Genomic DNA, 72,089 nt, shown 5'->3' with positions numbered 1-72,089 from the left:
GGGGTGAGGGAAATAGGATATAAGCCACCCTATCTACTCACTCAAGGTGATGTCTTGCGTCAAAGAATCAAAAGGGAACTGTGTGAGGATGCAAGACGTCCTAGAGAGCGGAGGGGTGTTGTCTGAACCCCGGACAATCCTTGATTCAGGATGTCTTAATCCTACTTCACTCCATACGTATTATCCTCTGCGTCTGAGGTTGTTTACCCTCTGCCAGCATAAATGGCGTTGAGCATTGTGCGGTGGTGTCCTTGTCTGACATTCCTCCGTCCCTCTTGTGGACACTGTGGCCCCTTTGCATTAATTTTTTTATTATACCGTCCCTTTGACATACATATGTATTCTTCGGTTTGTAGAGAATATATATCCTTATCTTAATAGTTATAAGTACTATTAACTTCATTTATATCGATATAAAGAGGGATAAACGCAAATATAGCTTTTTACACAAATTGTGAAAGTAAGGAGCACTCAGTCCCTGTGTTTTGCAGCTGCAGGTGCTATCAAAACATCCTCATGGCCAGGTGGATGCCATCCTGTTTTTCAGCACACCAGTGGCTTGTAAAGCATAATAATCTGTGGCATTTCTTAGCCAGCTTGGTACAAGTTTCGCTTCATTGGATTTCAGAATTAATTATTCTTCCACACCTCCCATCTACTTTCTCAACAATCCTCTCAAAGAAGTTCTGTCACTCAAGCTTTTGGGTCTCACTATCTGCCATGATCTTTCTTGGGAAAACCACATTTCCAATCTTGCCTCCAAAGCCAGTCACCGACTGGGCATCCTCTGTCGTGCGAAGTCCTTCCTTGGCTCCTCACCACATACAAGACTTTCATCCGCAGCTCAATGGAATACTGTTCTCCCCCTCTGGGCTGGTGCTCCTGCCTCACACCTAGCTCGGCTTCACGCTGCTCGGCTTCACCGCAGGCAGGTTGGTGGTCTTTCTGTCTTCTACCGACTCCTCTCCGGCCTTGCTCCCTCAGCTCTGTCTGTGCTCTGTCCCCCAAATATTCCTGCAGGACACACAACACAAGATCTGCCATCAACCCTGTTCCGGTGAAACTGCCAAAATCAAGACTCTCTGCTCACCTTCACTCTATCATTTCTCTTTTCTCCCGCCTCTGGAACAAACTCCCTTACTCTCTTCAATCCCACAACTCCCTCCGGGTCTTCAAAACAGCTGTTCACCACCATCTCTCATCTTCCCCCATCCAAAACCTTGATCTTTTCTATCCCCGTTAAACCAACCCAAATCCGCCTCTTTAAATCCCCAACTTCTTTCCTGAAATTCCTAGTAGTGTTAATTTGCTTTATAGCGTGTACCCCCCTCTCCTCCCCCAGCCCTCCCCTTTCCACAGATCTACCGACGTCCTTGTTCTCTTCTGTTATTGTGCTTGTGTTCTTCCCTCTCTCTCCCCCTCTTGTCTGCCGCTCCCTTCATTGTATGTTTTATGTGTCTGTGCATGTTTTCATGTTCAATGTGTTAGCTCTTACACGAGCCTTGACTCTGCATACCAAAAACATTTCTATTTTGTTCAAAGCACATTTAGGGGGCATGCCCTTCAGTGACCTAAGAATGACCTTCAGAGTTATGAAAAAAAAGAAACCCTATTTTATTGTATTCTTCATACATTTTGGTGTATTATAGCTTGGGTGCCAAGATTTATCATGAGATTCCCATGGGAGTGTATATAACCATAAATATGCACCTGCACTACCAACAAATAGTGAATATAGGCCGAAACTGTTGAAGAAAACAAGATTAACAGGCCAATTTGGAAACGCTCATTTAAAGCACTCTTGAAGCGCGATTGGGAAACACATATTTAATGCGCTATTTAAATGTTAACTTGACACCCCTCATCCATGATTCGTCACAGTCACAAATTGCTTTACTCCAATATGGGGCCGTTCAAAAATTATGTAGCACTTTTTTATTGTAATTTTCGTAACATAAGGCTTCATTACAGTGCGCTCTGATGTGCAGTGCGTTCTGGCAGGCTTGATTAAACCTTACTATTATTCGACGTAGGATTCGATTTTTTGGGGTCACTCATCATGAATAACACCCGACCCAAACAAAGCCAATGTAAATCTAAAGCAACAAACACATGCAGTGTATAATCAGCCATGGCATACAGGCCTAACGTGTTAGGCCCAACAGAAAACAAAGATGGCGGCCATATAATTTAGTATCGGTGCTATGGTGGTGGAGTCAAGCGACAGATGTGGGTGTCATCCGGCAGCTGTCCGACCAATGGATGCACATTTCAAAAATCGACCCCCAACAAAAACCCCAACAACAGCAACGCAAAGCTTTTGTATTTCTGCGACACGTCACAGGTTAAAAAAAATACTACCCTTTGTCGCAAATATCAAAATATATTGAAAAGTAAGTATGAACTGGAAAGAAGAGGGAACAATCTCTTCTCATGGAAATAATAAGTTTTCGCTTTGGAGAGAAAAAAGGCAGAGTGTTTTGACATGACGAAGATTGTCAGATTTACCAACCCAGAGGCAGAAATGTGACAAACCACAACAGAGTGTTTCTTTTCTCTTCTCAATCCACAAATCTGTATTAATTCTCACACTCTTTGTCCTGTCTGCTGGTATTTGCCTGTGGCTGTTAAAGATCCCCTAGTACCTGTTTAAAAGGGATGTGGCCATCAAGATGTTAAATATCCCCTAGTACCTGTTTAAAAGGGATGTGGCCATCAAGTGTCAGTATCATGGCCGGAATCAAAATTCCTTTCATATCCAGCGTTTGTGAAGCGAAAACCGAGGTTAAGCGATCCGTTGCGTCCGTACGTATGTCGTACGTGCATGTCTGCATTAAAAAAAAAAAATCATTTTCTCGGAAACCGTTGGTCCGATGTACACGAAATTTTCACCACATCAGCGCCTCCTCCAGTAGACTTTTCAATGATCATTAAGACTTCATGGGTCATGTGGGACAGGTGCCATCGTGGAAAATCCGTAAAACGTTGCTTCTCTATAATCTCCAAAACTGCTACATGGAAAAAAATGAAACTTGGCTCGTTGTAAAGAACTCTGCAGGCGGAATAAGTGGTGTTAACGATGGCGTCATTCAACAAGTACAACGCTTAGTCCAATCAGTTTGACATTTCTTGAGCGTGATCTACGCAACAATTATATTCGAGAATGTAAATTTATAATGTCATGGGTCATGTGGTATGGCAGCCATATTGGATCAAAAAACCCCCCTAAAAAAACCCAGAAGAGTTGCCTCACACCACGTTCACTGTGCGTGGTAAGTATTCGATGAATGCCATCTAGTTAATCTTTGGGATGACATGAATTTATGGTTAACCACAGTTATGCCACCTAAGCTGATGCAATTCGTAGCCAAGTGCTCCTTATGTGTGGGGAACCATTTTCTTTGCATCTCAGATCCCCTTTTTGGCCTTTCTGGAAGAATCTTCCAAATTTTGTCCAAAAAATTACGTTTGATCCACAGCAAAAAAATGCAGATAAGATGCCAGAACATTTCCTTTTGCATATAAAGCTTGCTCTGCATCTCCAGTCAAGCCTCACACATGTGTGATATTTGAAATCAGGAACTCGTGAAATGATGACACACAAAGTCAGCCACACATGAACCTCGGGGCGAATCACGGGGAATTCTCTGTATTGTCACTGGGACTTTACCATCACCTCGGGTTTGCACTACCATTGAGTGTACAGTATACCTGCGACTTGCTCGCTAATGATTCCTTTCACTTGAATCCATTGTCACCCATTGTTCGGAACCGAGTTGGCCAAACTCTACTCCTCGAGCGATTCACTCACAATTTCACAAAAGCTGTTCAAATAACTTCAGCGTTTCTGTTTCAAAAAGGAATTTCTCCACGTTTGGCACCTCCTTGAGTCAAGGTGGCCTGGTGGTTCTATGTGTTTAAATTCACATAAAAAAATGGAAAGTAAAATAAAATGGATACACAGCTTCAGTTCTGAGTCGCATCCTTGGTCAGTCCACATGAGTTGTGTCCAAACAAACAGTGAACCCAACAATTCAGAATCACCGAATAAGCTTAAAGCTACACCAGTTGATGGTTACCTTAATACATACCTGTCTCAGACCCCTTAAGTTTATTTCTAAATGTTCCGCTGTTGTGCCCCCACTTGGTTGTCCATTGTCTGCTAATGTCCTTGTAATTCACGTTAAGTACAATAATATCCACTAGTGTCCTTGCCATGTGATTTGTTACCAGGTCCCCCATGAGGATTAGATCAATGTTTAATCAGTAAAAAGAATTAACTAGCAGCATGTTCTGGATGGTAATTAAATTCCCATCGACAAGGTGAGAAACGGAAGAGGCGCAATTGTGGATTGGCAACAAACTCATTATTTACATCATCGGCTATTGTCTACAAGTGCACATCGCAGGGTGTAAGTGGGTGCACAGCATCTGTATATGAGGGGTGGGGAAGCGATCGGATTGGTTTGGGGAGGGGTGGGGCCATGTTGGGTAGGGGGAGGAGGGGTGAGTGAGGGTTTGGTGCTCCCTGCTCTTTTGGAATTGTTGATCCGACTCTTCAGCGCAGTCACAGCGTACCAATAAATGCATAGGGTACTTTAAATGTGTAAATTGCTATTTGAAATGAATGGATGGTGATCAGTAAGTCTGTGGCTGGTGCAAAAGATAAAGAGAAACTTTGGTTTTTCTACATCCCATTTTCCCTCCGCCACTGAAGGTGGATGGAGGTTAGATTTTCACCCCTGTCTGTCTGTCTGTTTATTAGTTGTTAAATCGAAGATTTTTCAAGTCTATTGGCTGTTCTTGTGCATTATTACTTGCAAAATCGAAGATTTTTCAAGTATATTGGTCGGTTGCGTTTGTGGTTCTGATTGTTTGTTTGTTTGTTTGTCACCGGCCGACAGGTCACAATTTTCAACCGATCTTCACGAAACTTCACCAAATGGTAGGGTCATAAGCCTATTGCAAGAAGCCTATTGTTTGGTCATAAGCAAGAAGCCTATTGTTTTTGGGGTCAAAATGTCAAAAGTTCAACATAGGCCAAAGGTCACCAACTTTGCCAAATTTCTAAAATCCTCAATTTTCATCCGATTGACTTGAAATTTGAAGTGGACTTGCATATCTGGTCACTGAATTCAACCACCCAGCATTTTTGAGGTCAACATAGGCCAAAAGGTCAACATAGGCTGAATTTCTAAAATCCTCAATTTTCATCCAATTGACTTGAAATATGAAGAGAACTTGCATATCTGGTCACTGAATTCAACCACCAAATATTTTTGAGGTCAACACAGGCCAAATTTCTAAAATCATCAATTTTCATGTGATTGACTGGAAATTTGAAGAGCATTTGCATATCTGGTCACTGAGTTCAACCACAAATTATATTTTAGGGAAGATAGGCCAAAAGGTCAACACAGGCCAAATTTCTAAAATCATCAATTTTCATGTGATTGACTGGAAATTTGAAGAGCATTTGCATATCTGGTCACTGAGTTCAACCACAAATTATATTTTAGGGAACATAGGCCAAAAGGTCAACATAGGCCAAATTTCTAAAATCATCAATTTTCATCCAATTGACTTGAAATTATAAGAGGATTTGCATATATGGTCACTGAATTCAACAACCAAGTATTTTTGAGGTCAACATAGGCCAAATTTCTAAAATCATCAATTTTCATCCGATTGACTTGAAATTATAAGAGGATTTGCATATATGGTCACTGAATTGAACCACCAACTATTTTTGAAGTCAACATAGGCCAAGTTTCAAAAATCCTCAATTTTCATCAGATTGACTTGAAAATTTAACAGAATTTGCACATCGTCACTAAATAGGGAAACCAACTATTTTTGAGGTCAAAGGTCAACTCAGTCAACCTTCCAAAATCATCATTTTTCATATGAAAAATCGTCACTTTTCTTCCTATTGACCTGAGCTTTGATCAAGATTGTCATTATTAATCTTGATGAAATGGAGAATTTGCTGTATCAATGGAATTTTTTTTATTGGGGGGGGGGGGGGGGGGGATTTTGCAAGCATCGTGCTCCGCTTGACGTCTTCTTGATTGTCTGTTTGTCACCAGCCTACAGGTCACAATTCTAAACCGATCGTCATGAAACTTCACCAAGTTGTAGAGGTCGTCACATTTTTTTTTTGTTTTTTTTGTATACATAATCGAGGCTCGTGAAAGAGCTAACATTTATCAAACAAACAAATCAAACAAACAAGCAAACAAAGTATATAAAAAGGGGAGTGGTAGACAAGATGGAGAGAGAAGGGGAGGGAGCACACAAACACAACATTTGAGAGCAGGGACATCGGGAGATGTGTGGGAGGGAGAAGGCTTGGGGGGAGGCAGGATAGGTATAAAACGCAAGGACACCAAGGACTTCAGGAAAGAAGTCAAAAGTCACCTCAAAAAAGTGGATTTGGGGTGAAATTAGCGGGGGTAGAAAAGATCAAGGTTTTGGATTGGGGAAGATAAGAGATGGTGGTGAACAGCTGTTTTAAAGACCTGGAGGGAGGAGTGGGATTGAAGAGAGTGAGGGATTTTGTTCCAGAGGTGGGAGAAAAGGGGAATGAAAGAGTGAAGGTGAGCAGAGAGTCTTCATTTTGGCAGTTTAACCATAAGAGGGTTGCAGGCAGATCTTGTGCGACCTGGAGGAATATTTGGGGGACAGAGCCCAGAGAGGGCTGGGGGAGCAAGGCCGGAGAGGAGTCGGTAGAAGACGGAAAGACCACCAACCTGCCTGCGGTGAGTAAGTGAAAGGCCCTCGGAGATAGCGTCATCGCGGGAGATTCCAATGATTCTGAACGCTTTGGTTTCAACAGCGTGAAGGCGAGCCAGGTGTGAGGCAGAGGCACCAGCCCAGAGGGGAGAGCAGTACTCCATTGAGCTGCGGATGAAAGCCTTGTATGTGGTGAGGAGCTCAGGTGTGCCAAGGAAGGACTTCGCACGACGGAGGATGCCCAGTCGGCGACTGGCTTTGGAGGCCAGCTTGGAAATGTGGTTTTCCCAGGAAAGATCATGGCAGATAGCGAGACCCAAAAGCTTCAGTGACAGAACTTCTTGGAGAGGATTATTCAGAAAGTAGATGGGAGGGTTGTCCAGTCGGTCCTTTCGGAGAGACATCGTAAGAGTGTGAAATTTGTCAGGATTGAAAGACATGTTCCACTCGTTTGCCCAGTCTGTGATTTTGTCCATGTCTGCATCGAGTGAGGAGGCTGCAGACTGCCGATCTGAGGGATGAGGAATGGAGCGGCAGAGAGTGGAGTCATCAGAAAATAGATAGAGAGGATTTTCAAGAGAGTCAGAGAGATGATTGATGAAGACCAGAAAAAGCACAGGGCCCAGAACACTGCCTTGGGGAACTCCAGCCTGAACAGGAAGAGGAGATGAGAGAAACCCATTCAGGGCCACACGTTGACTACGACTAGAGAGGAAGTCCGCCAGCCATGCGTGGAGATTTCCATGGATACCAAAGGAGGAGAGTTTGGTGAGGAGCGGGGTGCCAGACCGTATCGAAGGCACGTGATATGTCGAGGGAGACAGCTCTAATTTCCTGTTTGGCATTGAGGACCTCCATCCATTGTTGAGACAGCAGAAGCAGCATGTCCAGAGTAGAGTGACCTGGTCTGAAACCAAATTGATGATCAGAGATCAAGCCATTGGAGAAGAGGAAAGATTTCATATCCGAAGCAATGATGGATTCCATGACTTTGCTGATAATTAGGAGAAGGCTGATTGGTCTGTAGTTGCTAGGATCTGTTTTTGCACCTTTTTGTGTAAAGCGGTGAAGTTGGCTGATTTCCAAGCAGATGGCAGTTGACCTTGAGCAAAAGAGAGGGTAAAGAGAACAGAGAGAGGGAGTGAAAGTGCGGAAGAACAGGATTTTAGGACCCGTGGGCTGATGCCGTCAGGTCCAGTTGCAGAATCAGAGTCGAGGGTTGACAGAAACTTTTCCACCTTTGAATTTGAGAAGCCTATTGATTTTGAGGTCAAATAACAAAGGTCATCTGGAGGTCAAATTTCTAAAATCATTTTAAATCCGATTGACTTGAAAATTGAACAGCATTTGTACATTGAGTCACTAAATTGGGAAACCAACTATTTTTGAGTTCAAAAGGTCAAAGGTCAACTTTAGGTTACATTTCCAAAATCATACATTTTCATCTGAAAAACTGTCAATTTTCAACCGATTGACTTGAAAATAGAACAGCATTTGCATATTGCCTCACTGAATAGGGAAACGTACTATTTTTGAGGTCAAAAGGTCAAAGGTCATGTGGCCCATTGCAGGTAGGTACAGGTTTGGTGCTTAAAAACATCCTACCAGACTCAAAGACCAAACTCGAAGAAGTCAGACAGGCTATTAATTACTGAGATGGACAAAGCTCGTCCTTTGCGGACATCCCGGATTTCTGTAGAGGAGACTAAGGGTCCCAGTTTAGTGGGCATAAGGACTTTGGATATCAATATAAGTAGCGAAGGTGAGTTTGTTGTACTCCCTGCGTTATAGGCAATTTCAGCTCTTCCACGAGCCTCGAATTTGTAGACGCAAAAAAAAATCTGATCTATCCTCGATGAATCCTGCTTATTGATGCAATCACCTGCTTGCCAGCATTTCTTTGATCCGCAATTCCCAAATATTTGCACCTGCTGCACAATGTAGTCTATTGATAACCAGATCACGCTGCTTGCGGAGTCACGTGCTCGATATGCAGTCACACAATCACGTGGTTCGTATTGCATCAAATACGCTTCTGTTTCCGAACCTGCAGGGGTGGGAAATCAAATTACAGGTGCTGTCAAATACGTAGCGATAAGAAAACACGTGAAATGACAAAACAACAATTTTGTTAACATTTCATGGAACATTGATTATTTAAATAGAGGGCAAAGGAGAAGAGGACAAAATCAATATTCATGAGATGGTTGTGTATGTGCTACCTGGTGTGGTGGAGACGTTATGCACCACCACCGAATGCGCCAGCTTCATGCACCTTAATCAGTAAGAATGACATTCGGTGTTTGTTCACTTTGTGAATATGTATTGGACTGGGATTCAATGAGGCATTCGTGAGTTGCATCACCACCTGTGGGCCTATTACTTTCATTACCTGTGGGCCTATCACTTTCATTTCCTGTGGGCCAATCACTTTCATTACCTGTGGGGCAATCACTTTCATTACCTGTGGGCCTATCACGGACAGGTGGGTGGTGTCTTTGTCTATGGTCCACCATCAACCCCCTTCTGGTGACGTGTGTGTGTGTGTGTGTGTGTGTGTGTGTGTGTGTGTGTGTGTGTGTGTGTGTGTGTGTGTGTGTGTGTGTGTGTGTGTGTGTGTGTGTGTATATATGTGTGTGTGTGTGTGTGTGTGTGTGTATACGTGTGTGTGTGTATGTATGTATGTATGTATGTATATATGTATATATATATATATATATATATATATATATATATATATATATATATATATATAATGTGCGTGTGTGTATATGTGTATATGTGTATGTGTGTGTTTTGCCATCTTCATCAGGAACTATTAATCAACCATTCTCAGGTTAAGGAGTGTGCACCATGAGTTATTTGACGTTTGGACAAGAATGATTAATTTAAATTAATGTGTTGGTTCAAGGTACCAACCTTTGGGCTCTGTCCTTGTCATTTGGCATTGACTTTCGTCGGTAGAGAACTTAACGATAAGAGATCAGCTCGATAAGCGATGTCCGAACCGAATATTTCGGATTGTGGGGTCTGAACCCTGTCTCGTGTGATTAATTGCTGTGCAAGTGTTTTGATGAAGTGTGCAGTTTCTCAGGTTTGCTACAACACAAGGTTAATTGTGATCCTCTTTGGGGCCTTCTTTGGAGGACATTCCAGGAACAGTGACCCATCGTTAATATAATGTGCAGTTGTCTGAATTTGAACATCAAATAAAGAATTATGTTTAACTCGTGAGGTACCCGTACTACGCACGGGTGGGAGGCCAGAAGCAAACAGGCAATGCAGATCCGGCGAATGCTAAAGCATGAAACCAATAAATTCCACATCCCTGTAGCACCTTCAGTCGCATATCAGACATGGGCAGCAAGTTCGTGAAGGACTTCCATGAAAAACGTACCCGTTGGCAAACAAACGGGTACGCTCACGTATAGAAACATCGATCGTGGGACCGTGGCGAATCTGCAAATGGCGATCCGCGAAGTTCACATTTAGAAAGTAGAAACCATCATGGCATGTCGTCATTCACTTGAACTCGATATCTCTTTTTTCATTTTAAACAACATAATTCCAATCCCAAATTAATCACAAAATAAACTTTAACAACATTGTTAATGTTTCCTTCATTGTAAAAACTACCAAGTCAACAGTTAAAAGGATTTTGAGCCGATCGGTGTAACGGCCTTCGCAAGATCGATGGAGACACCACCCAAATAGCTATGTGGAATTATCTCATGTAGAGATTAAACCCATGTCGTTTGAAATTTGGCAGAGGTCATTATTTACTTTTAATGATGTTAAAATACGAATCAAAAAGAAGATAATTGGTTTTGGGTCGTCCTTTCCGCATATCTCGTGGGATTGTGAGTTGGAGAGACCAGCGTGATGGCGGGGAGGGGGTAGGTATTCTCTCAAGCAGAGATTCAACCCATGTCCTTATAAAAGGTCTTTGTCCGAGGTCATTATTTTTAACTGTGTGTTTTCATTCGTCAGGTTGCGATCGGTGCAGCCGTTTGTGCGGTACCTGGAACGGGCGGACGGACAGACGGACATTTGGTGAATTATAGTAAGATTATAAACACCCACTCTTTACAGGAGCGTAAAGGGGATCGTAATGGTGGTCTGTATATGGAAGAGGCCAAGAGTCCCCATACACGTGGAGGAGCGACATCAACATGACCCATCCCGAAAAGTTCTGGTCACCTGGGTCATGGGCACCATTTTGTTTCCATCGACAGCTCATATGAATAAATACGTGATACCTCATTTTTTAAAATGACAGGATGTTGTGCCATCAAATTCACCAATCAATCGGAAAAGGTTTCGAAATGTATTGATTCCCTTCAGATTCCGGAAGGAAAACGTTTTTGGAAAATAAATTTATTTGTCTGAGATGGAAACCGACTTTGGGATGCTTTCTGTGCTAGGTAAGTTGAAGTCCTGCGTGTGTACATTTATGCGTGGTGTTGTAGTCATATTGTAGTTGTTAGTAAGGTACAACTCGTAAACAGACAAAAATTATCATCGAAACATCCATATAGATCCTTTATATTATAGGTTCTCAAAGTGGTCGCTCCGCCCCCCAGTGGGCGCTGGGAACTTTCAGGGGGGTGCTCGAGAGTCCACGGATGGTAGGGGGGCGCTGGCAATGATTTGGGGGGCACTGGCGATTTAGAGGAGCAGCGGCGATTTGGAGCGCTCATTGGGCTTCCTGCAGTCTGAACAGGTTACCCGGCGCCATTCGGCAAATTGGCCATCCAATCAACGACCACATTCTTTCCCCCTTCGCATGGTTTTTATGATCACATATTCGCTGATGTCGTGTCGGTATTTTCTTGTCCATACATGCTCACGCAACAAACATGATAATGCATGACACCAGCGAAATGGCGGCCAATAGTACAACACTAATTTTTGTCACGTGGTGCCATTTCAACCAATCGGCTTGCAAGAATCTTTTTATGCGGGATATAATACACTCTATTCGTGCTGGACTATTCAACGTGCCTGGTTCAACTTTACAGCCTGGCCTTGCCAGCACAGACATTGGGCAAGGCATGAACAGTCAGTGTTAGCGCTGGTGTTAGTCTTTCGACATTTTGGCGTGTTGATTTCGTTATCGTGTTGTATATACAGTACTCAGTAGGCGTGTTGTATATACAGTATATATATGCAGTGTATATATATATATATTGTTACATATTTATATGAATGTATGTGAATTACCATTCAGGTCTTTGCTTATCCGTGTGTAGTATATTAAGTTGTTGTGTAGTTGTTGTGGTTGGAGGGTCAGGAGCCCTTCTGAGGGAGTGGCCGGAAACGGAAGTGACCGGAAACGGAAGAGGAAAAGACACGAGGAAAAAAGGACGAGTATTCTTCTTCCTCGCCCCGCTCCGAAAAAAGGTGGGATCGACCTTGCCCTGCGTGGAACAGCGGCGTTCCGAAGCCTGGCTGGCGAGAGGAATTACCGGAACGTATACCTGCCCGGTGGAGACGTCAAGTTGACGTGGGGCCATGCATCGAACCCGCGTCTGGCCTCGTTCGCGGCACCGTCCAAACAGACGCGTGCGGGTCGCACGTTGGGGCCTAACGCGCCTTGCAAGCGGCGTGGGGTTTGACTTGCTCTACCGTATCCGCTTCGCGTGGCCACGAGGGGCTGCAGCCTCGGTGCCTGGTACGATACCTGCCCGGTGGAAAAACGTCCACCCGGGGTTCGTTCAACCGCCCGAGAGCGGCGACGGCGACCATCATCTTGGTCAGGAGGGGCCCAGAGACATTGTGCGGGACCGAGACCAAAAGGGTGTCGTGAGTACTCACCGGGACACACATGTATAAGATGGCCATCTTACTCATAGGGAATTGATTGTGGCTGGGGAATTGTTGATGGTAGTGTATTGTTGATTGCTCGGGGAAAATCTCCGTGGTTGTGTCATTGAAATGTTGTTGATGGTTGTGTTTTGTTGATTGCTCGGGGAAAATCTCCGTGGTTGGGTCATTGAAATTGTATGGTATCATTACCATTGGAAATATATCCTTGAACATCAGTTGTCTCCTGGGTGAAATTCATATGGATTGCGTGGCGAAAGCGCATATATAATACAGCTTGCTGGCGGAGTTCCTCTCACGGTCCGGGGGTCACCGAGACCAGATATTCACCGAGGGGACCACGTAACAGAATTGGGGGCTCGTCCAAATTACGATTTGCGGTTTCGCAATTGGGTCTACGTCCGGGATTTAAAATTGTATAAAATAATAAAATAATAATTTTTTTATTAATTAAAATTTATTAATTAATTATTAATTGGTAAAAAAAAATTTTTTGAGAAATTGGGGTAAAGTCTTGGGTGGAGGTTAACAGGTGTTAACGATAGGCACCATGGCGTTTGTGGCACAGAACTTTGGGGTAACCCCGAGTGAGGCACAGTTCCGAGCGTTGCTAAAGTCGGACCTCTTGAAATTGGCCAAACATTTTAACTTGGAGGTCCGAACTAATTTGAGGAAGGCAGAGTTGCAGGCCACGGTGATACAATCTATGGTGGGATTAGGAACATGGGACGAGTTAGCCTGGGAGTGGCTACCCGAAGAACCAGAAGATGTTGAGCTCCGGAAACTGGAGTTGCAATTACGGAGCCAGGAACGGATTAAAGAAGAAGAAAGGAAAGCAGAAAAGGAAAGAGCAGAAGAAGAAAGGAAAGCAGAAAAGGAAAGAGCAGAAGAAGAAAGGAAAGCAGAAAAGGAAAGAGCAGAAGAAGAAAGGAAAGCAGAAAAGGAAAGAGCAGAAGAAGAAAGGAAAGCAGAAAAGGAAAGAGCAGAGGAAAGGAGAGTGGAACGAGAACTCCAGGAAAGGTTAAAAGAAGAAGAAAGGAAAGCAGAAAAGGAAAGAGCAGAAGAAGAAAGGAAAGCAGAAGCGAGGAGAGAAGAGAAACAAGCAGAGGAAAGGAGAGTGGAACGAGAACTCCAGGAAAGGTTAGCAGAAGAAGAAAGGAAAGCAGAAGCGAGGAGAGAAGAGAAACAAGCAGAGGAAAGGAGAGTGGAACGAGAACTCCAGGAAAGGTTAGAAGGGAGAAAAGCAGAGGAGAGGAGAGCTGCAAGGGACCTCGAAGCAGAGGAGAGAAAAGCGGAAAGGGAATTAAAGGAACGTGACATGGAGCTTCAGCAAGAAATCAAATTCAAGGAGCTGGAGTTAATGAGAGAACGGGGAGAGGCACCACCCTTGCTGATGGGGTCGACACCTAACCAGAAAACCTGGGATGTGGGCAGACATGTGAGGCTGGTTCCACCGTTCAGTGAAAAGGAAGTCGCGAAATTTTTCCCACACTTTGAGAAAGTGGCTCGACAATTAAACTGGCCGGAGGAGGCCTGGACCATACTCGTGCAAAGTGTGCTGGTGGGGAAAGCTCAGGAAATTTATTCGGCGCTACCAATGGACCAATGTGCAGATTATGAGGTACTGAAGAAGCACATCCTCAAGGCCTATGAGTTGGTTCCGGAAGCTTACAGGCAAAAATTCAGGAATGCCAGGAAGAGGGAGAGTGAGACCCATGTGGAGTTTGCCAGAGTGAAAGAAAACATGTTTGATCGGTGGTGTGAGTCAAAAGGAGTCGGGAAAGACTTCGAGACATTGCGGGACTTGATCCTGGTGGAGGAATTCCAGCAGTGTGTCCACGAGGACATCAAGGTGTACCTGCAGGAAAAGAAGGTACCAAAGTTGTGGGACGCAGCCACCATGGCAGATGATTATGCCTTAACCCACCGAATAGGGGTCCACGAACCTAACTCCTCGCCTAGATCTCTGCAGGGGAGGTGGGGAACAGCAGGTGCGGAGAACGACCATACATGGCGGCGGCCTCGAGATGATTATGGGGACAACTATGATACCCCACCGGTTCGAAATCAGAGGGATGCGGGCCCAAGACAAACTTATAGTTCGGGGGGCCCGAGGCAGACCCCGAGTTTTTCCTCCGGGCCTACTTGCGCGTTTTGCAAGAAACCTGGACACTTGATGTCCAGTTGTTACCTCATGAAAAGGGACAACCCAGAGCGGAGTCCGACTATTACAACTCCGAATGCGATGGCTAGCGTAAGAAATCGCCATCAAAAGGGTTACCAACCATTTATTTCAGAGGGGTTTGTGTCACTGGATGGAGCCTCGAATAACCGGAGACCGGTTAGGATATTGAGGGACACAGGGGCCCATCAATCTTTAATGCTTGAAGGCATTTTGCCATGGTCCGAGGAGACGGCAACGGGGGATAGTGTTCGTTTACAGGGGATCGGGGGCGGTGTTAGTGCTCCCCTTCAGGTCATCCAGTTGGAGTCCGATTTGGTGTCAGGACCGGTCACCGTCGGTTTGCAAGCCACGCTTCCTGTAGAGGGTGTATCTGTGGTTATCGGGAATGATTTGGCCGGGGGTCAAGTTTATGGTAACCTGAGGGTTGGTAAAGAGCCCAGCAGGGAAAATAACATCACACCAGCTCGGGATGGCGACCAAAGTGCCAAGTTATTTGTAGGGGGACTGAACTTCAAAACAGAGGAAGAAGTTCTGACCTCTGTCTTCAACAGATATGGGCCGCTGGTGGAAGTGCGGTTGGTAAGAGACTGGGAAACGCAACAGTCAAGAGGGTTCGGCTTTGTCACGTTTGCCAGCACAAAAGACGCCAGAGAGGCAGAGAAGAATTGGAATGGCAAGGATTTGGAGGGTCGGACCATAACAGTAGGGAAGGCATTTCGTAGGCGTCGAGAGGTCTACAGGAGAGGACAACTGGGCGGTAGTTTTGGTAGTGGCCGAGAAGGAGACCGCTATTCATGGGACTACAGGGACCAGTGGTCCCACCCTAATTATTAGGGAAGTTCTGAGAAGTTGAAGCACTGAAGGCGGCGGAGCCGCCGAGCCAAGATTCCTACACGAATTAACCGTGAACGCCGTTCCTAAAGGCGTCCATGTAGTGAACTTTCATGCACGGACTAACCGTGAACTCCACGTTCCTAAAGGCATCCATGTAGTGAATACTCGGCTGGGCCTCCCGGAAAAAGTGCTATCGAGTTGCTTAACTTTGGATCTTTGATCAACCCCTTAACCTTCATTCCCAAGAAACTGACGGTCAAAGTCAGAGGGTCATGAGATGGAGTTTGATTTGGCAGGGACAATGTCGTTGTTGGTACTTAGTCCAGAGGGAGTAATCTGGAGGGGTTGTGGTGAAATTTTGGTTGCTTTATTTTTAAGTGATAACTGTGCCCGGGGGGAACGGATAATGTGGGGGGGGGGTTGAGTTATCTGGTTTGTTTCTCCAAATTGGCCGGCAAAGAAAGTTTTCGCTGGGTTCAAACTTTCTTTCTTGAAGGGGGGGAGTGTTACATATTTATATGAATGTATGTGAATTACCATTCAGGTCTTTGCTTATCCGTGTGTAGTATATTAAGTTGTTGTGTAGTTGTTGTGGTTGGAGGGTCAGGAGCCCTTCTGAGGGAGTGGCCGGAAACGGAAGTGACCGGAAACGGAAGAGGAAAAGACACGAGGAAAAAAGGACGAGTATTCTTCTTCCTCGCCCCGCTCCGAAAAAAGGTGGGATCGACCTTGCGCTGCGTGGAACAGCGGCGTTCCGAAGCGTGGCTGGCGAGAGGAATTACCGGAACGTGTACCTGCCCGGTGGAGACGTCAAGTTGACGTGGGGCCGTGCATCGAACCCGCGTCTGGCCTCGTTCGCGGCACCGTCCAAACAGACGCGTGCGGGTCGCACGTTGGGGCCTAACGCGCCTTGCAAGCGGCGTGGGGTTTGACTTGCTCTACCGTATCCGCTTCGCGTGGCCACGAGGGGCTGCAGCCTCGGTGCCTGGTACGATACCTGCCCGGTGGAAAAACGTCCACCCGGGGTTCGTTCAACCGCCCGAGAGCGGCGACGGCGACCATCATCTTGGTCAGGAGGGGCCCAGAGACATTGTGCGGGACCGAGACCAAAAGGGTGTCGTGAGTACTCACCGGGACACACATGTATAAGATGGCCATCTTACTCATAGGGAATTGATTGTGGCTGGGGAATTGTTGATGGTAGTGTATTGTTGATTGCTCGGGGAAAATCTCCGTGGTTGTGTCATTGAAATGTTGTTGATGGTTGTGTATTGTTGATTGCTCGGGGAAAATCTCCGTGGTTGGGTCATTGAAATTGTATGGTATCATTACCATTGGAAATATATCCTTGAACATCAGTTGTCTCCTGGGTGAAATTCATATGGATTGCGTGGCGAAAGCGCATATATAATACAGCTTGCTGGCGGAGTTCCTCTCATGGTCCGGGGGTCACCGAGACCAGATATTCACCGAGGGGACCACGTAACAGAATATATATATATGTGTGTGTGTGTGTGTATGTATATATGTGTATAGGTATGTATATATGTACAGTCACGTGAAAAAGTAAGTACACCCCATGTAAAGTTTTGACTTTTTCAACATATTTCAACATACAGCTATTTGATCTTCCTTTCAACAATATTGATAGATAAAGGTGATATAATATAACAAATATCATGAAACATTTACATTTTGTAGTTCATTGTATAATTTAAACAAAAATAAATGCAAATTTCGCATGTGGAAAAAGTAAGTACACCCCTACATTTATCACTACTTCAAATACCTAAAATTAGAATCAGGTGCACCAGCTCAGGTTCAAATGATTAGAACTAGGCTATCAGCTAGGGGGGTCAACCGGTACCAAATTGAGGGAGTAAGGCTAATAATGATTTTTGACAAGGTTTTTACCTCTAGAATAAGAAAATATGTGATAGCAAATTCAACGATGTAGCTAAATGTGTGTTATCACCCATTTTCAAAATGGCCGCCAAATTTCTCAAAATATCAATGGTCAATGTAGTTTTTTTCACTATTCACCCTATACCCCAAATTTGGGTATCTTATACCTGGTTTTAGGGGTTAGAAATGATTTTACAACTTTCTAAATGTCATTAGATATTCACGAGAACTATAAATCCAATATGGCGTCCAAAATGGCCACCACTTTACATACAAAATTTAACGTTGTTGTTGTTTTGTTTGCTTTTTTTTCTGTAGGAACGGTGGTCGGAGCAACGAGCAACGGAGTAGATAGAAAGTAGATGCTATACGATTAGAATAGAAATAATAGTACACACCAAGTGATGAGGTCTACTAATTTTCCAAAATGAACAGGAATGTGTCACCCAATTTTGTTCTCTTCATTGCGTTCCAACATCTGGACAAAATGTTGCACAAGATTACCCTACACCGCAACGAAAAGGTGCAAAAATTAATTGATACATTTCCACTATGTCGAAAATATGTGGTGGTGCGATACTTTTTTCCATGTGTATACTTGCAAATCTACTGAATGCCAGTTATTTTCGTGCATATTTTGTGCATAAAGTTGTTGCTATGATGGCAGCCATTTTGTGAAATTGGGCGCCATATTGGATTCTATCTTCTTGGATTAAAGTTCAGATGATGTATTTCATACTTTAAGAGAGCTGTAAAGTCTTAAACATCTCAAAACGCAATGCTATTTGTTACAAATTCCTACAAGAATATGAAACATGGTGTTTTTAATAGAAAAACATGCATTTTGGCGGCCATTTTGAAAATGAGATGATAACACCCATTTACCTACATGGTTGAATTTGCTATCACATATTTTCATATTCTAGGGGTAAAGACCTATCCAAAAATCAATATTAGGTTTACTCCCTCATTTTGGTACCAATGGACCCTATTTTGGGGGTCTGGCTGATGGCCTAAACATTGTTCGAGAGGATCTTGGAGGAACCTGTCTTATTTAAACCTCAGACATTTAGTTTGGTTTGCTTTTTGTTGTTGAAGTGTGCGGCGTCTCCATGCCTAGATCAAAAGAGCTCTCTGAGGCCTTCAGAAAGAAGGTTATAGATGCCTACTAGTCTGGGAAGGGATTTAAAAAGATCTCCAAACAATTTGAAATCAATCCTTCGACTGTCCAGAAGATCATCTACAAGTGGAGAAGATTCCAAACAACTGCCACCTTGTTCAGGCCAGGCCGCCCCAGCAAGTTCAGCCCGAGAGCAGACCACAAGATGCTGAAAGAAGTCTCGAAGAACCCCAGAATGTCATCACAGGACCTACAGGTAGCTCTTGCCACTGTTGATGTCAAAGTGCACGAGTCTACCATTAGAAAGAGGATGCACAAATTTGGTCTACATGGGAGGTGTGCCAGGAGGAAACCTTTGCTGTCCAGAAAGAACATCAGGGCAAGACTAAAGTTTGCCAATGAACACCGAGGCAAAGACTAGCACTTCTGGAACAATGTGCTCTGGACAGATGAGTCAAAGGTAGAGCTATTTGGCCACAGTACCAGAAGACATGTTTGGCGAAAACCAAAGACAGCATTTGACCACAAGAACCTGATACCAACTGTAAAGCATGGTGGTGGAAATATTATGGTTTGGGGCAGCTTTGCTGCATCAGGGCCTGGGCAGCTCACCATCATAGAATCCACTATGAATTCTTCATTGTACCAGAGGGTGCTTGAGGATAATGTGAGGCCATCTGTCGGAAAGTTGAAGCTCAACCGAAGGTGGACCTTGCTTGCAACATGACAATGACCCTAAACATACCAGTAAATGCACCAACGAATGGCTGAAAAGAAAGAAATGGAGGGTTCTGGAATGGTCAAGTCAAAGCCCGGATCTAAATCCCATCGAGATGTTGTGGGGGGATTTGAAACGAGCTGTGCATGCAAGAAACTCCTCAAACATCGCACAGCTGAAAGAATTCTGCATGGAGGAGTGGGCAAAAACTTCCCTCAGTCGATGTCAGAGACTGGTAGACAGTTATAAGAAACGCCTACTTGAGGTTGTTTCTGCCAAAGGCGGCAATACCACCTATTAGAGCCAAGGGTGTACTTACTTTTTACACATGTGAAATTTGCATTTATGTTTATTTAAATTATACAATGGACTACAAAATGTAAATGTTTCATGATATTTGTTATATTATATCACCTTTATCTATCAATATTGTTGAAATGAAGATCAAATAGCTGTATGTTGAAATATGTTGAAAAAGTCAAAACTTTACATGGGGTGTACTTACTTTTTCACGTGACTGTATGTATTAGGGTGGTCCATAGATATATGTAATATTTGATACTATTAAAAATCCATGCTCCACAAGGCTGCCCTTGTTCCTATGTTTATATAGATCATCGGAACCAAATATGAGGTCGATTGGAACTTATGTAGAGGTTGCTTAAAAATTTTAAATTTATCCTGTTTTTTTCAGATGGCAGAAACTCGCAGCTCTTCCACAGTTTGGTTGCTGGGCAAGTCTGAAAAGGAAATATGTGGTGGACTACCAACCAAAGGACACACATTGCAGAAAATGGTGTGCCATCACATACAAGAACACCATACAGTTCGTGAAAGTGCCAAACATAGTGTACAAGCTGTTTGTGCATACTGGTAGAAAGCACGAATTCCAGTGCAGAGAGTAGATTCCTGTGAGCGCCAACTTTTGAAGTTGTATGATGCCTACAAACTGGTAAAGAAAAATAGAACCAAGACATTTGAAAACTATTGAGTGAAGGAGCAGATGTTCAAAGATGATCTTCAATCCCTCTTCGATATCTCACCAAATGATGCGCTTGAGAAAATGACGAATGAAGAAGACAAAGCATTCCTTATCATGCAGCGTGAGGATCACTCAAGTTCACATATGGGATCTGTGGACAACACTCTGGCAGTGAAGGAGAACAGAACGCGTATCAGGCTTGAGAATGAAGATAAAAGAAAGAAGAAACATGCTGCTGAGACTCTAACAGCAATGCAATCTGTTCCATCAACATCGGCTGTGGTTGATGATGATGATGAGTCTGAGATTGAAAGCTCCGATTCAGGGGACAATAAATTCAAACTCCAAAGTCCATCTTCTGCCAAACAGGCAAAAAAGGCTCCCATCAAAGAAAGAATGGAATAATATTGACATTTTTGAAATGTGTTCGAGCCAAATGGTAAAAATCCATGGACTGTAAGGAGAATAAACAAGTCGGTGTCTGAAAAAATGAGACCACCATGTGCTGATGCCAAAACAAAGAAGTGCTGATGCTAAAACAAAGAATGTGATGCTAAAACAAAGAAGTGCTGATGCTTCAACAGAAAATGTCCTACTTTGTTTGGACACATCATGCGTACAGAAAATGAGAGTCTGGAGAAGTGAACCATGCTTTACATGGTTGAGGGAAGAAGAAAAAGAGGGAGATCTTGCATGTATTTACTGGATGGGTGTGGTAAAGGGTGTAACTGAGCTGTCTCTGCCAGATCTTCAGAAAACATTGTAGGGTAGGAATATTTGAAGAAATCTGATCATGAATGTCGCAAGAAGTCAGACACTACTTGATGAAACTGGTTAACAGGTTATAATAATTTTTACTTCTGCTCGGTTTGGACCAGCGACTTTTAGTCTATATACCTCCCATTTGTAAGTACGTCCAATTTTCTCCAAATTTCCCTCAGGCGAGTTTTAAGCAATTTGAGCGACAATTAGGAATTGGATTACTCATCAAAAAACACAATTGGGCCGTAAAGGTTTCGGGGGAAATACCCCACATCACACTTGAAGTCACGGCCGGGAGAAATCACATATGAGGCCTCAAGATACATGTTATAAAGTTATAAACGATCCATATGGAGCCCACATATAATCTGATGGCTCGAAAAATCAGACAGGCGATGGGATGTACATCATTCATGCGTAAAGACTCATTAAGCATATTTATTAGCAAAAGATCATTGCAGCCTATCTGGAGGGGACGCGATAAGATAGTCAAGACTGATCGGATCCTTTAGCCTGTGGCGGACGCGATATGCATTGAATGAATGCTTCAAGGACGTCATGTTTCCTCCAAATTTCATTAACTTTAGAACCTCCAAATTTCATTTGACTATTTATACACCTTAACATTGAGTTGGAGATGGAGGCAAATGAAGTCGCCACAACCTCAATTGTGTGTCCCCTAGTCCCCCTGGCAAATTTGGTTGTGATTGGATGCTTAACAACCGAATGTATCGTGGTCAGATAGACAGACACCAAATTGGGTATTTTAGTATAGAACCACCTTTGGAGGCCATTTTTACCCACAGAGCAGTGGTTGGCCTTTTTTGGGCACCATGGTCCCCTTTTTTTGGAATAATGTTTTATGGCCGGATGCCCTTCCTGCAGCCAACCCTGTTGGTCGCCCCTTGCGATACACACAGGGAATTACCAGTGAGCTGGTACTCAATTTGCCGACCTCGGAAGGATGACAGGCTGGGTCAACCCCCTGGCGTTAATTCAGCGATCGACCAGGATTCAAACCCAGGATCCTAGGATCCCAAGCCAGCACCCTAACCACTAAGCAAACACCAGGCTTGGGTATTTTAGTATGATCTATGCAAGCCTTTTGTGTCGGACCTGCTTCGAGACATCACTTAGGTCTCTTGTCTTACACTTGGGAGTAAAATGATTGAGAAAGATGCAAAATATCACAAACAGTAGGATGGATTGTCACCTCCCAACCATAATAGTGTATTTTTAATTGTGTGTGTGCTTGTTGCTGTCGAATTAGCATCAGCAGGTAGCACTAAGTTGTAAACGTAACTGTGCTTTTGAGAGGTTCCTTTGTGGAGACCCTGTCGTCTTTCTTCAAGCCTCCTTGATTCCAACCCTAATGCATTGAAAGACTTCAGCTACTAACAAATAGTTAGGTTCCACAGACCTAACCGAGCTGTTTAGTTAGCTTTAGGTAACAATCGTTTGTTATGTTAAGAACAAATCACTGTGGATCAACCTAAGTCAGAGGAAACTGTCTACCTGATGACGCTCTCTGATTAATTTCTTGATGAAGTATAATTTTCCCAAAGTCTGGAGTAATTTAACCTTTCTTCTCGACAATGACTGCCTGCAGCTGGGTTATTGGATCCAGGTTCCTCAGCCATTCCGGGTTTATCTTCCCCTTGCCTAATGATCCGCTGGCATGTAGCATGTAGCTCCCGTGGCACCTGCTTCCAAGAACGATCCATCGCAGCGTCATGCTCTCTGAGCCACTAATGAGCAACACCACTTGTGGCTGTGCTAATCATATGTCCATTGTCCACCTAATGAACACACCTGGGTGGACCTTACAGCCCTACGTTGAGAGAAGGGGGTTGTGGTGATGAAGGGTCTTGGATTAAACCTCTTCTGACTTGGTCTGGAAGCTCAAGATAATTAATTACCCCCCAAACAGTGCCTGCAAGTGAGGGTGGGAACGAAGACGAAAATCCTTTGGGATTTCCAGCTTGGAGATGGAGCAAACTAAGGATGTGTATTGGAGGGGAGGAAATGACAACGTTTCAGGCTGAGGTTAAAGAGTAATTCTGGGGCAATATGCAAAAAGCAGAATTGATACACTGATAAAGTTGGGAAATAAATCTAAACCGTCAACATGGGGAGAGGGAGATGGAAAGATGGAGATGGGAAGATGGAAAGAGAACCGCAGAGGAATCTGCAGGAATATAACAAAATTAATCATTGGTGTTTATTTCTCGGGGGTGCTCGACAATTTACAACTGTTGTTGTGAGGTCTGCAGACTGTGGTTCTGATTAAGTGAGCATGTGATCTTCAGTTTTATGCAATATCATGTTGGGAGTAAAACTCTATCTTTGTAGGTGTCCACCTGTCCGTCGAACTTATCAAATGCATATCTGACCAGCACCCAATTATATATTCGATCGACCCTTCAAATAAGTTATCAGAGACTGCTTTGTCATTGATTCTTTGTCACTGCTGCCTATATATTGGATAAAAATTTATAATTTGACTAAGATACCCTTAGATAATGGTTCTCTTGTTAAAGTACACTTTGGGACGTCCACAGCCAGAGTGCATTCAAATTGCCAATGGAGTGCCAGCACGTAGAATGGCCGCTTTAACGTTTCCTATGATAGACGGAAAACTTGAGGATGCGATGCCCTGCACATTCCACTGTGCAGCTCTTTATATGAATATTGTTACATATTTATGTGAATGTATGTGAATTACCATTCAGGTCTTTGCTTATCCGTGTGTAGTATATTAAGTTGTTGTGGTTGTAGTTGTTGTGTAGTTGTTGTGGTTGGAGGGTCAGGAGCCCTTCTGAAAAAGTGGCCGGAAACGGAAGTGACCGGAAACGGAAGAGAAAAAGACACGAGGGAAAAAGGACGAGGATTCTTCTTCCTCGCCCCGCTCCGACGAAAGGTGGGATTGATTGAGCCGTGTGGAAAAGCGGCGTTCCCGAGCCTGTCTGGCGAGAGGAGTTACCGGGACGGATACCTGCCTGGTGGACGTCAAACTGTCGTGTGGCCGTGCACCGACCCAGCATTTGGCGCCGCTCGCGACCCCGTCTAAAAAGACGCGTACGGGTCGCCCGTTGGGGCCTAACACGCCTGGCAAGCGGCGTGGGGCTTTTGGCTTGCTTTCCCGTACCCGCTCCGCGGGGCCACGAGGGGCTGTAGCCGGGGTGCCTGGTACGATACCTGCCCGGTGGAAACACGTCCACCCGGGGTTCGTTCAACCGCCCGAGTGCGGCGACGCCGACCATCATCTTGGTCAGGAGGGGCCCAGAGACATTGTGCGGGACCGAGACCAAAAGGGGGTCGTGAGTACTCACCGGGACACACATATATAAGATGGCCATCTTACTCATAGGGAATTGATTGGGGATTGGGAATTGTTGATGGTTGTGTATTGTTGATTGCTCGGGGAAAATCTCCGTGGTTGTGTCATTGAAATTGTATGGTATCATTACCATTGAAATATATCCTTGAACGTCAGTTGTCTCTTGGGTGAAATTCATATGGATTGCGTGGTGAAAGCGCATATATAATACAGCTTTCTGGCGAAGTTCCTCTCACGGTCCGGGGGTCACCGAGACCAGGTATTCACCGAGGGGACCACGTAACAGAATCATAAACAACTAGAACGGCACTCGGTAGAGCGCATACCTCCACCAGGCTGCACAGTTTATTTTTTGTATCCCACTGATAGACCGGATCTGGATTCGGACCTGAACCAAAATAACATCGGCTTGTTCTTGTCACCTAACCAACTCATCCCCCAAGTTTTGTTATTACTCGTCCACAACTTTTTGAAATACTGTGCTATATATCGATTTTGGCCCTATTACTCAATGGTGAATCAGTTAAAAAAATTTATGGCGTAGCCCGTAGGGCAATGCCCTCGAGAACAGCGTTTTTTTTTGTTTGTTTTTTGTATACAAGATCGAGGCTCGTGAAAGAGCGAACATTAATCACACAAAAAGGCAACCGACACATAAAACACAATATAAGGGGAGCGGAACACAAGATGGGGAGAGAGGGGGAAGGACACAAACACAACATTTGAGAGCAAGGACATCGAGAGAAATGTGGGAGGGGGAGGACTTGGGGGGAGGTGGGAGAGGTATAAAACACATCAACACTCCAAGGACTTCCAGGAAAGAAGTTGGGATTTCAAAATAAAGTGTATCTGGGGTGAATTAGCGGGGGCAGAAAAGATCAAGGTTTTGGATGGGGGAAGATAAGAGATGGTGGTGAACAGCTGTTTTAAAGACCTGGAGGGAGGAGTGTGATTGAAGTGAGTGTGGGAGTTTGTTCCAGAGGCGGGAGAAAAGGGGAATGAAAGAGTGAAGGTGAGCAGAGCCTAGATTTTGGCAGTTTAACCATAAGAGGGTTGTTGGCAGATCTTGTGCGACATGTAGGAATATTTGGGGGACAGAGCACAGAGAGAGCAGGGGAAGCAAGGCCGGAGAGGAGTCGGTAGAAGACAAAGACCACCAACCTGCCTGCGGTGAGTGAGTGAAAGGCCCTCGGAGTTAACTTCATCGCAGGAGATTCCAATGATTCTGAAAGCTTTGGTTTCAACAGCGTGAAGCCGAGCTAGGTGTGAGGCAGGAGCACCGGCCCAAAAAAAACAACAAACAAACAAAACAAAAAAAAACAGCGTTTGTCTGCATGCCCCCACAAACGTACACCAATCAGAGCTGAGGAGCTGGTCACATGACAGGGGGCCGCGTTTAGTAACCATTACAGTTGAATATTTTACTAAAAGGAAATATAATAACCTTCTGTGGAACGTTTTGGGGTCCCAGCAGGTGTCGTAAGGTAGGTAGGAGGTTTCAGAAAATCCACAATACAATTATGATTTTGAAATGTGATCGACACGTACCTTGCTCCGAAAATAAACAGATGATGGTGGTTCGCTGGTTTGATAATATCTCAATACAATCATGATTTATCATTATATTTTGAGATCGTAATACTATAGTATTAATTTGTGATTGGAATGATGAGTGATGCTGTTTGGAATGAAAATATAGAGAACCTGCTGTCAATGCCTGACGTTTGACTGAAGGTGGCACAGGAATGTGGAATTTATTAGTTCATCTTTAGCCATTAGCCGTTTTTTTAGCCAAGTCATTCACGAACGGGCTGTCCATGCCTGAAGTCAAAAAAAATTATTTGCATGATTACATTATTTGCTAACTGGTATCCCAACCCAGGCCACACTATCCCCTTCAACTAAGTATCAAACCAGCCTGGTTACACCATTATTAGACAATCGGTCTCGTTTAAAATTCTCGTATCGGATCCAGATTTGGATCTCCGCCAAATCAAATATTCAGACAATTCGTCCTTGTCTCACACCAAACCTCTCCACCAAGTTTCGTCCGAATCTGTCCACATTTTTTTGAGATATGCTATATATCGTTTTTTGCTCTATCTCTCAATAGTGAAGAAACACTTAAAATTCTCAGATCCGGATCCGGATCCTCACCAAAATCTAACCATTTTGTCGTTGTCACATGCCGAACCTCTCCACCAAATTTCCACCATATATATCCACAACTTTTTGGGATATCCTCTTCACAAACAGACAGGGGCAAAAACAAACCTCCATCCACCTTTGGTGGTGGAAGTAACTAAATATTAGTTTTTTGTTTTTTTTGTTTGTTTTTGTATACTGAATCGAGGCTCGTGAAAGAGCTAACATTTATTTCACAAACAAATCAACCAGACAAACAAAATATATAAAAAGAGGGAGCGGAAGACGAGATGGGGAGTGAAGGGGAAGCACACAAACACAACATTTGAGAGCAGGGAGATGTGTGGAAGGGAGAGGGCTTGGGGGGAGGAGGTGTGGGAAGGGGGGGTGGAGGGAGAAGTATAAAACACATGGACACTGCAAGGACTTCCAGGACAGAAGTTGGTATTTCAAAAAAGTGGAATTGGGGTGAAATTAGCGGGGGTAGAAAAGATCAAGGTTTTGGATGGGAGAAGATAAGAGATGGTGGTGAACAGCCGTTTTAAAGACCTGGAGGGAGGAGTGGGATTGAAGAGAGTGAGGGAGTTTGTTCCAGAGGCGGGAGAAAAGAGGAATGAAGGAGTGAAGGTGAGCAGAGAGTCTTGATTTTGGCAGTTTAACCAAAGCATTTGAAGCATAATGTCACATGTTCAAGTAGATATAGTAGATCATGAATGTGGTTGAATCACTCAAGATCACGAATGTTTTCATACATTTGCAAAATGGTTGAGACGGTCATCTGTGAAAGTCACCTAGCACAAGCTGTGCTCCTATAACGCCTCCACCTGTCAACTGAATAACCATTTAACGACACCTTTGACAGGTCGGCTTTTTGATACAAATTTATATTTTTTTCCACCATTTGCCAAAAGTCCAGCAATTCAGAAACGCCAATAAAGAGGTAAAGCGGATTTGAACAAAAGGGAAGAGCTTATCAGCAGCTGCAGGAGCTTGGGCACCGCATGCCTCATGAAAAATGCGTTAATATGTTGTTCATAGCATACAGTTCACAAATGAGTGACTTCCTCCTGGTCTGTGACGTTTTTCGGTCGTGTTCCTTTGTGCCTGTCAATCCTCTTCCTCTTGAATGGTGTTGTCTATTTATTTTGTCGAGCACAAATCCTCAGCCAGCATCTTCACGAGAAATATCTAGTGCCGGCCGTCTGGTTCTGCTTCTGTGCCCCTCCACCCTGGCATGCCAGTGGGCATTCAGCAGTTCGCAGCTACAAATGTCACTTTAAATTCAGATCGTTCACATCGAATAACATCTTTAATTTGTCATGATCAAACTGTCACAATTTGCTTCAATATCTACCAGGAATAGAGGCTTTATCAGTTCAGCTTTTTGAAAAGTGGGATACCCTTTGCGGTTTCCGTTGTTTTCCATTAGTCTTGAGGCTCATGTTATCAATTTCGGAAATTTTTCGATTTCCAGAAAATCATTCCCGTGCCAATGGAGATATCACATTGCTAAATGGCAAAAATATTCCTATATAGTGGTTTGCTTCAAACATTCATTCGTTCCTTTTAGAACGTTTTATCCTTAAGGGAATGAACAGCATAAATGCTTCCATTTGATATCTGTTAGTTGGTACTCATTGTAGCTCTTGTGCATCAGGTGTTGCTCTTTTGTTAAGCAGGTAGGATTAGCTACATCAGACTTTAGTCATATATTAGCACAGAGGAATTGCCTTTGGCCACAATAATGCCATACTATTTTCAATATGTATGAGTATAGTATTGTATCACAGTAGGTTCAGAAGCTATGCCTGTCAGATGCATACAGGGCATACAGGGTATAAACAAGGATGCTTGTGAATAGCATGACAATGATATTGTCGCGTCCCTAGCTAGTTAAGACCAGCCTAGGACGGATGGGCCAAACCAGCTTTAACTCCCGAGGCGATCTCCAATTATGGCAGTTACTGACACCGCGAAAGGGAAGAGACAGGAAGGCTTATTCTCACAAAACACACGGGTTTATTCCGAAACCCAAACACAACGCAACAGATAAATGCAACAACAATGATTTATAACAAAATAATGCGTGGACGAAAACAACGGAAATGAAGCTGAGGTAAAACTAAATTCTACTTCGAGGATCCTCTCACACCGACACAACCACGCACGCACATGGGGAAAAGTAATAAAATAATAATATCCCCTTTTCCACTTATCTTGCTCCAATGGGTCCTTTTGGGTGGTTGGCGGCCATCGAAGCTCAAAGCCACACAGGCGGGAACCCGGCTAAGATGGCCACGACGCCACGTGCCGAAGAAGCCATAGGCGTGAGGCGAGTTGCGAAGACAGCCCCTTTTCCTCTCGGTTCCTCCAAGCTCCAAACACCTTGATTTGGGAAATAAAAGGAATCCTGCTTTTCGATAAAGGGAAGCACGTCCTGCCGCAGCACAGCCGAGCCAACGAGCCTCCTTTGTCCTTCAATGTAATACTCAGCCAAGCCCAAAGAAAATGTCCTCCTTCTGCTCCCGCTCACGCTCCCTCTCTTTGGCCAATCGCAAAGCTTCTCTCTCAGCTTGCATCGCTTCCGCCCATGTCATCCAGACTCGTCACTCGGGAGGCATGGCCTACTGGTCCTGTTCCCTTGCCCACCGCATCACGGTCGATCCACCTCTCCTGGGCGGGTCTTTGCTGTAGTGTGTCCAGGGAGTGTGCATAACTTGGCCGGCAATGTCATACTTGGCCGGCCATGTCGGCAAAAATGTTAGGAATGGCGACAGAGGGTTTGAAGCACAGGGGAAACAAGCGTGATGCCTAGGTCCCCCATCGGTGAAGTGATGAGTTGACAAAGTGGACGACGCAAGGTGGCCATCTTGGATTTTGACGTGGCGACCCAATTTTCAATAGCTTTCTTCCTTATGCCTAGATACACCCACACACCAGATTATAAGTTAGTAGTTAGTTTATTTTTCAAGATATTCCGCTCACAAAGTTCAGACATGCATGGCGGCGGCCATCTTTGATTTTGACGTGGCGACCCAATTTTCAATAGTGTTCTTCCTTATGCCAAGATACACCCACACACCAGATTAGAAGTTGGTACTTCGCTTATTTTTCAAGATATTCCGCTCACAAGGTTCAGACATACATGGCGTCAGACATACATGGCGGCGGCCATCTTGGATTTTGACGTGGCAACCTAATTTTCAATAGGGTTCTTCCATATGCCGAGTTGCATCCACACACCAAATTAGAATTCGGTCCTTCGCTTACGCATGCACGCACTTCCGCACGCACGCACGGACGCACACACGGACGGAGGGGAAAACCATAGTCCCCCTTTCGCTCCGCGGTGCGACGGGGGACAATTAGCCTTAAACCCTATTACTAATTAACATGTCATCATCCCTCGTATGATGAACATTTAAACACAACCTTATGCTTTATTTTCCCTACTTAGTACATCGAAATGCTCCTACACGTCACACGGTCCATTCTATTTCTATACAATTCTACCTTTCCTACTGTATTCTCTTACATAAACGTAACAATATCTTATGATATAAACCTAACTGCATTAATAAGAAGAGGAGCGCACCAATACCGTTTTTGTGGTTGCTTTATTATAACCTCCTTGGAAAGAGAAGAATTTGCAAGAGACAGCTGAAAAAAATAATCACATGTCAAATTGTATAGATGGAGTTGTGTTACTGAGTTGCTCTTTGTGGTTCTCTTTTTTTTTTAACCGTGTCCAGAACTATCTTTCTGAGATTGTGACATGTGGAAGTGGGGTTTTAAGAAGTAAAAGGGAGTTGAGGATGTGCGGTTGAGGGCTGGAAGGTCAATTCTCCTCTGCAGTCAAAACCGGACAACATGTTGTACAAAGATCACTTTCCACTGGATAATCTTAGAAAGCTAGTGAAGGGTCTCCCACTAGGATGGCCACACTTAAGAGATGCTTGTTGCCTGGGTGCCCATTCTAAAGGATTAGTTTGTCCACTTTTTTGGAGCACTCCATTACCTACAACTGGAAGAGTTCATGAATACAAGAGATGGCCATAAGACTTTTTGGACGTTGCTCATGTACCCCATAAACCGTTTTTTGGGTCCATGTGCTCAAAAACTTTATTCAACTAGAGGGCTGCGATCAAAGTGCGCTGATGATTCCCGGTCGAGCAAATTCGTAATATCAGCCAATCGATAGCACTTGAAATTCTGCCTCATAATGAAAACAAACGTATTGTTTCCCCAATAAGCAGGACACCACGGACACCAAGACTAACCACTTAACGTCTCCTTCCGGGAACCATAATTAGTCCCAGAATACCTTCACTATCCCCTGCACAAAATTCCATTAAGTTTACTTCCATCCTCCAGCAATTGCAGTTCGACATCAATGAAAAGATCTTTACTCATGAATTGCAGCATTCTCACAAATTATTGGATAAACCTAGTGATGTGAATATTGTTTCTCAGCAAATCACTTTCAACCAACGATCGATTTGAGAAGATTCCAACAAAAGAGATTGCTTTCCTTACAGTCTCAAGGATTTGATCGTCTTTTTCAAGCAGTTCTTCTGCGCACTATGATGTTATCAATCAACCCCTTTCATCCAAAATGTACATTGAATCTGCAAAGAAATCCATCAATTCTACATCAAGAACAACAGAACAATTCCTCTGTCGTCTCTGCCATTTTGTCTCGCACAAGTAAGAAAGCATCCGATGCATCAAGGATCTGATTTGATGCTTCTCGAGCATTAGCCAAAGTTTTACCAACCCACGAATAGTGAAGTACATTAAAGAAAGAAAAGTCATTGACTGGCAAGAAGGCCCCAAAATGAGACCTCATGTGTAGGATGAAGAATTCAAATCTTCTGGTTTAAGATTTGTTACAAGCTGTCGTTAGACCACATTTGTTGTTAGACAACCTTTTTTTTTTCTTTTTTGATCAACAGATTTTCCATTGTTCAGTACTTTGAGATTTATTTGTATTTGAAAAGTTCTACACAAATAAAATTAATTATTAATGTCGTCGTCAGACATTTGCTGTTGGACAATCTTTTTTTTTCTTTTTTCCTTTCCTTTTTATCTTATTTTATTTTCTTCTTTTTGTACCTTTTTTTGTTTGTTTTTTGAAATGATGTTCCCTTGTTCAGTACTCTGATATTTATTTGTATTTAAAAAGTTATATGCAAATAAAATTTAATAGTAGTATTATTAACGTCATTATTAGACAACGTTTTTTTTTGGTTTGTTTTTGGTATATAGAATCGAGGCTCGTGTAAAACCTAACACATTGAACATGAAAACATGCACAGACACATAAAACATACAATGAAGGGAGCGGAAGACAAGAGGGGGAGGGAGAGGGAAGCACACAAGCACAACAACAGTAGAGAACAAGGACGTTGGTAGATCTGTGGAAGGGGGAGGGATGAGGAGGAGGGATGGGGTACTAGTCAGGGCCCTTAGGGATATTTTGGGGCCGTTTGGTTCAAATTCTTCCAAAAGCACCAAATTTGGCCCAGATGTTGCCCATGCCATACTCTTTCGATTTTTGACGGGCGCCAAGACGGGCGCCCCCCCCCCGGGGGCCCCATATTGGCGAAATAGTAAATGGCCCCCACCCGGATTAGAGGAAAATCAGTTAAATAACCAAAAGGGTTGGAATCATGTATGATACCACTCTTCAGGGGTTTTCGAGGTCGAGGAATCCAATTATGATGTTATTTTGATGATTCGAGGTCAAGGTCAACCCTCAAGGTCATCTTAAAGGTCATTTTTGAGTCAAACGTGTCGGTTTTTTAGTTTTTTGTCAAGATTTACGCGAGGTTCACCATTTTATGTTTCTGGGTTGGGTAATCGAACTCTGACCTTATTTTTGACAATTAGAGGAAATATTTACATGTCTATTTCCTAATTTTCAGGCATATGCAGTTCATCAGTCTAATTACAAAGGTACGGATTTTGATGTTTTATGAACTGTATGACATATCCTTGTGTTTAATTCTTGTGCGATCATGATCCGGGTTCATGTATACATGATTGTATACATGTCATAAATATGACGTCATAGGTCATGTGACCTGGCGGCCATATTGGATTTTATGAAAACCTTAAAAATGGATCCCTGCCTTCATTTTTCGATCGATTCATTTTGAACTTTGACCACTTATAGTACGCCATGTGATTGGATGCATATCCTAATTATGACGTCATAGGTCAGGTGACATGGCGGGATGGACCGGTATGGTCCCCGGATCATACCGCCCTTGGCGCCCGTCAAAAATTGAAAGAGTATGGCATGGGCAACATCTGCGCCAAATTTGATGCTTTTGGAAGAATTTGAACCAAAATATCCCTAAGGACCCTGACTATTATACATGGTTTGAAGCAAATGAACACTACTGTAGCGGTTACCGCTGGATGTACATAATCGCCTTGCACCGGCCAGAACACGGCCAGACGCGCCTCTCCCGGGCATGCCCGGACTCACTGTTCCCGGGCACGCCCGAACCTCCCGGGCACGCCCGGTCTCGTCTTTCCCGGGCATGCCCGCTCTCGCCTTTCCAGGGCTCGCCCAGAGCGTCCGGGCATGCCCGCTATCGCCTTTCCAGGGCTCGCCCAGAGCGCCCGGGCACGCCCAGCCTCGACTTGCCAGGCCGCAGCCAAACACGCCCGGGCAGGTCCAGACTCGCCTTTCCAAGGCTCGCCCTTGATACCCGGGCATGCCCGGTATAGATTTTGCCGGGCAAACTTCCCGACATAAATGTGTATATATATTGTTGCCCGATAAACGGGCTGGTCAGAATACCTGAGCTGTTTTGTTTCAATAAAGCAACTCGGACGAATTCCGTCTTTGGTCGCGTCAATTCTTTCGACTCGCGTTCGAGTGCAGTTCCTTCATTGGTGACCTACCGACATGGATACGGCAGTGACGCTTAAACTGCCTAACCTTCTGGGAGACTCACGCAGCTGTTTGGTTCGCCCAGGCGGACTCCCAGTTCGCCCTGCGAGGCATCACCGCGGACGACACCCGCTTCCACCATGTTGTGGCGGCGCTCGGTTCCACCACCGCGGCCCGCGCCTTGAGCCTCCTCCAGCACCCGCCGGCTGCTGACAAATACGACGCGCTGAAGACGCTCCTCCTCGGCGCTTTCGCCCTCTCACCGGCAGCACGCGCACGGCGCCTGCTTGACCTGCCCGAGCTCGGCGACACGCGCCCGTCCGAGCGCATGGACTATATGCTCTCGTTGCTCGGCGAGCACTCTCCGGCATTCCTGTTCCGGGAGCTGTTCCTCCGTCAGCTGCCTAACCCGGTACGCCTCGCCGTGGCTGGCACGTTGATCACGGATTCCCGCGCCCTCGCCAGGGAAGCCGATAAGATCTCCTCGGCGGGCCAGCACATCGGCGCGGTTACCTGGAGCCCGCCGCCGTCCAAGGCGACGACAACGACGCCCGAGCGCCCTGCGCGGTTGGAGGCCGAACTGCCGGTGCAACTGGCGGCCGCCACGCCGCACCGCCCGCTTCCGACACGACGGCCGGCGCCTCCACCTGACCGGGCGTGGTGTTATTACCACGCCAGGTTCGGACACAAGGCTCGGACATGCCGGCCCCCGTGCACTTTCGGCAGGTCGGGAAACGGCCGGGCCGGCGTTCATTCCCAGCCATGAGCGCCGGCCACCCGGGCAACTTGCTGTTTATTCGGGACAAAGCGTCTGGACGGCGTTTCCTGTGCGACACCGGCGCCCAACTGAGCGTCATACCTGCCTCCGAGCAGGACAGGCTGGACGCAGTTTGCGGCCCCTCTTTGGTCGCTGCTAATGGCTCGGCCATACGCACTTTCGGCCCACGCGTCATCACCCTCTGCTTCGGCAGCCAGCGCTTTCAATGGACTTTTGTTACCGCCAGCGTCCCCGTGGCTTTGCTGGGCGCCGACTTCCTCTGCGCGCACGGGCTGCTGGTCGACGTCAAACGACGTCGCCTTGTCCACGCCGAGACCTTCAGCTCCCTGGCGTGCACAATGAGCAGCTCCGCGCCGACCGAACTGGCGTGCGCCCTCCCGGCAACGAACGAGTTCGCTCGCCTGCTCGTGGAATTCCCGGCCCTCACGCGGCCGACGTTTTCGGCCGTCGCGGTGCGGCACGGGATCGAGCACCACATACCCACTACGGGCCCGCCGGTCTACGCCAGGGCCCGCCGCCTCGACCCGGCCAAGCTCGCCGTGGCAAAGGCCGAATTCGACGCATTGGAGCACCTCGGCATCGTGCGGCGCTCCGATAGCGCGTGGGCCTCGCCACTACACATCGTGCCAAAGCCGGGGGGTGGATGGCGCCCGTGTGGCGACTACCGCCGTCTCAATGACGCTACCACCCCCGACAGGTACCCGATCCCGCATATTCAGGACTTTTCCGCCCGTTTGGCGGGACGGGTCATCTTTTCGAAAATTGACCTGATACGGGGCTACCACCAGGTACCTGTCCGGGCGGCCGACGTCCCGAAGACGGCCGTCATCACGCCGTTCGGCCTGTTCGAATTTTTGCGGATGCCGTTTGGCCTCAAGAACGCGGCCCAGGCGTTCCAGCGCTTGATGGACGGCGTGCTGCGCGACCTGCCGTTTCTTTTCGTCTATCTGGACGACATCCTCGTCGCCAGCACGTCCCGCGCCGAGCACCTCCTCCACCTCCGAACACTGTTCGGTCGCCTCAGCGAGCACGGCTTAATTGTCAACCCGGTCAAATGCCACTTCGGCGCAACGACCGTTGACTTTTTGGGCCACCGCATCACCAAGACCGGGGCCGTGCCGCTGCCGACCAAGGTCGAGGCCATCACCACGTTCCCGTGTCCCCGTTCCATCAAGGCCCTCCAAGAGTTCCTCGGCATGGTGAATTTTTATCACCGATTCGTGCCCCGCGCTGCTCAGCTCATGCGGCCCCTTTACGAGGCCCTCCGGGGCAAGCCGGCCAAGCATGACATTGTTTGGTCCGCGGCCATGGACGCGGCCTTCGCCAGTGCCAAACGGGCCCTCGCCGACGCAACGCTGCTGGCTCACCCGGTCCTCAACGCGCCCATCGCCCTCACTACGGACGCCTCCAACTATGCGGTGGGCGCCGTCCATGAGCAATGGGTGGACGGGGTTTGGCAGCCACTCGCTTTTTTCAGCCAGCAACTCCGGCCGAACGAGTTAAACTACAGCACGTTCGACCGCGAGCTGCTCGGGCTATTCCTGGCCGTTCGCCATTTCCGACACCTCCTGGAGGGCCGCCCGTTCACGGCTTTCGTCGACCACAAGCCGTTGGTCTACGCAATGGCTAAGGTCACGGAGCCGTGGTCGGCCCGCCAGCAGCGCCACCTCTCCGCCGTGTCGGAGTTCACCACGGACATCCAGCACGTCGCCGGCAAAGACAACGCCGTGGCCGACTGCCTTTCGCGGGCCAGCGCGAACGCGGTCCACCTCGGCGTGGACTTCACGCTCATGGCGGCCGACCAGACCACCGACGCCTCGGTGCAGGCACTCCGCGTGGCGGACACGGGCCTCCGCCTGGCCGACATCCCCTTCGCGGGCACCGTCCTGCTCTGCGACGTCTCCCAGGGCCAGCCTCGCCCCATCGTGCCCGTTTCCTGGCAGCGCCGCATCTTCGCCTCCATCCACGGCCTTTCTCACCCGGGCCGGAAAGCTTCTCAGAAGCTGGTGTCGGCGCGTTTCGTCTGGCACGGCCTTCGACGAAACATCCGCGACTGGGCCAACGCCTGCACGGCCTGCCAGCGAGCCAAGGTCCACCGCCACACCCAGGCCCCGCTGGCACCTTTCGCCGTGCCTGAACGGCGTTTCAACCACGTCCACGTGGACCTGGTGGGTCCCCTGCCCCCCTCGCGGGGGTTCACCCACCTGCTCACCATGGTGGACAGGACCACCAGGTGGCCGGAGGCCGTGCCCCTCACCTCCACCACCACCGCCGACATGGCGCAGGCGTTCATCGCCACCTGGGTCACGCGCTTCGGCGCACCAGCGGACATCTCATCCGACCGCGGCCTACAGTTCACGTCTGAGCTTTGGGGCGCGGTCGCCCGTTCGTTGGGGGTCACGCTGCACCGCACCACGGCCTACCACCCCCAAGCCAATGGGTTGTGCGAGCGGTTTCACCGCTCCATGAAGGCCGCACTCATGGCCGGCCTTCAGGACGACGGTTGGGCCGACCGGCTGCCGTGGGTCCTTTTGGGCCTTCGCACGGCCCCCAAGGAAGACCTCCAGGCGTCCGCCGCCGAGCTCGTCTACGGCCAGCCACTCCGCGTCCCGGGCGAATTCGTGCCTGACGCTACCAGTCCCTGGTCCGCCGCTCGCCAGCGCTCGGACCTCCAGGAGGCCGCCCGACGATTTGCCCCCGTGCCGACGTCCCGCCACGGTGGCCCCCAGTCCTACGTCCCCCCGGCGCTTCGCACAGCGGAGTACGTCTTTGTGCGTCATGACGCGCACCGGGGGCCACTCCGGCCGCCGTACGACGGGCCCTTCCGGGTCCTGCGACGGGGCGACAAGTCTTTCATCGTCGACTTTGGCGGGCGGCCGGACCGGATTTCTGTGGACCGCCTCAAACCGGCGCACATGGACGTCGACCGACCACCACGGTTGGCCCTTCCTCCGCGGTGAGGCTGCCCCCCGTCCACAGTTCCCCCCGCTCGACCACCCACCACCACGTCAGACCCCTCCCCACGACCCTCCAGGGGTCGCTTCGGCCGGGTCATCCGGACCCCCCTTAAATTGACCCTGCCGGTGCAGGTCGATTCTGGAGGGGCGTGTGTAGCGGTTACCACTGGATGTACATAATCGCCTTGCACCGGCCAGAACACGGCCAGACGCGCCTCTCCCGGGCATGCCCGGACTCACTGTTCCCGGGCACGCCCAAACCTCCCGGGCACGCCCGGTCTCGTCTTTCCCGGGCATGCCCGCTCTCGCCTTTCCAGGGCTCGCCCAGAGCGTCCGGGCATGCCCGCTATCGCCTTTCCAGGGCTCGCCCAGAGCGTCCGGGCATGCCCGCTATCGCCTTTCCAGGGCACGCCCAGAGCGTCCGGGCATGCCCGCTATCGCCTTTCCAGGGCTCGCCCAGAGCGTCCGGGCATGCCCGCTATCGCCTTTCCAGGGCACGCCCAGAGCGTCCGGGCATGCCCGCTATCGCCTTTCCAGGGCTCGCCCAGAGCGTCCGGGCATGCCCGCTATCGCCTTTCCAGGGCACGCCCAGAGCGTCCGGGCATGCCCGCTATCGTCTTTCCAGTGCTCGCCCAGAGCGCCCGGGCACGCCCAGCCTCGACTTGCCAGGCCGCAGCCAAACACGCCCGGGCAGGTCCAGACTCGCCTTTCCAAGGCTCGCCCTTGATACCCGGGCATGCCCGGTATAGCTTTTGCCGGGCAAACTTCCCGACATAAATGTGTATATATATTGTTGCCCGATAAACGGGCTGGTCAGAATACCTGAGCTGTTTTGTTTCAATAAAGCAACTCGGACGAATTCCCTCTTTGGTCGCGTCAATTCTTTCGACTCGCGTTGGAGCGCAGTTCCTTCACTACTAGGAATTTCACTACTAGAAATTTCAGGAAAGAAGTTGGGGGTTGAAAGAGGCGGATTTGGGGTGTTTTAACATGGGTAGAAAAGATCAAGGTTTTGGATGGGGAAAGATAAGAGATGGTGGTGAACAGTTGTTTTAAAGACCTGGAGGGAGGAGAGGGATTGCAGAGAGTGTGGGAGTTTGTTCCAGAGGAGGGAGAAAAGAGGAATGAAAGAGTGAAGGTGAGCAGAGAGCCTAGATTTTGGCAGTTTCACCAGAAGAGGGTTGCTGGCAGATCTTGTGCTTGTAGAGAGATTTGCTGTTAGACAATCTTAAAAAAAAAAAACATTTTAATTTTTGTATTTTTTATTTTTTGATCAACTGATTTTTCCTTGTTCAGTACTTTGATATTTCTTTGTATTTGAAAAGTGTCATATAAATAAAATTTATTATTAATGTCGTCGTTAGACATTTGTTGTTGGACAATCTTTTTTTCCTTTTTTTTCTTATTTTCTTTTCTTTTTTCTTTCTTTTTTTCTTTTTTGATTATCTGATTTTTCCCTTGTTCAGTAAACCGAGATTTTATTTGTATTTGAAAAGTTCTATACAAATAAAAAATATTAGTAGTATTATTAACGTCATTGTTAGACAACATTTGCTGTTAGACAATCTTTTTTTTCTTTTTTCTTTTTCTTTTTTAGTTTTTGATCAAATGATTTTCTCTTGTTAAGTACTTTGAGATTTTGTTCTATTTGTAAAGTGTTATATCAAAAAAAATTATTATTCTTATTGATATCTAATGATGATTCCCTTACAAAAATTTCTGGTGAGTTCTGATGAGATTTTTCATGAGATTTCTGCAATACTCATGATGAATGGAGAGATTTTTGTAAGGGTCTCACTTACAATTGAGGTCAATCAAAACTTCCTCTTATCCCCTCCTGTTGCGCAGATTTATATTGTACATTTGTGAATTGCAAATGCCCATCCATTCAATACAAGCTGACTGAGTGATACCTGCTTCTTCTTCTTTTGCGTGCACATTGGTGCTGCTAGGATTTTTTGCTCGGCCACGACTTTGCTGCTGATGCAGTGCAGTCTTCCCTGTAGGTAAGAGCAGTAATCTGGAATTTGTTCAGGGTGCCTGCAATAGCTCACATAGTCTTCACGAAGGGGATCTTCAACGTTCACATTCTAATGCTCAAAGATGTGTCCTCCAGTTTGAGGTCTGATCAAGGGGCGGCACACACATTGATGCCTCTGTGCTGCCTGCGAAACACAAGGGTGGCATTTGTATCCAGGTCGGGATTCGAGGTCGGGCTAGATCGCCCAGAGTGCTTACAGTCGGTATGTGCATGCCCACAGGCTATCCTGCTAACCCTTATCGTTGCTGAATCAGTAACCTGTGCAAACGATCTTCCTGGATCCGTCTCCATGCTCAGAGCCTGACGCAGTTTGTGGTTTATTTGGATCCGGATTCTTATCCGATTACTCTCGTGTTTTGTGTAATCGCACTTTGAATGCATCCATCTTTTGCACTTGATCCTTCCCAAAAGAATGTCAGATTATGTTTTCACATGAACAAATATTGTCTGAGTTGATAGATTTTGTAGAGCGATACACCTGTGATCTCTATTTTGTTCACCCCGCTCGGCCCATGTTCTTTTTTTTTTTCCATGCACTTCCCACATGTAAGGACTCGTCACCTTATCCAGGTTAAAGCATTGTCGACTTGTTCCAGTGATTGACTTCTGTTACAAAACCACTCCACAAATCCTTGCGATGAGATCATAACAAGATGGTCCATTGGACCATGCGGTGGTGGAAGAAGGTGTCCAATATAGACTGCCAGGTGTTCCAATTTTTCATTTCATTTCGTGACCTGAAAATCGGGTGGGCATCAAATTGGCATGATAATATAGAAAAAATTAAGAAATAATGTTCATGACTTTTCACAAGTCAGATTCTGGTACGTTAGTCTGTAATATAATGTTGAAATGTATAATTTTATTTCCAAAATCTCAGTTTAGCCTCGAATGCATTTCGATGTATTGACCAATGAGGATCGCGCTTATTCGCGCTACGAACGATGTCTGGGCGTCCGGCTGCGAGTAAACAAAATGGCGGCCTCCAGTAGCAGCGACGGTGACGAGGGTGGGAGCGAGAAACGCTGTTATATGTGCATTTCTCCGGCCAAAAGATCAAGTTTAATACCTTTTAGTGATAGAACATGGCCGCGATATTTGCAATTTGTTCTTACGTGGCAGAATTTAGAAGGTGATCAAGCTGAAATTGCGAGAAATTTCGTGAAGAACCACGCTGACAAATTCGGCGAACGTGGATCCATTCGGCGAACGTGGATATGTGGAACGGCGAACGTGGAACGTGGAACGTGGAACGTAGATTCGGCGAACGTGGAACGGCGAACGTGGATATGTGGAGCGGCGAACGTGGAACGTGGAACGTGGAATTCGGCGAACGTGGATATGTGGATCCATTCACGTATGGTAACAATACCTGCTATAGCTATACCGCATGATGCAGCGTTTCATCAAGTGTGTTATTCACGATTTACCGACAAACAACGAGTGAGCAGGGTGCAAAGCAGCATGAAAAAGAGAGAAGAAAATGCAGCCAATACTGGTAGGTTCAATAACTTGAATAATAAATCATGACAATGCTTCAAAACTTAGTTTGATTTTTTTTTTTTGTGAGGTATATGTAAAATAATTTTGTGTGTAGTCTTGAACGATTTTGAATTGAAGGAACTGTCCAATATTTATGCAAGGAGGTAGGGCCGAGGTGAAACAAATAAATTTTTAAAAGGAAGTCTGAGGAAGGGGGGGGGGGGGGGAGGGAATCTAGTCAGGCTAACCATGACGAGGTCTAGACATTTTTAACTCACATAATTTTAATTGTCTTCTTTTATGTGTATTTATTGCAGCTTCAACATGCAATGACATTAACGTCAACATTGACAAGGTGCATAAAGGCCCACAACCAGTCAAGAAACGTGCTCTACGCTCCAGTTTAGGCAAGCCTAAATGTTCAGCCAGATCCCAATATGTGTTGCCTAATATATGCATCCTTTGTCAGAAAGAGAGAACAATCAATACAGGCAAAAGGGGACGAAGAAAAGAGCCTCTAACAAGGTGCTCAACAATTGAGGCACCAAGACTGCAGCAAGCCGCTAAAGACAACAACAATACAAACCTGCTGCTTCAAATTCAAGACTGCGATTGTGTTGCGATAGAGGTAAAATACCATGGTCGCTGCTACAAGGAGTATACCCGGTATTTAGGCAAGCTAGCAACAACACCTAATGCAGAGCAACAAGGAGACTCCAACTACTCAGAAGCATACACATTATTTTGTGCAACAGTCAAGGATCTTATAATAGACAACAAGGAAATCTACAGACTGAAACGACTTAATGACATGTTCATGAAACAAATCAAAGCAACACACGGAATAGAATCAAACTACAAAAGTGGCTTTCTCAAGACAAGACTGATGAAAACATTTCCACAACTATGCTTTCTAACCCCGTATATGCGCTGCCAAGGACACCTTGTGTATGTTAATGACATCTCCACTGAAGTGCTGGTTGAAGAAAAGAAAGTGTTGCAAGAAACCATGCATGGTTCAGGTGATGACACAACAGAGACAGAACAAACATCCGACTCAACCAACCCCACCAAAGCAACCTGGGCATACTGAGAATAACCTTAGAGAACACTACTTCACTGCACTACAATTGAGAAATGCAAAGGATGAGATCATGCCAAATATGCCATGGCCCCCAACCTCTGAGCACCTGACAACAAATGCCGCAGAAGCAATTGTACCTGCCTGTCTCTATAACTTTATTGCATGGATGGTGGGAGTGTCAGACGAACCTGATTCTGATGAGTTTGTAAAGATATAATCTACAATACATAGAAGAATTCTCACAATTGCACAGGACATCATATACCTCCAATCAAAGGGAAGGAAACAGATGCCCAAACATTTGTCACTTGCAATGACAGTACGTCATCTCTCAGGTTCAGCCCAATTAATCAGCCTACTGAACGGGTTTGGTTACTGTGTCTCAAACTCTGTCGTCTTAAATCATGACACTGCACTGGCTAACCAAGAACTACATCGTGGACAGGATGCTCTTCCATCAATCATTCAGGCGGGCAAGCATGTCACACTCGTATGGGACAATAATGACTTCGGGGAGGAGACATTGTCTGGGCGCGGAACAACGCACAATACCAATGGGATTATAATACAGCGACCAAGTCAATCCCATGAAGTAGTACAACCAGCACCAGTCACTACAGTTAAGAGGACGCGGGAGAGATCGATGCAGCCACCTGCAGTGAACCTTGCCACATATTATGGAGGGAAAAAAGAAGGACCCGCTCCATTCGCAACCAGCGTTCCATTGGATCGAGCAACATACTTCCCATTACTCCAGCAACCTAAGACGATAGACCTAGCATACCACATCACCAAGTACAACATTGACGGGACTCTGCCATCGTGGACAGGATTCAACCAACTACTGTCTTGTGTTGAAGTTCCACCAAAGAGCGTGATAGGGTATCTCCCTGTCATTGATGCCACTCCGACTGAAATGAATACGGTACTAACAATACTGCAGAGAAGTGTTCAGATCGCCGACAAGTTACAGTTGGAAGCAGTCGTCATTGTCGTTGACCAAGCCATCTATTGCAAGGCACAGCTCATTAGATGGAAGAATGCACAGTTCATGAAGAGACTGGTAATTCGACTTGGGGCATTCCACACTGCAATGTCCTTTCTTGGCTGTATTGGAAAGAGATTTCGAGATGGTGGTCTCCAAGACATCCTGGTTGAGTCAGAGATTGTTGCAGTGGGGTCTGTGAATGGAGTGTTCAGCGGCAAGCATTACAACAGGGCAGTTCGAGCCCATAAGCTGATGTCAGACGCGATGCAGCAGATGCTCCTGGATGCATATTTTGAATCTATTCCAGAACATGAGGCAGGTAGAGTGAAGGAACTTTTGTCAAACTTAGCTGAAGCTTTCCCAGATCCAAACTACCATGTCATTCTCAACAGCGACAAGTTCAAAGACTTCAAAACCTCCTTTGACAAATTCTTAGAAGCAAGTGACACCAAACCAACATTTCGCTTCTGGAGTTCATACATTGAGACGGTGGAGCTTCTCTTGCTATTCATTAGAGGGACACGAGAAGCCAACTGGGATGTTCACCTCGCCAGCATACGATGTATGCTTCCATGGAAATTTGCCTATGATCACATTAATTATAGCAGATACCTTCCAGTATACTGGCTGGAAATGTCAGATGTTCAGCAGACCCATCCCACCATTCATCAGAAATTTATGGAGGGTGAATTCGCTACCCAGAGAAGCGACAAAGCTTTTGCCCAAATCGCCTGCGACCAGACCATTGAGCAGACAGCAAACAGGGATTCCAAGACCAAGGGGGGCATGACCGGTTTCACTACCAGCAAGGGGACAGTTAACCGATGGATTTGGTCACACCACGCGAGGGGGTCAATTGCACGGGAATGCGAGGTTATGGCAGGGAAGTCCAGATATGAAGAGCACAGCTCAACACGCTCCGATCTACTACAAAGTCGCATGCTACGTGACAAAGCTGATGTTGACAAAATAATCGAGATGACAAACAGCATGATTAATCCATTTGAATATGATGGAGAGGACTTGGTTCATGTTACATCTGGTGTGGTGGCTACGAGAGAAGTTCAGGAAGATCTAAACACAGCATATGAAAGAGGAGAAACAGAGTTCACCACCCTATGTAAAGAACGACTTCAGACGGAGACAGTCGACCTGTTTGGCTCAATGAAGAAACTGAAACTTAAGACATTCACCAACATGTCTAAGGCTGTGAAAAAGAAAATTCGTGGAAAGGATGTGTCTTTGAAGGCTGACAGAAATCTCTTAGCAAGGCTTGTTGTCATCGGGCAGTTCCGGAAAATTGATCTTCAAGAGTTAATGTCCTATTCTCTTGGCCCACTACCTCTTCCTTTGGCAAGTGTGCAAGGCTGCCTCGTCAAGACCAACAAAGCCAACCTACTTCATGCACTTGAAAGTCAGGCAGAGAAACCTGTGGTTGATATTCTAGTAGGAGGCATGTATGTAATGGATGGTATGGCAATGATACAGAAATTGAATATCAACAAACTCACCGGGGAAAGGACATTTCTCAATCTGGCCCACGAAATACTGAAGCGCCTTGTCAAGGGAGCAGAGGGAAACAAGTCCAGTGAGATCCATTTCGTAACCGATACTTATCGAAAGGTATCGATTAAGAACGCCGAGCGAGAGAAGAGAGCAGCCAGAGGGTCTCAAGTGATGCAAATATATGGCCAGTCCCTTCCTCAACAATGGAAGAAGTTCCTCTCCAACGGTGACAACAACGAGTCGCTAATCGAATACTTGTTTGAGACGTGGAGTAAGGTCAAGACAGCATACCTCAGAGGAATTACAGTGTTCTTGGCACATGGAACCAAATGCCATATCTTCACAGGAAGCAGCACTCCAGATCAGGTAGTTGAAGTGAAAGAAGAGCCATCACTAAATTCGACGCATGAAGAGGCGGACACACGGATGTTCCTCCATGCCGCGCATGCAGCACACACAAGCAATGACGTCATCATCGTTAGTCCGGATACAGATGTGTTCATAATCGGCATAGCCTTAGTACCCCAAATCTCTGCACATCTATATTTCCACACAGGAAAGGGAGTCAACCTTAGGACAATTGACTTGAAAGCAATCTACGATAGCATTGGGGATGATGTCAGCCAAGCTTTGATAGGCCTACACTGTTTTACTGGCTGTGATAGTGTAAGCGCCTTCTATGGCAAAGGCAAAAAGAAGGCCTTAAACATCATACTAAAGAATCCAGAGCTGTGCGGTGCCTTGAAGGACCTTGGAGAACGGTTTGACATACATCCAGACATGATGGAAGCACTGGAGACATTTGTCTGCAAGTTATATGGACAGCACAATATCACTACTGTGAATGAGGCCAGGTACAACATGTTTCGTCTTGCTAGAACGTCCGAGATCACAATGCCTCCCAACCAAGATGCCCTGAGACAGCACATCAAGAGAGCCAATTACCAAGCTGGTAAGTTAATTGGTTGTTTCTTTGAATATTGAACGTCACCTGTAATTTATGTTTGGACAGGAGTACTAGTATATGGTGCAGCATGTGTTAATGAAGATGATTATTTGGAAAGTTTATTGAATTGAAAACAAAATATTGAATGTCAGAACAATGCTTTGTAAATGTTCAAAATTAACAGGTCTATTTGAAAGAGTAATTGAAGTAACTATCTATACAGTTGAGTGGTTAAGATAACATGACATGTAGATGATCCAGAGATTTTTTTGCTCCACACTCAGTCAGAGCAGGATGTTTTGGATTTCGCATGTTTCTCTACACAGAATTTCCCAATAATATGATTGTTCTGTTATTAGTGTTAATGATATACCTCTGATGTTGTTTTGGAAATATGTATATCTCCATTCTTAATGTTATTGATCACTTCAATATTTCAGGAATTTACAAGAGGAGCCTGCAGCCCATCCCTGACATTCCCGACCCTAATGGCTATGGATGGATGATGGAAGAGGAACTTGCCATGGACTGGATGACACTTCCACCTGCACCAGACAGCGTGATGGAGCTTGCTAACTGCACTGGAAGCTGCAAGAAGACACGATGCAGCAACGAAACTACATGCACTTGCCTACAGAATAACATTCCGTGCACAGATTTGTGCAAGTGCGGCAGGAACGACTGCTCAAACATAACTGGCCATGTTGACTTTGATGATAAGAATGATGATAAAGACTCCAGATCTGAAGATGAGGAAGACTCTGATGCTGAAGAGGATGAAATAACTGCACTATTTGTATGATGTTTTGGACAAGTTTCAACATGACCAAGCCGAAGAGACAAATTGTGGCTATAGTTCAGCCCATCTCGAGTTTATCATGACGTCAATGCGCACTGGTTCGCTTGTACGCCGCGTAATTGTCTTTGATGGGTTAAAATATCACCCCTTACACACTTATTGGACCTATTAACAGTTTCAAAATAGCATTGGTAAACCACCATGGATCGTAGTAGCAACACCAATCACAAATATTGTACAAAAATTTAAAATTATGCAGGTTTTAAGGTCCAAAAACATGACTTTCTGATAAATGCATCAACAGCATGTTATTTTACCAAGTCGTTAAAACAACATTTTTACTACTTTTGGGGGTCTGAATTAATAAATATTGCTGCCAAGACCAATGTGAACATGACATCATATAGTTTGTGTTGTTTTTTTACTGTGTAAGTGGGTATTTCAAATGTAACATACAATTGGTGTATACTGGTGTTTTGGGGGCAGCGGTTCTCAGTAACGTACCACGATATCGCTTGTGAAAAAAAACAAGATGTTTTGGAGGTCATAAGGCTTCATCCCACACCCATCTTGCCAAATCCCTAGGTTCAGGTCATGAAATCAAAAAAAAAAATAGATATCCACCCTATGGCCCTGTGTCTAATATCGTAACAGTATAAAAACGATGTCCAAAGCGCACTGTGCATTTTATCAGTCTTGCACCTATAGAGGAAACCGCCTGGAGAGAGATGCAAGGGGCCACCTATTGTTGATGAAATTCCTCACGTGCTTTGTGATGGACTCTGCACGACAACTGCGAGGACACAATAGAGCTGATGGAAAAGGCAGTGGGACGCAAGGAAAGCAAGGCCTCCTGCAGGCCGCTCCAGAATAGGCAGCACAGCGTGTGTCGGACAGAGTCGGAGAATTGTGTATTTATGACAAATGCATCCCTTTTTTTTACTGTTGTCATATTCCACGGTGTTATTTTATGGCTGTGGCCTCCATAGTTTCGAAGAGAGAAAATTGCTTTGTACGTGGTGTTGAGGAAGGTTTCGGTCAAAAAGGTGGTTTCAGGGATGGAGGTTTTGTCATTACAATATGTTTGCAAACTATTTTACGAATTTATTTTCCTGTGATCTCACAAAAGGTTTCTTTTTCACTTTTTTGGGAAAACATAGTATTCAGGGTTCACTGGGAGGGTTTCCTAGCAAAGTGGATGTTCCTTAAAGGATGCTTGGTTTATCGGTCACCTTCATCTGTCTCCAAGACAGGACACAAGTTTATTATTGTGACAAGGTCGCCAAACAACTGTGAAAACTTTATTTGGAAACACCAACAGCAGAGAAAAGGTGAGAATGAGATCAAGAGGAGGGGGAGAAAGAAACATGGGGTGAACAAGCTGAATGAAACACAGAGCAAGGAGAGGAAGAGGAAGGACAGGATGAAACAGAAAAGGAACAAACCAACCAACAACTGAGAAAGGAAAAGAGGTAGAGAGAGGGGAGGAAATCACAATGACCTGGAAATAGGAATGCTTGGGAATGGGGTCTTTATTTTGAGTAGATCATGGGTATGGATGGGGGATGACCTGAGGTTGTGATGAACAGCTGTTTTAAAGCTCCGGAGAGAAGAATGGGACTGAACAGATTTGGGGAACAACTGAGTGGAGATGAGCAGTGAGTCTGGATTTTGGGAGTTCAACAAGAGGGCTATACTGGCTATACAGGCTATACAGGCAAGAGGGCTATACATGGGAGCGACAGACCAAAGAGATGGCAGAGGGGGCAAGACCAAAAAGTGAGTGGCAAAATACAGAGAGACCACCAAAATGGCTGTGATGTGAGAGTAACGTGCCATTCGAGGATGGTTGTCTTTCTGCGTCAATCCACGTATCCGAAAAAGTTATAATATGAATTTACTTTGTCACACCTGCACACCCTGATGCATCCACCTTTCTTCATTGTTTGATGTTTGACTTGCAGAGCACGAGCCTTTGATGGATGTAAATGTAAATCTTCGTCAGAGTAACAAATTAAAAGAAAGTTTATGTCACTTAGCAACATGTTTACAAAGACACAGAAAAAACAATATTCTCAACAAACATCCCAAAATAACTTGTGCAACTGTCACCTATTAATTTAGAATCTTTTAGGATTCCTCAACCTGTGACACGACAAACAAGAGGGGCCGCATGATTCTACAAACAAGAGGGGACCGCATGATACTACAAACAAGAGGGGACCGCATGATACTACAAACAAGAGGGGACCGCATGATACTACAAACAAGAGGGCATCGCATGATACTACAAACAAGAGGGGACCACATGATACTACAAACAAGAGGGGACCGCATGATACTACAAACAAGAGGGGACCGCATGATTCTACAAACAAGAGGGGACCGCATGATACTACAAACAAGAGGGCACCGCATGATACTACAAACAAGAGGGGACCCGCATGATACTACAAATAAGAGGGGACCGCATGATACTACAAACAAGAGGGGACCGCAAACGCAGGTGGTCGCACAATTTGGAGTCAGTTAGTTGATCATCATTTGCTTGAATAAAGGACGACGTGTGTGTGTGTGCGTGCGTGTGTGTGTGTGTGTGTGTGTGTGTGTGTGTGTGTGTGTGTGTGTGTGTGTGTGTGTGTGTGTGTGTGTGTGTGTGTGTGTAAACGAAACCAAATTATCCTCATTAATCAACGTCCACTTGTTTTCAGATTCCTTGTGTCACCCGTGTCGGAAACACGAGAACGTTGTCAAAGTTCTCAGAATAAGATACTCACAAGAGGAAGAGTTCAAGAAACATTTTAAATATTTCTCAATACAAAGCATATTTAGTTAGAAAATATTTATTCTTACATATATACATACATATATATATATATATATATATATATATATATATATATATATATATATATATATATATATATACATATATATATACATATATATATATATATATATATATATATATATATATATATATATATATATATATATTGTTGCGGAGATGAGGACTGTATATTTTTTGATTGTGTGCTGTACTATTATTATTATTGTTTATTCTGCGCCCCCCTACCTCCGGAGCTGTGTAAAGGTGAAAGGGCATCCCATAATTAGTCCACAAGCATACACATCAGCCAAATAATAGAATACCCCTGTTGATAGTTATCTCTTATTCTGTGTTTTAGAGTAAGGCTGTGTCTCCCATTAATTGAAGTACTCCATTGCACCAGTGAAAGAGAATAGATCCCCTTTCCTTCCCATCCCCAAAATCTCCATTTCCTTTTACATCCCCTTCCGTCATTGCCGGGCCTCGATTGCCGAATTACCTCCCCTCCAATAACCGCCATTGAACATGTGCTCGAATCGGAGAAGAAAGGCGTGCCCGCCCGTCGTCATCAAGGGCGGAGCCAGAGGGTCGCGCAACCAACCAGGGCCGAGGTGAGCACCCCGATGGGCGTGTCCAAAAGGCCGGCGGCTTAATCGCCGGAGGCGCTATAAAAGGCGCGCACGCAAGAAGCAAGTGAGTTGGTCGTGGAGAGAGTCGTGAGGAGTCAGTCAGTGGAGTCGGTGGTCAGTTGGTTGCGTTGATTGCGGTGAGGAGTCGGTGGTAAAGAGTGAGTGGACCAAGAACGAGTTGAGGGTTTGGACCAGACGAGTCGGACAAGGCCTGGCAAAGCACGCGACGTCCACAGCCGCCACAACAGCAGCTCGGGGGCCTGAATGGCGGTTTGGAGCAGGACCGTAAAGGAACGGCGGCTGCTAAACGCGCCGGTTGAGCTGCAGGACCCCTTTGGACCTCCCTCTCCCTCCAGCCATCCACCTCCTGCCTTTCCATCCTTCTTGTGTACGTGAGTTTGTTCTGTTTGTTCTGTCCTGGGTTAATTAAGCTGGTATAAGTTAATATTTGCACTGTGTCACCTGCGTCTTATGTGTTGTAAATAAACCTTGATTGCTCCTTTTTGCTTGTGTAAATAATAAATCCCATTACTCGTCTGTACGTCTTCTCGTTTTATTCCTTCTTCTTCTTCACATCCGTGTCGCCTTTGTCTTTTCCCTATTGACTAGCTGCGGTGCGATCCGGCCAACGTTTGGGTGAAATCGGGTTCTAAGCGGGGAGTAACTGTTCGGACGCGGTAATACCAAACCGCTCGGTAAAATAACATCTAAAACCGCGTCTGCAACAATTGGTGTCTGGGAGTGAGATTCGGGGCCCGAACCAAATTTTTAAAACATCTAGAAAAAATTTGGTCAAAATTTGGAGCGGCCGAAATTTGTTTTGTTTTATAAAACCCGAATTTTGAAATCGCGCCATGGCTGGTCAAGGCGATCGAATGCCGGTGGGTGAGCTAGAAGAGGGGTTAGGAGTAACCCAGGATCAAATGGAGGGGAGCAATGAGGAGGCGGTTGAGGGGCTATCAGGCGCACATAATGGCGCCCTCGCGCACGAGGTTACGGGCGCGCAAAATGGCGCCTCGCACATGGCCGCGACCGTAGCAGCGCCGCTGGTGGATTCAAACCTTTTTTTCCTGCAAATGAGGGCCCTTATGGGACAAATGGGAGACCAAATTGGAGGTTTGAAAAACAGTATAGAGGCTCAGAGTGAGCAAATGGGGGTAATGAGGGCTGATGGTGAGCGATTGGGTGAGCGATTGGAGGGCCAAATGGGGGTAATGAGGGCTGATGGTGAGCGATTGGGTGAGCGATTGGAGGGCCAAATGGGGGTAATGAGGGACGAAGTGAGGGTTACCGGTGAGGCGTTAGACAACAGGATAAAAGAGGTAAAGAATGGGTTAATGGGGCTAGAAAATAGGATGGAAGACAAATTGCGGGAGATAGGGGAGCAATCCGCCAGAGAAATTAAACAAATGGGAGAGCAGATAGAGGAGGAAAAAATCGGGGTAGAAACCAAACTGGATGCTCAGAGGGATGAATTGGGACAGATGAGGGCGGCATCTACAAAAGAAAGGGAGGAGTTGAAGGAGGAGATACGACGAGGTGTGGGTGAGGAGGTTTCGGGGATACGCGAGGAGGTAAAGCGAGGTGAGAAGCGTATGGAGAAAGAGGTGAGAAATGGGGCGGCAAAGTTACAAGGGGGAATAGAAGATCTGACGGAGGAGGTGGAACAGCTGACAGAGGGACAAAAAGAACTAGTGGAGCAGGTTCAAAAGAACACTGCGGTACTAGGAGGGTTAAAGGCGACACAAAAAGAAATTAAAAACGAATTAATAGCGACACAGAGGCAATGTCAGATGGTACGTGAGGAACTGACAATGAGGGTGGACGAGGTGACAGAGATAATGGAGACAAAGGACCGGCAGGTGAGGATGCACATAGAGACGGTCACGGTAGCCTTAGAGGACGAACTTGAGGAGACGCACCGAGAAATAAAAGAGGTGAAGCGAAAATTAGAGGAAGTGGAAGAAGGGGTGAGTGAAATTAAGAAGGGACGGACAGAAACTAAAAGAGAAATCCAGGAGGAGGTGATGGAATATGTGCAAGGTCGGTGCTCAACTCATGATGTGATGCTCACTAACCAAATAAAGAGTTTGCAGGTGGCAAAGGAGGTGCGACGACGAGGTACGGAGGTGAGTGGCAATGTATATGATGTGAGGAAAGCTTCAGTCGGCTTGGGGATTGGTTTGGATCCGGGTGTTCGAAGAGGTGCGTTGGTGAAGTGTGCGACAGGTCTGGTGTGCGAAAAAAGAGGTGTGCGAGAATGTCCGACCATGGGGTGTGTGAGGAAAAAGTGCACGCCGAGGAGTGAGTGTGCCGTCAAGAGTGAGTTGGTCGAAGCGCGTGTGCAAGGGGGTACATGGAAGCGCGGTGTGGTAAGTGTTACGGAGGAAGTAACGAAAAAGTGTGCACAAGAGTGTGCGCGAGAAAGGTGTGTAACGGACAGGTGCATGGGGAAAGAGTGCGCTGTCGAGAGTAAGGGTGAGTGCGCTGTCAAGAGTGGTGGTGAAAGTAGTGAGAGTGACACGGAGCGTGTGTTGGTTGTGACAGGTGAGCGAGGATGTACACCTGGAATGGAAGGATGCACACCTGGAATGGTAGAGCGTGAGTGGGAATGCACACTGGAATTGGTAGTGAGGCACGTGGTTGGGTGTGCGAGTGAGAGCACACCTGTGATTGTCACAGAGGAGGTGACCGAGGAAGGGGCGCGAAGAGGTGTGTTGGTGAGGTGTGCGAGCGACGAATGTGTGCCAAGGTGCTCGGTGGTCAGGTGTGTGACCAAGTCTGTGAGCGGAATGAGTGTACCGAGGTGTGTAAGGAAAGGTACGAGGAGCATGGGAACAGCTGGAGGTATGAGCAAGAAAGGGTTAGCGTATGCATGTGAGCATGCAGGTGAAGCATCGACGGTAACCGGGTTAAAGGTTAGAACGACTTATAGCCGAATCGGGCCCTCGGTGCGCGTCGGGCAGCTTCGCGTGCCGCGAGAACCAGCGGGGATCCGAGCCACGGCAGGTTCGAAAGGACCGCTGTGCGCGATCCACGCTGGGCCTCGCGTGGAACGGCCGCGTCCGGGCTCCACTAGGCGGAGCGGGCAGCCCGATAGGAAGGGTCGTCATGGCGACCACTTTCTATTGAGACATGCCGGCAGGTCGAGATCGGGACATTGGATGGCTCCACGCCGAGGTGGTGCGTGGGATCTCGGCCCGGGTAAGCCCCCGTCCCTGCCCCGAATGCGGGACGTATCCCGCCGCTGGCACAAAACGACCCGCGTTCATTGCTCGGCTGTACGAAGCCGGGCTGTAGACGTGAATTGGCGCACCGAGAGGATGTAATAGGTAGACGGGTGATGAGGATAGTGTTTTGGCCCCGAAATTAGAAAAAAAAAGCAAAATTTGATGATGGGTATGGTGATTAGCAGTAAATGGCAAATTGTTGATTTGTTGAATTTGGATGTGCAAAATTGATCGTGAGAGACCCCCGATGTGGTGGGATGGCAAATCCACCATCCCTCACAGTGGGGCAAATGCGCAATAGATTATGGGGTGTATGGCAGTGAAAACTAGCCCGGGTGGGTTAGGATATATCGTGTTTAGGGATCTAGCGAAGATGACATTAGGTGACGTTAAGGTTAGTCAGTGACAAGGATACCTGTAGTGGGGACGCAGGTAGATTAGCGTGGATGATAATGACGTGGGAGCGCAATAGTTTAAAGGGACGACTGGGAAGCGCAAGTTTCAGAGGGGAGTAGTTAGCTGAGATGATGCCGTGTGTGTGAGGATTGAACAGGTGTGATTGCACAGGTGTGCAACTGAACAGGTGTGTGGAGCAGTGTATGAGGGAGTAGTGGTGATTGCGTGTTGTGTTGACCAAATGGTCCAGGAAGAGGAGGAGGGTGCAGGTGGCACCAGGTGTGATTGCACAGGTGTGCAACAACAGGTGAATGGAGAATGGTTGTGTGAAATAAATGGTTGTATGGAATAAATGGTATGGAGTATTGGGATGGATGGTCGTGGAGTGAGTATGGTGGAAATTGTGGAGTGGAGTGGATGGTGCGAAGGTGTGAATGGGGGAAGAGTGGACCCCCATCACGAATACCCGGGGCGGGTAGTGTAAGTGTTAGGTAGAGGGTACAGGTAAATTGTGGTTGGATATTGGCATCTGTGGTGCGGGTGAAAGAATGGTCTTTGGATGGGTGCATTAGTGTTGTGGAAATGGCTGGGCGTGTAGCCTGTTAGTGTGTGTAGTTGGTTTGGGCACTCCACCACTGTGAGGATGTCGGCCAGGTGAGGCCGCAGGTGGGCTCTGGGAGCCCGTAGTTGTGGAGGTGGCCCGAGGATCTGGAGGACGGACCCGGATAGCCCAGTGCCAGAGGGCACCAAGGGGTGACAGAGCCAGGAGAGGGCTTTCCCCAGTTAGATAGGTTAGGGTGAGGAGCAGGTAAGCTCGGGTGGCAACTACAGTGGTGGAGGTGTGCAGGTGGGTAGACCTGCTGGGAGAGCTACACGTCGCAGCCCAGAAATTGTGCGAGGGCACCGGGAGATGAATCGGGGTTGTGAGACCCCAAATTGAGAAGCACCATAGTTTGGTGAATGGGAATTTGGTTTTTAGAACCCATAGTGTAAGTGGCCAATGGATTGGCAGGGAAAGACCCCGGGTAGTGTAAAGTGTGTTAAAGTCATTTAGAGGATAGTTAGGAAGAAGGATCTCCTCGCACCATCTGCATCCACTCACCTGAGGTGACAGGTACTCCACACCATGCCATGTTTTGTTATTTTACTGTGCAGATGTTTGGATTGTGAGACGCATCATGACATGGGTGTGACATTGTGCTTTGTTGTTCCATCTCTTCCTCCTTATGAAGATTGATGACGAATTGGGTGATGGCAAATTTTGAAGTAGAGGGATTGTGGAGACGAATTTGGTATAGGGGAAATATGGGGAAGAAGTGACAGTAGTGACGAATTTGTAAATGTGTAGATTTTTGTACATATGGGGTAAGGGCAAGGGTAGGGTAGGTGACAGGGGGGGTGACGTACGGTAGGGACGAGCTTTCTCACTTCGCCCTCCGTACGCATTTCGCCTTGCATTGCCTTATTGATGTGTACCCTTGTGACCTTACCCCTCGCTCAATTGTCTTTCCCCTTTTGTCTCCCACATGACCTGTGCGCCACTGGGTGCCGAGGGGAGCGTGCGTGGGTCGGCCATTGTGCGCCCGAAATTCCCAGAACCAGCTGTCTGCATCGATGCACCACATTATGGACCACATGTCTGTGGCCGAGCACCACTTATGGACCCCATGGGTTGGGGCATGGCCCCTCTGCTGGAACCGGCCATGAGGGCCCGAAATCTTGCTGGCGGACCTTGGCCACAGGGCACCGATGCCCCACAGGTGAACCACACTAGTCGGCCCTGTGGGCTATAAATAAAATCAAATAAAAAGGACACATTGGGTGCATTTTTCAGTTCAAATAGGCCGCCAGTAAGAAAATGAAGGAAAAGACAACAACTGGAAGAAATAATAATAACCAGCAGAGGGAGCCGAAGAGCAAGAGATCACCTGCAGGGTTAGGGGTTGTTGATTTTATTTTGATTGAACACTGATGAACTATGGTGACTGCACCGATTGGTGCTTGAGGGTGCTTGTATTGGTGCGTTTTTGGGTGCTTTCATGGTGCGTCGATGCAGAGCAGACTGTCTCCCCCCCAGAAAGAACAATTTCAGGTCCTGGGTTAGTTTTGTAAATACAAATAGCGTCATTGTAAATAATGCTTCCCACCGTCAGTGTATAGTTTGAAGAACATTCCGCAATTCGGTTAACTGTGGGCGTAAGTCTGTTAGGCAGGGTGCAATGGAGCAGCGGGACACATTTATTTATGTTTTTAAAAAAACTGTCGCACTCAGGGTCAGGTTAAAAGTAGAGGGAACTACACCTACGTGTCACACTAAAAATAAAAGTTGTAGGCCCGGGACGTGCCTAAGAGGAGGAGGGTGCAGTGTTGTGGAGATGAGGACTGTATATTTTTTGATTGTGTGCTGTACTATTATTATTATTGTTTATTCCGCACCCCCCTACCTCCGGAGCTGTGTAAAGGTGAAAGGGCATCCCATAATTAGTCCACAAGCATACACATCAGCCAAATAATAGAATACCCCTGTTGATAGTTATCTCTTATTCTGTGTTTTAGAGTAAGGCTGTGTCTCCCATTAATTGAAGTACTCCATTGCACCAGTGAAAGAGAATAGATCCCCTTTCCTTCCCATCCCCAAAATCTCCATTTCCTTTTACATCCCCTTCCGTCATTGCCGGGCCTCGATTGCCGAATTACCTCCCCTCCAATAACTGCCATTGAACATGTGCTCGAATCGGAGAAGAAAGGCGTGCCCGCCCATCGTCATCAAGGGCGGAGCCAGAGGGTCGCGCGACCAACCAGGGCCGAGGTGAGCACCCCGATGGGCGTGTCCAAAAGGCCGGCCGCTTAATCGCCGGAGGCGCTATAAAAGGCGCGCACGCAAGAAGCAAGTGAGTTGGTCGTGGAGAGAGTCGTGAGGAGTCAGTCAGTGGAGTCGGTGGTCAGTTGGTTGCGTTGGTTGCGGTGAGGAGTCGGTGGTAAAGAGTGAGTGGACCAAGAACGAGTTGAGGGTTTGGACCAGACGAGTCGGACAAGGCCTGGCAAAGCACGCGACGTCCACAGCCGCCACAACAGCAGCTCGGGGGCCTGAACGGCGGTTTGGAGCAGGACCGTAAAGGAACGGCGGCTGCTAAACGCGCCGGTTGAGCTGCAGGACCCCTTTGGACCTCCCTCTCCCTCCAGCCATCCACCTCCTGCCTTTCCATCCTTCTTGTGTACGTGAGTTTGTTCTGTTTGTTCTGTCCTGGGTTAATTAAACTGGTATAAGTTAATATTTGCACTGTGTCACCTGCGTCTTATGTGTTGTAAATAAACCTTGATTGCTCCTTTTTGCTTGTGTAAATAATAAATCCCATTACTCGTCTGTACGTCTTCTCGTTTTATTCCTTCTTCTTCTTCACATCCGTGTCGCCTTTGTCTTTTCCCTATTGGCTAGCTGCGGTGCGATCCGGCCAACGTTTGGGTGAAATCGGGTTCTAAGCGGGGAGTAACTGTTCGGACGCGGTAATACCAAACCGCTCGGTAAAATAACATCTAAAACCTCGTCTGCAACAATATATATAAGTTCAAAACACACCTGGTCACAAGTGTGCCGCACTAACCGGGTCCTCAGTCGAGGTCCTCAGCATCATCCCGTTTCGGCCCTTCAACCTCGATACGGTCAGCTAAGGTGGGCCAGCAGGGGCACGTACACATCCACATGCAGCAACTGCACCTGGATGCGTACATACCCCCACCCCCAGCCAGTGCGAACAACAACAAAAACAACAACAACACCTCCACATCCAGAATCCACAGCACCAAACAAACATGGTGGAACACTCAAACACCCACCTTTATACCCTTCACCACTCACCAACAAAACACACCAGATCATTCATACACACACATACACACCCATACACACACATACACACATACATACAGAACACCAACCAAACAACCACCTACACTTACATCATACACCACTCAACACAAAAACACACACTCATGCAAAAATTAATTCATGCAAAAACACACACCCTCACCCACTCACTCATATACACAAAATAAGAAGTAATAGTGGTAATAAACAAAAGTCAAAAAAAACAAACCACACACACACAACCAACCTACACCGTTCGACGTGCCTCCATAAACTTCCTCCATATCCAAAATTTGCCTTTCAAGGCAACCTGGGCTACCTTGTCACACATCCTCCTTCTTTCTGTCCCACACACTCCCAGCCTAGCAAGATATGCAGAAAAGGAATTGCCAATATACCCTCTACACCCCACCTCAAATGGCTGACACGAAACGCGCCAACCCTTCTCCTGGCACTCTGCCTCCAGCTCACTGTACTTTCCTCTCTTCCTCTCGTGCACCTCCTCCATGTTCTCTTCCTAAGGTACCGACAACTCCCCTAAGACGACCTGTATTGTTGCACTTGACCAAATGACAATGTCAGGCCGCAACCTTGTCACACAGATCTCCTCTGGGAATACCAATTGTGGCTTTAGGTCTGCCACCACCTGCCAATCACAAGCATCTGACAGCCCTCTTGATTTCGACCTCCTCCTCCTCCTCTTTCCACGTCTTTCCACTTGGCCCTCTTTGACAAACCACACCTCTCCCCCATCATTCTCCTTCTCCACTCTTCTCTCTCTCGATCTCAGCACCTCTTGTTGCACCATCTACACAACCACCGCCAGCACCTGATCATGTCGCCACCTGTATCTTCCTGCTGCCAGTGCTACTAAGCATGCACTCAGTGCATGCTGCACCGTTCCCACACCTCCACACAAATAACATCTCTCCTCCTGCAACAACCCCCACAATCTCAAGTTTACTGGTGACGGAAGCACATCATACGTTGCCCGCAACAGGAAATTCAACCATATTGGCTCCATCCTCCAAATCTCTTGCCACTTCAATGTCCTCACCCGCACACCTTCCCGCTGTCGGAGAATGTGTTAAGACTCAGGAGACTCCAATATGACCGAAACAGCTTTATAAAGTAAGGATTTATTATAATTACTAAGTCACTTGTTTCAATTCAATAAAGACTACAATAGCTAAACGGATTGTTAATTCAAGTCGTTGGTTCTTCTTCTTCGGCCGGTCCTCTCTCAGCGCTGTTCACAGGGTTCCGTTCCGTTCCGTAGGTCAGAGCTTCTGGTGACAAGTCTCCTGACTCATAGTTTGCTCTGGTTTATATGGGCCTTGTCGCGCTAATCCTTTCTCCGCAAATGCCCCGAGGTCATGCATGCTCGCCCCACTGGCACCAGCTCGCTCCCCTCCTGCTGCGAGTTCCATTTACCAAACAATAGGGGGGTGCTCCAGCCTGGGGCTGTGACCAGGTAGACAAGAGATTACCATGTTCGTGCACATTCTTGGCATTCATTTACGAAATCGTCTATCTGCTTCGTTACCAGTCTTAATCAATGAGTTACCAGTGCCAATCAATAAGTTACACTGAGTTACACTTCCACAATTCCCTCATCTTTTTGTTTTTGTTTATATTAACCATTAATCTAAACATCAATATAAGTAAACAATCAATCACTACAAGTAAACATCAATACAAGTATAAGTAAATAATCAATCACTGCAAGTAAACATCATTACAAGTATAAGTAAATAATCATAACTTTGGTAATCAAATTCCCTTAGGCATACACCGTCATCCTGCAAGAATCACAAAACATTTCGTTGGTCATGGCTCCTTCCATATTGTTCAATCTATTGCATTTGCATCACAAATATCTTTTCAAAACAACACTTCACCATCACCAAGATACAACAATTTCACTTCATTTTCAAGTTTTGTAAAGCATCTGCACCATCTGGCAAAAACGTTTGCCTCCACACAAATGTTGACTTTGTTTGAAAGGAAGGGCTGATCACTTGTGTTTGAATCCAGGTATGAAACATTTTTCTCCTAATGTCTTCATAGCTCCTGCACTACTTCGTGTAGGATTTCGCTGTTGTGGTAACATTGCGGAGTCATAGACTGACCCTGCTCTCCTTGTAGCATTCTTGCCACTTTTTGCTGTAAACCATAGTAATTCCTGAACAAGGCCTTCACCCAGTTGTAGTCGACTTGCCTCCTCCCTCATTGTGAGTGGGCAGCAAGTATTGGTGTGACGTTGATTGGCCAGCAAGATGTGGAACAGGGATGCCGGATGCATCCACAATGATGTTGGGACCATGGTGTTCAGGTCATCCATGGTCCATACCAGGAGTGGCCCGCAGAATCGTGCACAGCTGTTGTAAAAAGGCACAGCCATTGGTTTGCAGCTCCATGCTGGCTCCCCGGAAGTTGGTGAAGTAATAACATATGTCCCCGCATTTCACAGAGGTTGCAGGTAAAATGTCGTTGTCCTGCAACTTCTGATGTGATGAATGTTCGAAGCCTTCGAACAAGAGTAAGTGATCGCCTTTCTTTCATATGTTGCAGTGTGATCCAGGCAAATGGTCACATAAATTTCCTTGGTGAAGGTAAGCATTCATCTCCAAGTTACCCGGGAGAATGTCTTCATCATTCTTTGAGAAAGAGGGTGTATGCCACGATTAACTTCATTTTTTTAGCCACAAATTTTCTTTCTCGAACTTCTTCCCAATTCCGTTAGCACTCCCTTCAAAATGTGATCTCGTCTTATCCTTATGCTCAGTCACATCTGAATCTGCTTTCCACACACACTGAATCAGATAGGGTACATCTTACCATGAAATCAGCATAATCATGTATATCTTCCGCCAGTTTCACATTCAACAATTTGTTGTTTTCCCTTACAACATTCAAAAAGTTATATTCATTTATATGCGTCACACAAATAATATTCAATCAGGTATGTATTTTACAACTAAACTAAGAATAGCATCCACAATTGCTTTCAGGTTAATATAGTTCAAAAATTAACTTGTGCAGGTATTTTAGCACTACTCTAAGAAAATAAATTGTATATGATTACAATCACAAACAGGAATATCTAATTCCAAACAAAAATTTTCCCAAACCAACAAATTAAGCATAATGTATTATTACCATAATTCCTCTCCACTTTTTCTTTTCCCCTTTTTTTTTTTCTAACAGTGTGTCACTCGTGGTGATATGAGTTCACTGATATTGTAATTGACACAACTCATAACATTGTCGTTATGCCATTATCTTAATTCTACTGTATTCATTTGCAACATCACTTGATTTAATCTTTTAATCTCAGTATTTATGTCGCCATAAAAGTCTTCCTTTTCTGGTTCCACATTTCTTTCCTCATTTGTCACTTCATGCGTTATCATCGTGTTGTTGGTTACCTTATTCAAACACACCGTCACTAAGGCTTTCAAGCAAGCCACCACTAAAACAATTGCCAATATAACTACTAAACCAACAAACAAGTCTGCTACTCCTTGTATATATTCATACCTATGACATAATTATATGTCGATGACATTCAACATTATATACCAAACTAACAAGCTTCCTAAAAGGTAAATAAAGAAAATCCCTTCATATGTAACATAAATCAGATTATTTGTCTTACCCTGATCCCCCTATCTCCCGGGGTTGAACTCAATCCCCTGATCATGAGTGTAGTTGTGATACATTTTTCACTCATGTTGTATTAATATCAGCAGGTAATTGTATGTCATGTAGGCAAATAAATGTCACTATCCCAAGTAGGAATATCACATGTTGAAAATGTAATGTTTATCAATGCAAGGGGTGTTAAAATGTAATTCAAATGACTGTAAATCACGACTATCATTTATCTGCCACTGAATGTTCTGCTGGGCTGCTAGGTGCAGCCTCATTTTCTGTGGCATCGTCCACCTTAGCCCCATGTGCTTGCTTGCAATGAGAGGCATGAATCCAACTTTCTATTTTGGGTCCATATTTGTTTCTATTCTTATCAATCTCCTATGGTTTATCATTTCGTTCCAAGATACCGCAACCAAAGGTTTTAACCAAAGCTCTACCAAAGTATTTCCAATTTGAACAAAAAACAAAAAAATGCCAGTGAAACAATGATTCGAAGAATTAACTTCAAGGGGTCAATAAATTTATTCTATAGCCAGATCTAATTTTCCCATCCAATAGTTTGCCTTGCCACATGTCATATTATTACACTTTAATAAACCTTCGAAAAATGTTTCCCATCTCAACAAATTTCCTTTTTACAAATAGCCATGTGTAACTTACGTATTTAACTACAATTTTCTCTAAATTTGTTTGGCCTAGCTGGCCGCAAAAGTGGCTGCCAGCATGCAGTACCGTTCTTTATCTACCAAGGAAGTGCTCGTCCACACAAGACCTCTACCAAAATGTTGTTTGTAAAAACAAATCTGGGATTTCTAATTACATGGATGCACACTCTCAGGACATTTTCAGGCTGCTGTTAACAATCCACTACGATAAATTAATTACTTTACCCACAATCAAATAATTAGTACAAATTGAGGATATTATCCCTATCACATTCTTTTATAGATTCATTACGTTGGATCTAATTTTTTCCAATAATTTTCCACTGCTGTAAGGAAGAACAATAGCTCTCATAAGTCTTAGTAATATCGTACTTAATTTGCCCAGCATCGAATAATTTATTTACTATCCTTTCTCATCTGTTAACCAGTGACTTTGTTTGAACTCCAGAACTGAAAACCCACAATAGTTCAAACCAGCAAAATTTTCTTTACTATTTTCCCATATCATCTATGCCTAAACCACATCCATACATACAGCACAATTTATATGCTGATAAAATTCAAGTTTATATATATAAAAATCCATGAGCAGAGTACTTTGGGAAGTCAGTGTAAGACCTCTCCAAAATTTGGCTAATTTTGTACTCCCACATTTTTATGAAGCTCATATCCATAAATAGCTTTGATTCTCATATAAATTCGATCACAATGGAATCCCAAGATTACTTCCAATTTTTTTTACTATTAATGAATAGCTGCTCATAACTCAGCAAATCAAATCTTTATTCTCCATCTCCCTTGACAAAAGTGATAATTTTCATAATCAAATTATATTTCTATTTTTTTTTTTTTTTTTTTTATGAATTCTCTCGATATGCGATCCCATCCCCATGGAACTATCTATTTTTCAGACAAGGCACACTGTCGGTGTCAACAATCTTGTAAGATTGATACACAAAAACAAAAACAACAAACACAAACATTGATACACAAAACACACACACACGCATGCATTATGCATATTTGTTTGCGTTGGAACCATTATTTACAGATCAGGTTGGGTGTCAGTTTTATTTCATTTTCATAAAATTTGTCCTTCAATTTTATAAATGCTAATACGCAAATGGACCAAAAAGTTTATTTTTTAGAAAACCCCTATGATGTCACATTGAAATTACCCTTTCAGTTCCCACCATAATTTATCCAAATTTGACTACACACCCATTTGCATGTCAGTCGACCACTGACCTATCAATCATGTGGAACACTAGTCCGAAATTCCCACCTGATCATCATGTGACTCTTGTCACTTGGTTTCAAAAATTTGCAAAGCAATTGTTCCAACTTTGTAAATTTAAAATTTTGTGCCCAACATAAAAGATCCAATTTCGGCATTTGATCAATTAATTACTAATTTGCTTACAAGCAAAAGAAAAAATGAATAATTCTTGCTCCGAAAACCTTTTCAGACACAAGAATCATCGACGGTTATTCATGTTTGTCCAGTAATCTAATTTGTTGAGGTCAATCGTCATTTGGGACCTGCCGCAATGAAGGCCTAATCATTGTCTGAGGTATCGGTCAGCACTGGTACCCTTGATCTTAGTTTACCCTATGAACTTGTCTTCCTATTGGTATACGGACATCCTCTTTTCCAATGTCCCATCCGTCCACACTTGAAACACCGGTTTCTGTCGTTGCCTGGTCTGTGCACCTGTGCACTTGTATTGCTGGGCTGCATCTCTACATCCCTGAGTTGCCACTGCAATCTCTCGTTATCTCCCGAAACACGAAAAAATTCTCTGTACCGTCCTTTTTGGGGAGACAACTGGAAATCAGATGGGACAACTGTCCCTTTCATTCCTAATTTCGAGGGCAGTTGTGCATTTGTCTCCTCCACTGTATCCTGTATCCTTTTTATTTTAAGTTCTAGATCCGTTATCCGTTCTTGCTGTTCCCGTTGTCTGGATTCACCATCCCAAAGATGGAATGCAAGCCAGTCTACCGTTAGATTCTGTCTCTTCCTGGCTTTCAATCTTTGTTCCAATCTTTCCAATCGACTTCGCTCAAATGAACCATCTCTTGGAAACTCCTCATCATGTCCCTTTGTCCACAAATACCAATTCTCGACCTGCCTTATAGCTTCGCACCATAACGGTCGTACATATGATGTGTACAAGTACCTTTTTGTGGAATCTCTGGTTGTCCTTGTATTCTTGCAGGCTCCATTTCCCATTCTGCCTTTTATCAAAGTAGCGTTGGATGTGTTGTAGTTTGTTCCTCTAAAGCTTCACTCGTACCTCCAGGAAGGATCTCTCCACCTGTTCAAACGGTGATTTCCAGAGAATCTCCCTCACCTGTGGCTTTTGCACAATCCAATCTCACAGATCAGTATTTGCAGATGAGCCAGAGGGTCAGTATGAAATGGGTGAATCCTCAGGTGTCCGCTCTGTTGAAGGGGAAATCACACAATGGTAACCGCACATATATATCTATATATAAACTCACCACCTTGCTCAATTTTCCAAGGTTGTCTTCACATTGATAATATCTCACAAAGATATCAAAGCTTCTTTCTTGAGACCGCATTTTCATCAATCAAACAATCAATATATTCAATTCAATTTATTCAGTTCAATTTATTCAGTTAAATTTATTCAATTAAATTTATTCAGTTCAATTCAATTATTCAATTTCAATTAATTTATCAATATTCATCAATAAATCAAATTAATCATTTTGGATGACTCCTTGCATAAGCCCTTTCCCCAATGATGTCAGGACAGGTCCATCCATTGACTGAGATCGAATCTCATCGGTCGTCACCTCTGGTTCATACCTCATGTCAATTGATGAATCACCGTCCTGTCCGAGGGTCATATCTGACATATTTCCCCATTTTGCCTGGTCTCCACAAATTTTCTTTGCAACCACTAAAGGCAACTCATCCTTCATTCATGAGACAGCCAAAATGGATGGCAGATATTAAAGTTCATTGGGAAAAATATCTCATCATTTTTTCTTTTAATAGTACCCAAAATATCTTGGCAATATAAATTTCGTAAAACTCCTGAAATAAGACTGTAAAATTCCTTCAATCATGCTAAATTTTGAAACTCCATCGCTTGTAACACCCAATTTATCCCATAGGGCTTGAAAGTTCTTTCCCAAGTTCATGCAATCATTTTGCATTTGAACCCTATGATATCATTCATAATAATCATCATGATTTTATAGTCATGGTCCTATCATAATCATCTATTTAAAACGAACATTTCCTTTATCACCACAGCTATGTGGTATAATCAACAATAGAATAAAACTGTACATAGCAACAGGCTACCTCATGGCCACTTAGTATACCTATTGACAATAAGTCATAACAATACCGAATAATCATTGAACAATTCAAAAAATCGCTTCCACTGCTCCAGCCGCAGCATTCGTCATTTTGGCTGCTCATCCGTGTGACCAAAACGAAATAAAGGGAGCTCAACCATTACACAGCGCTTTTAATGGCGCATGCCATAGGAACTCAACGCAATTTCGACTCGGCCAGAAAAACGAGCAAATTTTGCAGGATGTTAACTGGAATTAGCCGTGAAAATATATACAAAATACACAAAAATACACACCCACAAAAATAAACAACAAAACCCAAACAAACCCAAGGTCGACCCTCTTACACAGTAAATTACATCATTTCAGCATCGTATTGATTGCTGAAATATTCCAGGGTTTATACACACCTTAAAAGAGGTATGCGTGGTGTTGCCCCCTCCCACTTTTAATTCCTCATTAAATTCCTCATTAAATTACTCATTAAATTACTCATTAAATTACTCATTAAATTACTCATTAAATTACTCATTAAATTACTTATTAAATTACTCATTAAATTACTCATTAAATTACTCATTAGATTACTCATTAAATTACTTATTAAATTACTTATTAAATTACTCATTAAATTACTCATTAAATTACTCATTAAGTTACTCATTAAATTACTCATTAACTTAACTTACATAGTTTCAGCATTGTATTGATTGCTGAAATATTCCAGGGTTTATACACACCTTAAAAGAGGTATGCGTGGTGTTGCCCCCTCCCACGTTTATTCCAGGGTTTATACACACCTTAAAAGAGGTATGCGTGGTGTTGCCCCCTCCCACTTTTAATTACTCATTACATCATTTCAATTAAAAACATCGCTTCTACTGCTCCAGCCGCAGCATTCGTCACTTTGTCTGCTCATCCGCATGACCAAAACGAAATAAAGGGAGCTCAACCATTACACAGCGCTTTTAATGGCGCATGCCATAGGAACTCAATGCAATTCCGACTCGGCCAGCAAACGAGCAAATTTTGCAGGATGTTAACTGGAATTAGTCGTGAAAATATATCCAAAATACACAAAAAATACACACCCACACAAATAAACAACATTTATTCCGTTCAACAGAACAAACATTTCCTATATCATGACATGCATGTCTTCAAAATTATATGACCAAGAGAAAAAGTAAAACTAATTAAAACTGCGGGCAGTGATAATCTGGGGACCATACCGCTCCATCCTGATTGGACGGGTGCATGCTAGAGTCGTTAATAACGACAGTCCAGATCCGATTGTTCAAAATTTCAACTCAATCGATCGAAAAATGAACGCAGGGATGCATTTTAAAGGTGCAGTGGCACTAACTGAGTTGCCACGAATATGGCCACGAAATTGCCAATATGGCCATCACAAAATATTTTCCTGAATCAATTGGCTCATAACATAACCAATCTGCAAGTATCTCATCCGAAGATGTATCTCTGAGGAATTTTAATTAAATAAGTCATTTATAAATCAACGAGTTAATTTATTAAATGATTAATCAATAAATCAAAATTTTCCTTGACAGCCACATCACTTGGTCAGTGTCATGTCCAAATATCAGCTTCCTTACTCAAAAGGTGCCTGAGTTAATATAATGTAATTACTGTAATAAGATTACTGCAATTACTGTAATGATTACTGTAATTACTGTAATTACCGGAACTGTAATTACTGTAATTACCTCAGGTAATTACTGTAATGTAATTACTGTAATGTAATGCGAAATGTAATTAATTAAATAAGTACTTCCTTAATCGCTAATAATTAAATAACTCGTGAATTCTTATCCGATTTACTTAACATTTGAGTGTCCCCAAAACGTTGGAGCAAAACATTGCAACAACGAAAGTGAAACGTTGTAGCGACGTTGTGGAAACGTCCGCAAAACCCAACATTTGAATGTTCCCAAAACGTTGGAGCAAAACGTTGCAACAACGAAAGTGAAACGTTGTGGCGACATTGTGGAAACGTTAGCAAAACCCAACATTTGAATGTTCCCAAAACGTTGGAGCAAAACGTTGCAACAACGAAAGTGAAACGTTGTGGCGACGTTGTGGAAACGTTAGCAAAACCCAACATTTGAATGTTCCCAAAACGTTGGAGCAAAACGTTGCAACAACGAAAGTGAAACGTTGTGGCGACGTTGTGGAAACGTTAGCAAAACCCAACATTTGAATGTTCCCAAAACGTTGGAGCAAAACGTTGCAACAACGAAAGTGAAACGTTGTGGCGACGTTGTGGAAACGTTAGCAAAACCCAACATTTGAATGTTCCCAAAACGTTGGAGCAAAACGTTGTAACAACGAAAGTGAAACGTTGTGGCGACGTTGTGGAAACGTTAGCAAAACCCAACATTTGAATGTTCCCAAAACGTTGGAGCAAAACGTTGCAACAACGAAAGTGAAACGTTGTGGCGACGTTGTGGAAACGTTAGCAAAACCCAACATTTGAATGTTCCCAAAACGTTGCAACAACGAAAACTAGAGGGAGGGGAAGGAGCGGGAGCAAGAGACAGGTAGCCGGAATGAACATGAGGGACAATGAGGGACAGTGAGGGCGTGTCGGTATGCAATTTTCATTCGATTTACTTGAAATTTGAAATTGGATTTACATATCAGTCAATTAGTTCAATTGAATTCCCAATGATCATGTCCGGCCTTGTACATTCCACGAATCCCGCACCAAATTTTCTCATACTCACTCAAATTACATCCATTTCACATATCTGTTCATGAAATTTCACAAATGATCACAAGTAATTATCACATTGCAATGACCTCTAAACATTCCTAAACCAATAAGCTAGTCTGGCGATGCCAAATACCCCACACCCTTGTCATCCCAGAAGTCACTGTTTGCCACAACCATTATTTGGAAGTCTTTTGCTGTCAAAACACAATTTCTCTGCTGTCAAAGGCCCAAAACCCGGCCTCTGTGACTTCTCAGCCAATTGTCACTTTCTCTTGACAAAAACAAACATCTTCTATATTTATCCCATTAAAATCCCATTAAAATCCCATATCTTGTCACCCTTTGCATTGTTGAAAGCAATTAATTCCATAACTCAATATTACCTCACATCGTTACATCCTTACATCCTTACATCCTTACACCCACTTTTGTCCACAAATCGTTTTAGAAGTGAAACAAAATTTGTCTGTACTTTGTCTCATAGAATCCACAGTACCAGCATCGCAACCTCCCATCTGTCTATACCTTGTCACAACTCCAATTCATTCTTCAAGGCACAACCCAGAGTGATTTGAGAACTATACCCAGAGTTCTATACAATACCCAGTTTCAGAGAGTAAACAATTATATACTTTTTCATTATTTTTCCATTTAACTTGTTCAAAGAACGTTCATTTCGCAAAATCGAACCAACCACAACCTTCGCCATTAATATCTATTGTAAGCGTGCCGAATCAATAAGTATCACTTTTCCTATGAGCCTCGACCAGAGGGTGGTTGTTACTCACAAACACTCGTCGCTAGCTGTTCCATTGTCTGTTGATTTTCATTCTGCTGCCGATTTCCATTGAGCCATCAGAGTGGAATTTGGAATTATTATTTCTCTGAGCTCATGAAAGTGGTGACATTGGGTGGTTTGCCATTGCTTTTCCACAAAAGCACTTAATTATTTTCTTTCATTCAACCGTGAAGCATGTCTCAAAGGCTTAGTGATGGACCTGGACAAAATTTGATGCAATTTTCATCCAATCGCCATCTTTCATAATAATTCTGGACCTGTATGAGATGGGGTTGTCTGTCATGAATTTATTTGTTGATCGAACGAGTTTTAGGTGTTTTAGAAAATGGCGGGAAACCTTGTACCCACGGCTTTGGTCCTACACAATTTCGTTTAATTTATCTAAAAAACATTCTGTGGACCTGTCGTCTTAATCGCACACCTTGAGCGGACAGCTCAGGGGTACGTTTTCAAGTGCTAAACAAATGTACCGGCCTTACAAGACTTGGGAGCAAATGGTCGCATGGTGCACTCATGCTCCGTTTGCTCCCAGGTCACAGTAAGGCCCTTAATGACCAGCGTCGACCTGGCGCATTTTATTTAGACAGCGCAAAAAATAAGTATTTACAGAAATCATTTAGAAAACACGAATAATAGCTACAATCGTTTAAAACGTTCCATCCGTGACTTTGTCCGCTTATTCACTATTCCTGATTTGCCATCAAGGACCTCGATCATTCCCCGGCGTACTAACCTCCGCTTTTGTAAATGAGATTTCAACAGGATTACGACTCAAAGGAAAAAGAACGAGCAGACATTTTGTAGGACGTTACCTCGGACGATCGTTAAGATCGTTACATCTTAATCATAAAAAATGGTTCTTAGGGTAGTAGCCACAGCACCCGGGAGTACCAGCTCAGCAATGGTTCTTTGTGATCCACTACCCAGCACCCTAGACCAACTCAAATGGATCTCTGTGTCGCGAGCACATCACCGGAGCCAAAAGGTCTCATCTATATCTTCCTTCTGAGGGCTTTCCTGCACCAATAGTGCGTGGAGAAACCCAAACACCACTTTCTCCATATACATACAAAATAACTATACACAGGTTCGTATATCATAATGGTCAATCCACAAGAAGCCATGCTCACCTTGGCGATGTCCACTTGATCCCCGTATGGGCCACCAAGTTGTCGGAGAATGTGTTAAGACTCAGGAGACTCCAATATGACCGAAACAGCTTTATAAAGTAAGGATTTATTATAACTACTAAGTCACTTGTTTCAATTCAATAAAGACTACAATATCTAAACGGATTGTTAATTCAAGTCGTTGGTTCTTCTTCTTCGGCCGGTCCTCTCTCAGCGCTGTTCACAGGGTTCCGTTCCGTTCCGTAGGTCAGAGCTTCTGGTGACAAGTCTCCTGACTCATAGTTTGCTCTGGTTTATATGGGCCTTGTCGTGCTAATCCTTTCTCCGCAAATGCCCCGAGGTCATGCATGCTCGCCCCACTGGCACCAGCTCGCTCCCCTCCTGCTGCGAGTTCCATTTACCAAACAATAGGGGGGTGCTCCAGCCTGGGGCTGTGACCAGGTGGACAAGAGATTACCATGTTCGTGCACATTCTTGGCATTCATTTACGAAATCGTCTATCTGCTTCGTTACCAGTCTTAATCAATGAGTTACCAGTGCCAATCAATAAGTTACACTGAGTTACACTTCCACACCGCCTACTCCAAGCACCTTGCTGTGCCTGTCGAACTGCTTTCACATATCTCCCCTCCTCTTCCTTTCTTCCTAACTCCCTCTCAACCATCTTCCTCCTCTCTTTCACACATGCCTTTCCCCATCGCTCATGCTCCATCCACCCCAAGCTATGCTTCCCATGCTGTACCATCCCCATGACCTCCTCCTGTTGCAACCGCTGCTCCATCTCGTCCACCTCTGCTCTTGCATTCCACTTCCGACTTCCCTTCTTCTCTGGGAGAGCATTCTTTACCACTGCCTCACCTGAATCCCGCAACATCATGAACTCCCGCACCCTCACCACCTTAAACGCCTCGGTTAATGATGTCAAGGGAAACTGGAGTTTTCCACCCTGACCATAAAAGGCAATGTTCGTCAAACAGCGTGGCACTCCCAACCACCTCCTCACAAACCCCCTCACCACAACCTCCATCCTCTCTACATGCCCAATTGCAATATCATACATCATCAATGGCCACAATACTCGTGGCATCAACCCAAACTTCAAACACCATACCTTCAACTTACCTGGCAAACCACATCCATCAATCCTCTTCAAACCTCTCAAAAGCTTGTTTCTGACCTCCTCCACTCTTCCCACATCATTCAACTCCACTGTATACCATCTTCCCAAACTCTTCACAGAGGCCTCTACCAATGATGGAATCACGTCCCCTCCCAGCTCAAACCTGTGCATGTTATCCACCACTCCTCGTCTCACGACCACACTCCTCGACTTTCTTGCTTTAAATCCCATTCTTGCCCACCGCATCAACCTTTCCAGTCGTCCCAGGTCCTCTACTGCTGCATCAGCAGACTGTTGGACAACTGTCACGTCATCCATGAAAGCAAACATTGCTGGCAATTTCTGACCAGGGGCTCGCTCCACTTCTTTCCCATGTCCACTCACCGCACGTATCAACAACTCTATAACCAGCACAAACAAAATCGGGGAGATGGTACATCCCATCGGGATCCCCACTTCCAACTTCTGCCACTCTGTTACATAGGACTGTGTCGCAAACCGCATCCAAAACTGATCATAATATGCCATAAAAAAATCCCTATGTCTCCATGGCACCCAAAATAAATCCATGGCATACCTGATCAAGGCATGCGGCACTGACCCATATGCATTCTCCAAATCCAGCCATACCACCGCCACATCCTTCCTTTGCCTCTTTGCCTCCTGTAACACTTGCCAGACCATTGCCGAGTGTTCAATGCATCCTGGTGATCCTGGTATTCCTGCCTTCTGCACAGAACCATCGACAAAACCATTCCCTCTGATAAAGCCTGAGAGCCGTGCCGCAAAGACACTCATCAATATCTTACCATCTACATCGAGCAATGATATTGGTCTAAACTGCTCCAGCCACAGCCTCCTCCTGCTTTGGAATATAAACTCCTTCCGCCCTAGTCCATTGACTGGGCACCACTCCTTGTCTCCATACCACCTTCAGAGCCTTCCACAGATACTGCCTGATGCCTTCACAACTCTTAAACACCTTGTATGGCACTCCACATGGTCCTGGAGCCGATGCCGCCCGTGCCTTCCTCAAAACTGCCTCAATCTCAGACATCTTTGGCTCTGACAAATCAAGTGGAACACCTGGCTCTGTCGGTCTCACCAATCCTTCGATGTCCTCCACCACTTCGTTCCTCCTTGCGTCTGCATACGTGACACGCAGGTGACCTTCCAACTCTTCCTTTGGTACCTTCAGTACACCAAATCGAGACGGCTCCAACAGATCCTTCATAAACTGAAAAGGCTTCTCAAAGAACCTCTTTCTCTTCCTCTGCCTCTCCTTTCTTCGCCCCCTCATCCTTTCCACTCTCTTCAACTTCACCAACCTCATCCTCATCTGCTTCGTCAACACCTCAAGCCCATTCCTCTCCCCTTCCACAGCCCTCTTCCATCTTCCATTCAAACTCCTCAACTCCATTCTCAACTCATGGATCTCCCTCTGCCTCCTGCTCAAACATGCCTCCTTCTCACCCTTCTCTACACACTCTTTCACTCCAAACATGACACATGCATACTCAAACACAATCTCATTCATCTTTCTCAATCTATCTTCCACCCTTCCTTTCAACCTATGAAGCGCCCGAACACATCACTCCATCCATTCTCTCCCATACTTCCCTTTCTCCCATACCTGGCCATTTCACTCT

The 72,089-nt window shown here is 45.2% G+C and overlaps 1 protein-coding gene across 1 annotated transcript; it reads left to right on the top strand.

Moving 5' to 3' along the window:
• The first annotated feature begins 13,071 nt into the window (after positions 1-13,071).
• Positions 13,072-46,437, top strand: LOC137436931 (uncharacterized). Its single transcript, XM_078767020.1, has 4 exons — positions 13,072-13,581; positions 13,789-15,083; positions 42,137-45,247; positions 45,682-46,437. The coding sequence occupies exons 1-4, from the start codon at positions 13,112-13,114 to the stop codon at positions 46,041-46,043; spliced, it is 5,238 nt and encodes a 1,745-aa protein (XP_078623146.1). The 5' UTR covers positions 13,072-13,111; the 3' UTR covers positions 46,044-46,437.
• The last annotated feature ends 25,652 nt before the right edge of the window (positions 46,438-72,089 follow it).

The sequence above is a fragment of the Myxine glutinosa genome, chromosome 13 (assembly GCF_964187855.1).
Source record: "Myxine glutinosa chromosome 13, kmMyxGlut1.1, whole genome shotgun sequence".
Lineage (NCBI taxonomy): Eukaryota > Metazoa > Chordata > Myxini > Myxiniformes > Myxinidae > Myxine > Myxine glutinosa.
Note: the sequence above shows the minus strand (reverse complement) of the source record. Positions and strands in the feature narration are given on the sequence as shown.

What these genes read in the sequence shown, in the direction of transcription:
- LOC137436931 (XM_078767020.1), top strand. Translation starts at nt 13,112, where the DNA reads ATGGCGTTTGTGGCACAGAACTTTGGGGTAACCCCGAGTGAGGCACAG. An exon ending in GTCAGGACCGGTCACCGTCG is followed by an intron (nt 15,084 to 42,136) that starts GTTTGCAAGCCA and finishes GTCATCTCTCAG; the next exon opens with GTTCAGCCCAATTAATCAGC. An exon ending in GAGAGCCAATTACCAAGCTG is followed by an intron (nt 45,248 to 45,681) that starts GTAAGTTAATTG and finishes TCAATATTTCAG; the next exon opens with GAATTTACAAGAGGAGCCTG.